The 72,089-nt window shown below is 30.0% G+C and overlaps 4 protein-coding genes across 12 annotated transcripts; all 4 read right to left on the bottom strand.

The window, feature by feature from the left end:
- Window positions 1-22,174: 22,174 nt before the first annotated feature.
- LOC129286786 (disease resistance protein RUN1-like) lies at window positions 22,175-28,027 on the bottom strand. Of its 6 annotated transcripts, none has more exons than XM_054922828.1 (6): window positions 27,812-28,027; window positions 26,808-26,985; window positions 26,212-26,721; window positions 25,038-26,129; window positions 23,678-23,980; window positions 22,175-23,306 (listed from the first exon to the last, which is right to left on the bottom strand). In XM_054922828.1, the coding sequence occupies exons 4-6, from the start codon at window positions 25,971-25,973 to the stop codon at window positions 22,245-22,247; spliced, it is 2,301 nt and encodes a 766-aa protein (XP_054778803.1). In that variant the 5' UTR covers window positions 25,974-26,129; window positions 26,212-26,721; window positions 26,808-26,985; window positions 27,812-28,027; the 3' UTR covers window positions 22,175-22,244. The 6 variants fall into 6 exon arrangements, with proteins under 6 accessions (XP_054778803.1, XP_054778807.1, XP_054778805.1 ...); XM_054922832.1 differs by having other exon boundaries at window positions 26,212-26,713; XM_054922830.1 differs by having other exon boundaries at window positions 26,808-26,927.
- On the bottom strand, window positions 26,024-26,875 carry LOC129286136 (disease resistance protein RPV1-like). The gene is made up of 3 exons (XM_054922154.1): window positions 26,808-26,875; window positions 26,212-26,721; window positions 26,024-26,129 (listed from the first exon to the last, which is right to left on the bottom strand). Exons 1-3 carry the CDS (start codon window positions 26,873-26,875, stop codon window positions 26,024-26,026), a joined length of 684 nt encoding a protein of 227 aa, XP_054778129.1.
- Window positions 28,028-39,468: 11,441 nt separating the features above from the next.
- LOC129285362 (disease resistance protein RPV1-like) lies at window positions 39,469-45,305 on the bottom strand. Of its 3 annotated transcripts, none has more exons than XM_054921011.1 (6): window positions 45,152-45,305; window positions 44,115-44,322; window positions 43,518-44,027; window positions 42,349-43,435; window positions 41,011-41,310; window positions 39,469-40,622 (listed from the first exon to the last, which is right to left on the bottom strand). In XM_054921011.1, the coding sequence occupies exons 2-6, from the start codon at window positions 44,207-44,209 to the stop codon at window positions 39,741-39,743; spliced, it is 2,874 nt and encodes a 957-aa protein (XP_054776986.1). In that variant the 5' UTR covers window positions 44,210-44,322; window positions 45,152-45,305; the 3' UTR covers window positions 39,469-39,740. The 3 variants fall into 3 exon arrangements, with proteins under 3 accessions (XP_054776986.1, XP_054776987.1, XP_054776988.1); XM_054921012.1 differs by having other exon boundaries at window positions 44,115-44,261; XM_054921013.1 differs by having other exon boundaries at window positions 44,115-44,255.
- A 13,301-nt stretch (window positions 45,306-58,606) lies between these two features.
- Window positions 58,607-64,029, bottom strand: LOC129286024 (disease resistance protein RPV1-like). Of its 2 annotated transcripts, none has more exons than XM_054922064.1 (6): window positions 63,893-64,029; window positions 63,569-63,750; window positions 62,965-63,483; window positions 61,740-62,820; window positions 60,867-61,163; window positions 58,607-59,933 (listed from the first exon to the last, which is right to left on the bottom strand). In XM_054922064.1, exons 2-6 carry the CDS (start codon window positions 63,673-63,675, stop codon window positions 58,794-58,796), a joined length of 3,144 nt encoding a protein of 1,047 aa, XP_054778039.1. In that variant the 5' UTR covers window positions 63,676-63,750; window positions 63,893-64,029; the 3' UTR covers window positions 58,607-58,793. The 2 variants fall into 2 exon arrangements, with proteins under 2 accessions (XP_054778039.1, XP_054778038.1); XM_054922063.1 differs by having other exon boundaries at window positions 63,569-63,747.
- Window positions 64,030-72,089: the final 8,060 nt, after the last annotated feature.

Below are 72,089 nucleotides of genomic sequence, written 5' to 3'. Positions count from 1 at the left end.
CTTCAACTACTCAATGACATGAACCTTGCAAGATCTCCTGCATAAGCAAGAAATTTTAGTCAAATTGCTTAAAAAACTGACATAATAAGCTACAATAATGGAAAGTCAACATATCAATGTAACGCATGTATCAATTTGGAGATTAACTTGTGCCCATTTAACATCCTTCTCAAGTTCTTCTTCATTTTATTGCACGCAACAATTGATGGAAGCAATCTCATACAAGGACAGCCATCTTTTCCTTCATTTTCATATCTTTTGATTTTTTTTCTTACTAGCAGCATGCTTATATGTAGCTTTTTAGGCAATGAACAATATGGCTCAGCTAATTCCAACTTCACTAATTTAGAAATCAAGACATTAACTTTCACTATTATTCTTAATATTTCACAAACGACTATCAAAAGTAAGACACAATTTAACTTACTTTGTTATGCTTCTACCAGTTTTTTGCAGTTACCCACAGTTCTTCTTCCATCAAATGCTCAATGGAGCCCTCTTCTACATCCAAGCTTAGAGAAGAACAACCCTAACCAAAAGAAGCTTTGAGGTTAGAGGCAGCAGCTGAACTGTTAGTGACTCCTTCAATGGAGATTCTTAGATAAGAAGTCTGGCAACGGAGGTTTCTCTGATAAACTTTGTGAACCTCACTACCTGCCTCATCTACGTGCTTGCAATGCTTCCAAGTGACATGTTTGCAAGATGTTTTTTCTTCCTTAATAGTTTCCCACAATGAGGGCAACTTTATCATTTGGCTTTTAAAATTAATTTCAAATCGCAGCCCCCCGCTATGTAGTGAGATATCAAAAAATTTAGGGTTTTCTTTTTCATTATCTTCAGTCAAGCGATCTTGAGTGAAATTTTCCCTAGATTTAGACTTCTCATCTGGCTTAACAAACAGCAACGAGCTAGGTGGTGGAGGAGAAAAGAAAGATCTTGAAGGTTTGACGGCACGTGGTTGGTGTTTGTAAGGTTTTATTAAATATTCTTTTTCAATATTACAGTTCCCTCTTATTATATTCCCTCTCATTAGTAATGGTATGATGGAGGTAGTACTTTACTACATTACTGATCTACACAGATGCAATTATTCCAAAATGCTTTGGCCATTGCTTGCTTGTGTGACCCAAATTTCTGTCTGCACTCATTTGTGAGGCCAGCTTCCACTCACTTTCGTCTTCTCTCTCTGCCTTACATGTATGCATGCACCTAATTCTAATTAATAATGAATCTGTTTTGACAGAAATCGAACCGTGTTTTCACAAAACCAGCATGATGTTTATATATATGGTTTGTTATCTTTGGTTCTGTTTCATCAAAAGAGGAAAACATTAAAGAAGATCGCATGCGGGCTGTGGTGTGGTCCATGCATTGAAAGTCGCAAGTGAGAAGCTCATATAATTTTGAAGATGGACATTTAAATCAAACGGCAAAGAACCAACATCATTTTCATAGCACAATGCTTGAATCCATTCTTGTTTAGTTCTAAAAGCTCTTTTCTGGCTTCAGAAATATTAACCGAGATATTTGGTGCTCACCTTCAAGTAATAAGATCTAAATTGTCTAGATTTAATTAGAATGACTTAAATTTAAAAATTTTAATTTTTTAATTTTATTTTATCTTATATTTATTAAAATAAAAATTTATAAAATTTTTAACAAATTAAATATGCTCCTCAACAATTTGAACTATTCAGATTTTTCAAATTTAATATTAATTTTTTATAACTTTTATAAATTAACTATCCACAGCTATTGTCCATATTTAATATTTTTTATTATATTATTAAAAAAATTTATTTTAGAAAATACAATAGTAAAAATAAAGATAATTTTCTAACTGACACTTTAATTTTTCTAAAAAGTTTACAAGTTAAAATTTTTAAATTTAAACTGTCCAAAGTAAATTTATAAAAATTATAAAAAGATAATTGTTAAATTTGTGTCTAGATTAAATGTGGATTGTCCATATAGGGGGTGAACAGAGTTATTAAAATTTTTATATATTTTTAGTTTGATAAATATAAAATAAAAATAAAAGCTTTAAATTTATTGCCTTCAAATTAAATCTTGACAGTCCAAATCTCATCATAATAGAGCATAAATTTTTAAGAAAATTTTTGCTAGTATTTGAATTTTTCTTAATTTATTTGTATATCGGAATGAATTTTTTCCTGATCAAAATTTAACTCTGTATTGAATAATTAATCTCTATCTCTCTCTATGCGTAATTAAAATAAAATAATACGACCTTAGAGAGTTTGATACATAACTTTGCAATCTAGGGTTTCCATTATGGAACAAGAATAAATTAAAATTGACTAACTAAGAACAAGAAAAATCAATTAATTAATTTCTTCTTTCAAAGTAAAACTTGTCATCCGCTAGGTACAAAAGTGGCAAGGGATTGAAAATCACGTCCTATCCTCTATCATTTCTCTTCTTTTTTATTTTTATTAAGATTAAAGTATATTTTTAGTCTTCTAACCTTATATTAGATTTTAATTTAATTTCTTAATTTTATAAAGTATCTTTTCAGTTTTTTAAGCCATAACACCATTGGTTTTAAATGATTATTTTTTATGCCAATCATTGTTATTTTAAGAAAAATTAAACTTAATACGTCAACATTGGATGTTTAGAAAAATGATAATGTTTTGCAAATATTTAAAAGTTTAATGTAAAAATATTTTGTGATAAAAATAGTGGTATTAGGGTTAAAGGATTGAAAAAATACTTTATAAAATTAAGGAACTAAAATGAAACCTAATATAAAATTAAGGAAGAATGATAGAGAGGTCCTTTTAATTCAACTTAGGTCCAAGTGCTAATTTTCAAAAATTTGCAAATTCGATTCTTAATTTTACAACTTTTTTATGATGAATTTGCAACTTATTTTTTCAAATTTTAACATGATTGAGAAATAAACTAATTTGTTTTCTCTATTAAAATTTAGAACAAAAGTTACAAATTCATTACAAAAAAATTGTGAAATTGAGAACCAAATTTGCAAATTTTTAAAAGTTAATACTTAGGATCTAAGTTGAATTAATTAGTCCTTTTGAGATCTTTTTAGTTTAAAAGATTAAATGTATAATTTAACTTTTCATTAATGTTAATAATTCTTCATCTGTTTGGAGTGATTTGAAAGTCCTTCATTTAAGGAATTTTTGTACATGATTTTTTGATCTCAAGAATTTTAGGGGTTAAGGTTCATAGTGAAGTTGAAGCTCAAAAAAAGAAAAAGGAGGAGGCAGGCCATAGGAATTTCCTAAAAAGGAATGAATTGGCTGGAAAGAGTAGGGCATTGCAGTAAAAGAATCTTTCCTTATTTCGAGTAGTGGCTCTCCAAATCAGATCCACTTTGTCAGGCATACATGAAGGGCCGTTATTGCACCTGAACAAATAAAATCTCTGTACCTGCCATGCTGTCCCAAAAAAAAAAAAAAAAGAATACCAAGATTCTTTCTAAAACTGTTAAAGAAAAAGAATTTTTTAATATTTTTATTAAATAAGTATTTTACTATATTTTTTATGAAAAAGTGAGATGTGACATTTATTGAGCATATATAAAAAAGTGGATGTTTTGAATGTATTGAGGAGAAGATGATAAAAAATAATTTAAATGAATTGAACATGTTCAGATAAGGCTGTGGAAGACATTTATAAAGAGAGTGAAATGGACATTCTTAATTCCTATAACGAGAAGTAAAAGAAGATTAAAGAGAACATTTATAAAAATTGTTGAATGAGACGTCTTGATTAATAATATTTTTTAAAAAATTGGTTGATTAAAAAAGTATAATAACTTGGTATAATCCATATAACCGGCGTCATCTATTGGGATAAAGCTTATTATTATTATATTCTTCACCAAAACTATTATAGCCAGTGATGTTGATATTAAGATAAAATATTATAAAATAATTGCATGATTTATTTTAATTTTTAAAATAATTATAGAATATTTCAAGGAAATATATAATTTAAAAACAAAATGAAATGTGTGATTCAGGCATATAGACTGAGACATTAAACTATAACGGGAATGGATATATAGTAGCAAATATAGGTTGGCGAATATGTTATTAGAGGGGTAATTTAATCTTTTTCATGTTTAAATATAATTCGTCCCAAGGACTATGATTTTCTAAAAAATGTTTTATTCACGCGCTATTCCTGTCACCCAAATATTGCTGTCATTCTTGCGAGGCACGCTGCAAGCTGGACCCCACCGGTTTCTCTCACGCAACTTATTGCAGTGCAGGTGTTTGCTGTTTCACAGTGTGAAATGTCTACAGATAATTAGGAGAAATGTAATTAAAGAAATATACTTGTCCATGTTTTGAATGCATGCAAATTAACATAACAATAATAATAATAAACTTTCACTGGGAACGGAACTGTAGTGTACGTGATTGGTATAAAAAGATTACCCCAAACATGTGACATGAAGGATTGAGGGACGATAGAGACTAAACCAGAAGTCATTTTCATGCAGGCAGGTACTGTCTCAAACCTGACATCTAGAGCTTAAAACTTTCAAACTGCATTCATAGTTCATCTCTTCCAACCCCATTCGTTTTTTACCCTTCCCAGAACATTTTTAAAAGCCCTTTTCAAGACTATCAACTACCCTCACCTATTTACATTCTCGTTTTTACTCCACACTACATTCCACTCTATATATCCTATCTCCTTCGCTGCACTCAACAATCCTATCACAACATGATACATGAAAAACGACGAGAAGGCTCGGACGGCGTAAGCTGAGCCGTGGTAGAAGGTCCCGGTGCATACGAAAACGAAAACGTGAAGGAGAAGGCTGAGCTGAAGGATATATCAAATTTTACTTCCTCGGCTAATGTTGCAGAGAAAATAGGAGACGAAGGAGGCAAGTCTCAGCGTCTGTTCATGTGAACTACTTTTCATCTTTGACAACAATTGGGCAGATTAGTGGATCTCGGAGGAGTCGACTCGGAGCATGAAATCGGGGGCCTAGCCGGACGGCATGGGGGTCGGTGTCGAGATTGGCGGGGAGAGGAGGAAGAAGAAGGAGAAATGTACATTGAGGGAGAGTGAGAAAGGGGGAGACTAGAGAGAGGAAAAATCAGAAAGGGGTTTAACAGTGAGAGTTAGAGAGACTGAGAGAGGACCCCCGGGGGGGGGGGATATGAACACGTATTTCCTGGTTGAGTCTCTGACATGTCCTTCAGGTCTTCATTTTCTGGTCCGTCTTCGTTGCAACTGGACCTTCTATCACACTTCAGCTTACTCCATCCCAGCCTTCTAGCGTTCGTGAGTTTTTTAACTTCATTACCCGCTTAGTTTGCTTGCTCAGAAAGTGAATCTGTAAGTAATAAGCACTGCTGCTCTAAGTTTTTTCCCTGCCTTATTTCCTGCTCTTGAAGGATAAGCTGTATGTATACATATATATATGTATATATAGCAGTTTGTCCACTACCGTCGACGTTATAATTCATGCTTACCAGGTTGCAATCATTGTTGATGTTGAGGAGGATGAAGCAGAACGTGAGACGAAGGATCTGCGCATGCCTCGCAAGATTCGTCGTCGTCACTTCTCCGACCATATAAAACAACGGAGCTATGCCTATTGAATTACTTGATGCTGATTGACTCAGCAACGCCGTGGAGGTCCGGTTTGGGTTGCTCATCACATGATGAGCAATCTGGAACATCCAAATATTAACAAGGTTTATTTTACTTTTATATTTTATAATTATTAAAATAAAAATTATTAAAAATAATAAATCTATTTTTTGTTAATTTAGACAGTATAGATTAATCTTATGGTCCAATTGAATATTAATAGTTTTTAAAATTTTTATAAATTAACTATCCAGAATTTTTCTGGATAGTCCAGTTTTAAAATTTTTTAACTCATAAATTTTTTCTATTTTTTTTAAAGTATCAGTTTAAATATTATCTTTATTTTTAATATTATTATTATTAAAATAAGAAATCATAAAAATTTAATATTAAATTCAAACTGTTCCGCATACATCTGGATAGTAAATTTTTAAAAACTATACAAATTTTATTATTAAATTGAATGGCCATTATATTTTGTATCAAAAATAAAAATTGAATTGTCCAAATTAAATTTATATTATTCATATGGTTGATTTATTATTTTTTGTAATTTTTATTCTAATAAATATTAAATGAAAAATAAAATAAAAATATGTAAATCTAAATGATGCAGATTGCTGATCACATGATGAGTATCCAAACCAATTTTGTACGTGCTATGTCAACTAGTTTTCTGCTAAGTTCGCTGCCTTGTAATTTTCTCATTAGGCATTGGGGAAAAAAGCATGATGTGTCACATGTCCTCAATTTACTATTGTATTCTTCTTTCAATAATATTGATATCTTCTCTTTGTTTTTTTTATAAGCACCAAAACTCAAAACTAAAAAATAAAAATGACTGTACCAACCTCATAATTTTAAATATAATTGAAATATAGTCTTTTTACACGGCTTTGCCATAGCCTTATAATAAAAAAAACTAAAAAATAAAAATGTATAATTACAATTTTTGTAAAAAAATCATAAAAAATATAAAATTTCACCATTTCTATTTACAAAGCTCTCAGAGTCGCTCCTCGGTAATCGACCTTCTAAATTTTCCAATTCTCACTATTTCTTTTGTTTGATTTGCTCATAACCCGATATTTGTTGATGATTTCTTTCTATTTAAAGTTGTAAAGATGATGTTGATTCAACTTCCACAGCTTCTTCTTCTCATGTTGACATTGCTCCTCCTACAACCAAGTATGATGTATTCCTTCGCTTTAGAGGAGAAGACGCTTGCGGCAATTTCACTAGTCATCTTTATGAAGCACCTTGCAGAGCAAACATTCGAACTTTTATGGATCACAAGCTCCACAAAGGAGATAACATCTCACCAATTCTTTTAAGAACAATTGAGGAATCAGAGATCTCTTTGATTATTTTCTCTCAAGACTATGCTTCTTTAACATGGTATGTGGAAGAACTCATTTGCATCATAGAATGCAGCCATAAATATAGAAGGACTGCCATTCCTATTTTTTGCAATGTAGATCCATCAAATGTTCATAAACAAAATGGGAGTTTTGGAGATGGATTTGCTAAGCTAAAGCAAAGGTTTAAACACAACCAAAAAAAGGTGACAAAGTGGATAAATGCTTTGATCCAATCAACAAGTCTCTCTGGATGGGATTTCAAGAGTGTTAGGTAGTTTCTGACCATTCTTTTTGTAATTTCTTTCTTCAAATTTTGAATATAATTTTTCTTTTATTTTATATTTGTGCTAGGCCCAAACCAAAACTTGTTAAAAAGATTATTGAGGATGTTTTGAGCAAACTGAATCGGAAGTCATCCTTTTATGTTGAAGGATTAGTTGGGATTGATTATCAGATAAGGAAAATTGAAGACCTACTACATAAGTTTCACATAGTGGGAACATGGGGTATGGCTGGTATTGGCAAAACCACTCTTGCCAAAGTTGTGTTTCACAATTTGAAAGCACAATTTGAAGCTTTTTGCTTTGTTGAAAATGTCAAAGAACAACTAGCAAGAATTGGATTGGACAAATTACAGGCAAAATGCCTTAAAAAATTACTAAAAGATGATGATATCAACATTTACAATATGAAATTAACTTTTGTGAAAAGTAGGATTCACCCAAAAAAAAATACTTTTGATACTTGATGTGGACAAGTTCATTGCAGTTGAAGATTTGATCAAAGTATGTGATGGGTTTGGAGAAAGAAGTAGAATTATGATCACATCAAGAGACAAGCAAGTGCTTAAGAATGCTTATGCAACAACATACCCAGTTTCAAAATTGAATTTCCAGAATGCCCTTATTCTCTTTAGTTTGAAGCTTTCAAGCAAAATGAGTCATACAAAAACCATTTGGAGTTAGCAAATTAAAGTGTGTGGTGGATCGTTGTAAGGGAAATCCTTTAGCCATAATAGTGTTAGGTTGTTTTCTTCATGGTAGAGGAAAACAAGACTAGGAAGATGCTTTGGGAAGACTAAATCAAACTCCTCACAATGACATCTTTAATGTGTTGAAATTGAGTTTTGATGGACTTGATGAGGAACAGAAAGAAGTATTTCTTAACATAGCATTTTTCTCAAATGAAGTAAAGAGGATTTCTCTATATTGGACAAGATGCTTATATGGCTCTTCTACACCGATTTTGTTGAGTGTTCTTAAAGAAAGATCCCTCATTTTAGTGGATAAAAATAATTATATTCAAATGCATGATCTTTTAATGAAAATGGGACTTGAAATTTCCAGACAACAATTGAGATCAAACCTTAAAAAACCTGCTCAACTTTGGAGGCTAAAGGATATTTGTCTTTTTTTCAACAATGACAGGGTAACAATTTATTCTTTTATCATATTTTCTTTATGCTCATAATTTTTCTAATTTCTTCGTCATATGCACGTCTTTGCCTAAAATTTATTTATTAAAATCTTTGGCAAGTCTCAATATTTTATCTTGAAATCCTTCAGTTTTGGATGTCTTAAATTTTTTTAATTAAATTGCTTGTAAAAGTAATCATTTCTTAACTTAAATAACTAAAATTGTTTGTGATAGAGTTTTTGCGTGTTAAGTGTGATTTATTCATCATCTTAGGCTTTGAAATAGATTATATAAACAAAACAATTTATACGACTGATTAAGATCATATTTGTTATACTAAAATATTTTTTTTTGTAAACGTATGATTTTCATTGAGTTATAAAATTGTCCATAAAGGTTGATTTTTCTTTTAGTGAAGAAAAAAGCCTATTAATTCACATTTTTCAAAAAGAAATACACTTAATCAATTGTCTTACTGGTTTTTCAATCACTTTTGGCATATTAACCATTTTCCCCCCACATGATTTGCTCACTAGGTTCCTGAGGCAATTCCATTCTTGTCATTGGACATGAGTGAGATAAAAATGATTACGTGTTCATGTCTTCTGCTTGACTTTGTGCTTTGACTGTTTTGTGGTGTCCTTTTTTTTCATTTTTTTTACGTAATAATAATTGTGTGGTTTTTGCTTGTCGATTTTCTCACAAGGGGGCGGAGGCAATTCGATGCTTGTAGATGGACATGAGCAAGATAAAAGAGAGGACATTGAGGTCTATTAAATTCCAAAAGATGGAAAACTTAATATACCTTAATGTTTACATGTTTGATTGGAGGAAGCCTTTAGAGATAAAAAACATTGGGGAAGAAGTGGATTATCTTCCAGAGGGACTACGGTTTCTTAGTTGGAAAAAATGTCCTCTATTATATGTGCCATTAAACTAGTGTGCACAGAACCTTGTTGCATTCCGAATGCGTGATAGTCATATTCAACAACTTTGGAATGGAAATGTGGCATGCATCATTTTTCTTATGTCTAAAGATAATTTTTCCCTTATGCATGTGGTTTTGATGAGCACCTCTTTGGGTTTTAATTTTTAGATATCGCCCAAGTAAAATGATGACTAAATAATTTCAAATTGCACATGTTTGTTTCACTATGTTTACAATTTAAGGGGCAACATTCTTGTTTGGTGCTCAGTTAGATGTGTTGTTCAAGCCAGCCTTACTTAAGTATTAGGACCGAGTTTGGCTCAACATGAAAAGAATTTTTAAAAGTATTTTTTGGAAAATATAAAAATATTTATATTTGAATAAAAAATAGATATCCCCTGTGCAACGATGGCAAAATAATCCCAAATGCACATGTTTGATTCACGATGTTTACATGACTGGTTAAATTGTAGGTGTGGCAAATCAGAGAAAGCATGAAATTTTTTATTCTCATTAACCAACCAATTCAAGCTTTACAGACTATTTTTGCCTTAAATCTAGTTCATGTTCTAAATGCATTGATCTAGTCCCTTCATAATGTTTTGTTTTTCTTGTCATGATAGGAATTCATGATGAAATTTAAACACGTTTGTATTTTGCAGCATTTTCTAAATTTAAAGGTGATTGATGTACGCTTCTCAAGATGTCTCACAGCTCTTCCAAATCTATATCAGGCCCCAAATATTAAATGGTTATATGTTGATAGCTGTGTAAGATTAGATCAAATTCATTCTTCAACTATCCTGTCCAAGCTTACTCATTTAGAACTATCTATTAGTAGGCAAAAACAAATAAGCATGGGTCATACTATTAAAGGAAGAAGTAAATGTTTGGTGAGTGTCGTCAATTATTTGGATCTTCGCAAGTTGTCATTCAAGAAAGTGAGGATGAAGGTGTTGGCATGTGAGGAAGGTAGGATTATCTGTGGTGCTGAATACAAGCATGTGGAAATGTGATTGGATTATAGAGAGAGGGCAGATCTAAAAATGGAAGCACAAAGGTTGGCGTGTTTTCTTCCATTTGTTAAGAAAGTTGAATGGTCAAAAGGTCCAATTGAGCTTGGGAATTTCAATTATCATTATGCCTCTCATTTCTATTTCAAACGTGAGTGGCCTTTGGGTTTTTCAATTGATGTAAAGGTGAGGAGACATCAAGAAGAAAGGGCAGAGATGGAGTCATTGAGAAGACAAGTGTTTAATCATAATCATAATCATGCTCTCAAAAGTTCCTCATCATTTTTAGGAACATTTTATCATATCAACTCTCCAATAAAGGCACTCCCATAAGTATTTTTTATAGTAGTGCACAAAAGAGTAAAATTGGTGTGCCACTAATGAAACTTCCCAATTACGTCACTTGCTGGTCACTATTAACATCATTAAGATTAAACAGAGTGAAGTCATTGGGAATGTAGAAAGTTGCAGCATTCCTCAAGTTTCAATTTTGAAATCACTTGCACTCTCTCAATCTTATAAAAGGACTCAGCCAGTGTGTTTGGATCTATCACTCTCTCTTGACAATTGTCCCTGTTCGTTTTACCTCCCTTATTTGATGACCTCAATTGAAGGTATGTCTTCAAAATCGTACTGCTTGTTTTTCCAATATGGGATTGATCATGTTCATTTTAATACTGTTACATTTGACTAGCTTTTTTTCGTTTCAAATGTAATTCATTCATGGAATCACATCACATTCATTATAAAAGTATGATTCCTAATGTTGCTTTATAGTAACGACTCTCTTATATGCTATTATATGAATGTGTCTATAACTTGTTTATAGAGTACTAGAGAAATAATCTCCCATTGATTGCTAGTCAATTTTCTAGTAACAGTAGCTTGAATTTTTAATATTTGCCATATTTAGACCATTCTATAACTTATCTAAAAGCAGCCGTGCCGCTTGATTTAAATAAAATTATTTTATTGATTTAAATTGCCAAAAAAATGAATAAATAAATTTTTACTTCATAAAAAACTTATTAAGAATAAACAAAATCTTTTGTATAATGTAATTAGTTTACTTCACCCACTTAAAAAAATGTTTACGGTAATACTTGATGTATTGATATTGATGATTTCTTCACCCAAACTCTATTAAAATGATATTAAAAATTTTCGAAATTAAAATTTCTCAAAATGGTAAAATTACTTTTGTTAGTTTTACATATATATTAATATTTTTTTAAACTATTGTTCACTGGATTTTTCTCCTAATCAGGTACCGTTGGAATCAGTAATGAGTTAATGATTTTTTTTAAAAAAAATCAAATTTGTTTGCAATGAAGTGGGGAATGATTAATGTGAAAAAGAGAGAGTACACACTTCTTTTAAGTAAAAATAAATTAAATTAGTTTATTTTTATAAAAGATAAATAAAAGAAATAATGAAGACTCCTATAGTCAACGAATCATGAAGTCTTAGCTCCCTCATTTCATAAAGGTATTGCCATTGTTCCACGGTTGAAGCTACAAAAGATCATGAGTTCTGGCCTCTGATTAACGCAACGAAAGGATCGAACAAAAATATTTAGAGAGTGCGATGAAGTTACCAGCTGATGGATGTTTGCACGAGGATGATGGGGTTTTTTTTTCAACAGAATTGCATATAAAACCCACCGAAAGAATATATTCACGCTGCAAGCCCAATGAATGCTAATATTTATTTGCAAGTTCTAAAGTCTCAAATGCAATTATTTTCGAAAGCCTTAATATTACAATCTATTGAGCCTGCAGCATGATGATCTCCCTTTTAACAATAAGGCCATGAATAAACCATGCAAATATATTCCTATAATCATAGCTCAAACAACCAAGGTTATTAGAATCGGACCACTCATTGAATCGGCTAAGGTATTAGTTCATGGTTTAATGGTTTGATCGAGATTGAACTGGGGTTGAATCATTTATAAATAAATTAATATAATTAATATATTTTAAATGTAATATACCAAAAATTATAATTAAATGCAAAAAAATTAATTCACTAGTAAATAGGTTTTATAATAAAAAGGGAAGAAAAAATATTAGTATTTTAAAAAATATATATTTTGTAGGGGTAGGACCGTGGGAGTGAAAAGACAAAAGGGGGAACATGTATTTATCATAGATAATTTATGTGAGAAGGAGTCAGTGACAGGACTTAAAAAACCAAAGAAAGATAGGGAGGCGATAAGGCACGCAACAGAGGATAGAGAACAGAGAGCAAATGAAAAAACTCTCGTTCCAGTTCTTCTTGCACTTTTTGCAAGCTCCTCAAGTGTCATCGCACCCCAGGTTGTATCTTCAGAGCGAAGCACTCACACAGAGCTCAGATGGGATGAATGAGCATGTGATGAGCGCTCGAACAAAGATGGTAGATGTGTGACAATGAAAGGTTGAGATGAGCACTCAAGCACAAACGACGAGCTAGGCTGGGATGACTATGAGGAAGAAGGTTGAACTTTGACGAAGAGGAAGACGGCCAAAATAGAGACTAAGAACACTGAGGGAAATTGTGAATTAAGGCATCTATGTGATTGAGTGAGTTGTCCCTCTATGTGTGAAATTTTTAAAAAAAGGGGAGAAGGAAAAAAATTAAAAGTGAACCACCAGTTCACTAGTGGTTTTGGTTTACCAATGGTTCCCCTTCCCCTCAGTTTTGCCTTGTTTCCAGACCAACCATGTAACCTCTCCCAGTACTAAACTGCAGTCTCACCACTAATTTGGTATAAGAAATGGTTAATCAAATTACCACATCATGTAATACACAACTAAAGAAATAATTAGTTTAAAATGCTTGAGAGCTCAAGACTTCTTTGTCAAAATTATTTAAAATCAATCACATATTAGAGCAATGCATAGCAAAAAACAATCTTTTGCATTCATCACTCTCAATACATGATCCAAGTCAAGAAAATAAACTTTAGAATAGGGGCGATGCGCTGCAACATGCACTATATGCGTTATAACATATGACACAAATCCACGAGCTCCCTGTCTGTGTCATGTGCCGTGGCTTGTAGCAGCATATGCCATGGCACACATGATAGAAATTTATTGTCATATGACAGTTTACTAAGGTGAACTTCTAACATGCATTGTTTGCACATACGACGTCCAAATGAAGTGATTCAAGCGTCCATATGAAGATTATTCCATAAGCTATCTAATAAGATAAGTTTAAATACAATCCAATAGTCCAATTTAAATTTGAACACTCAAGTGTAAAAAGCTATTTTTCTTTAAAAATTTAAGTACCAAAGTGTTCAAATCACACACTTTGTCTCATTAGATTGTTTTGGGCCTAGAACCAAGTCTAAAAGAATCATTTACATCTGATTGAACAATAATATTAACATTTAAACACATATATCAAGATTTGGTTGCTAAATCACTCATTTCATAGTAATAGGGCCTATTTCTCACAAATTTTCATAAAGACATTTACTTGGCCATTCAATCCACAATTTCACCACATATTCACCAATTACGCATTCACAATATATTCACAATCAAATCTTAGCCCATTATCATATATTTCATCACATGTAACACATTCACAAATATAGGGTTAAGATTCATAAAACAATCACTTTTCATAACTAATTACATGTATATGAATCCTATGGCAACTTAAATCATTTACAATGTACAACAAACATATTTATTACACAAACTCCAAAATCACACTGCCGTAACCCTACTATGCCTATCTTGAGTCTTTCCCTTTACCTAGTTCACTACTCTGACATATAAAAATGTAACCACGAGGTGAGATAATCATCTCGGTAACAGAATAACTCGCTACTACTAACTATCATAGGTAATTATAAGCAAGTATTGTATATACTTACTCAAATAAAGCATATAACATAATTTCATTTTACAAAACTCTTTACAATAAATTATCACCACTAACATGATCAATTATCATCTAATCTTTTGTATTACCTAGACTGAAATCATATGCTCTTATTAGGCCAATACACACTCATTGACTTGATCGCACCTTCAATAGTAGAATCATTTGGCTAAAGATATTCTGTCCCACATCTGGACTACAATTTCCCCTTATCACACACAATGATTGTGGTGTCATTACTCTAACACCGCATCTCACAAATGCTAAGGAGCTCTAATCTCCAACACTACATCCCACATGGGCACTAAGGAGATAATCTCCAATATTGCACCTCAATAGGTGCCAAGGAGATGAAATTCTCCAACATCACACCCAGTTGGGCACTAAGGAGAATGATGCTATATGAACTTCTCACTACTTTCCCTTATGAGTGAACTCCCACTCTCCTGTGATCATACTTATATACAAATTACTTATTTGTATACAAATCCATATATATATATATATACACATAAACATATAGTCACATGATAGTGTAATTTCATAAACCAATTCCTTTTGAAATCATTTTCATGCATCAATCATTCACTTTTCAAATATGCACATTCTAAAATAATTTTATGTAATAATATTCGTACTCATAAACAGTTAAGCCAGATAATTAAATAAAGTAAGTTATTCAGTTATTTCAGCCATTCTATCATAAGAAAGGGTTACCCATAGATTTCTTCAACAATTAATTTTCCCACATACTTCTTTTCTCAAGTTACACACAACACATAATAATCTACACACAATTAACACTATCAGTCAATTCATCAAATTGACCACAAGTACTAATTATTACTTAAAACCATATTTAGCTATCCATTTCCTTATACTTATCAACTTAGGTTCATTACACTCTAATCACGCCCATCTATCACCTTTATTGATCCCATCACATCTCTTTCACAACTTCATCCCTATTTCCCTTTTTGTTTAGAGCTAATTCAAGCTTACAGTTTCAAAGCTTTATCGTTTAACTCCAAACTAGTCACGAAATTTTAATCTGATTCCTGAGAACCTTTTCATTATCAAAGGGTAAGGAAAAGACTCCTTAAAATTCCCCGATTCAATTTCTCTATAACATATATTAAGAAAAATTAGTATAAAATTGAAGCTAAGGGTGGTATGAAACTTACCCGGTAAGCTATTGGTTGAAAATGTCTCCAGAGCTTTAGAGATTTGATGCCCTAGTAGAGATTCTCCTCATTCATCTCTCTTTCTCTCTCTCGTGTTTCTCTCCTCTTCCTCTCTGTTTTTACAAGTTAGACACGTTCCTATTAACCAACTTTCTATGATGTGTACCATGGCTCAGGTAGCACTAGCTGCGGTGCGTGATATCGTGAGGAAAATCCATACTACATGCATCTGCTTCACTTCGCAACTTAATCCTTTCACTTGCATCTGCTCATTCAAAATTCCAAAGAGACAAAATATGAAATTGTCATCCAAAATCCTAATCACTCACTAATTATTAATTTACCTTCAATTAACAATTAGTTTTTAGAATTAGAACATTAAGATGTTATAAACTACCTGGCCGGTTCCTAGTTGAATAAGCCGATTCGGTCTAATTTTGATAACCTTACAAACAACCTAAGCTACCTTAGCCAAAGGAAGGATTTAGGCAACATCAAACTAAAAATCATATCAAACTTTTCTAGTGGTAGAAACCTAAAACACTTAGATGTCACCATAGTTTCTAGACCAGTAAGCCAACCTCTTGGTGTATAACTTATCTCTTATTTCTAATAACCGTCAAACCAACCTTCCTACTAATCTTGTCGAGACTACCAATCTTGATAAAGCCCCAAGTTAAAGGACCTAAGTCCACACTTGGTATTAACTAATTCGGCCAAAGGTAAGTTAGCTTAAGTTTTGACAAGTCACTCATCGATTAAATGAGGTCATACTATGTGGCACTAAACAATTCTAAAAAAATTTCCCCAAACACCTTAACAAACCTAAACAAGTCATACTTATGATGCCAACTTTGTAATGACCTCCATTATTAACCTTCAATTTAACTAAACAACTATGGTTAAACAAAAATTCACTTAATGAAATCAAACTTTACATATGGGATTCCAAAATCAAATTAAAATCATGATTAGACATTTCTCAAAAAATTAGAGTATATTCAATGTGCGAGAACATGAAAAAAGAGAAAACCATAAAAAGGAAAGATAAAACGATAGAACTATCATTTTTGGGAAACTATATTAGTTCACCAAGGCCAAGACTCATTCGATGTTGCTAACTATATGTTGACACACTCGTCAATGAGGATGTTACCTCTACTATGGCCAACCTCAAGTTGATACATATACCATAGCTTGTGACACATAAGTCTTCCTTGCCGTGACCAACACAAATTGACAAATATACATACTCACTATGGCCAAACATGTTGTTCGCCACTATAAAATCCATAAAATCAGTATAATAATGTAACAACAGGAATATAATTCCTAATTAAATATAAGTAATTTTAATTCATATATAATCTACTCTAAAATCAATATACCAAATTGTGACAAAAATAAGGGTCACCAATCAAGTCTATACACCTACATTATGGTCTTTTCCAAGACACAAGATCAAGCAATCAAAAATGCCCAAGTTGAATGCTAGGCTAATGCAATTGAAACATGATCAAACCATGTACAAATCCCTAATGTTGGTAATATTAAATATTCAATTACACAACTAAATAGCTAAAGACTTAACTTGTAAAGTTAAGCATATCTAATCTCCGTTACTTCCCCCATTAGCCTTACTCTTAGTGTTTCTTGAAAAAAATGTTAACAATAGGAGTGAGATTATAAATTTTTAGGGTGAACTCTCACCCATCATGATTGTGCAAGTTCAGTACAAAAAAACATTAAATTAGTGACAAAATAGAAAATTTCATCGCTAATTAGTGCAAATTCCGTCACTAAACTAGTTAGTGATAGAATGATTTTATTAATAAAAACACTATTACTAATCTGTTAGTGATAAAATTTTCAATTCCATTGCTAATTTCGAGAATAGCTTATTTCAATTTAGCGACAAAAATCTAATCTCATCGCTAATTTGTCACAAAATAGCCATTGATTTGTGACAGAAATTCTATCACCAATTTCAAACGAATTAGCTGTAGAATTTTTGTCATAAATATTTGACAATTAGCGATGGAATTTCCATCACAATTTTGTTGGTAATTTTTTTTATAAAAATCATAAATATTTTTAATTTACATATAATGACAAAATATCCCTCACAAACCTCTCACTAATTTTTTTATTTTTAATTTTGTTTACATGTAACATTTTTGATATACTGATTCTATTATAATCCTTATAGAACAAGAAATTCAAATTTACTAAATAATTATAGCATAAAGCGAACATTTCAAATTAAATAAATTACCATAACTTGTAGCAAATTACTCACTAGTCTAAAAAAATACAACAAAGCGTTTAGATCCTTTGATATACATTTTAGAATAGCGTTGACGTCCACTTACAAGTTCTCTATCATGAAACTTTTGGACAAGCCTTTGGCTTATAAATATGTCTCCTATCTGCAAAGAAGAATACAAAATCTATACATTCCAATTGAAGTGCAATAATTTGCCAAGCTGGGAACGTTTTGACCATACAATATTTATTAATATCAAATAGGCAATGAAACTCAGTCTTTCAAGGAAAATCATTAAGTACGAACAGAATTTCATAGATGAACTCCATATAACTCATGTTGAAGGTTCATCTAGAACCTTCTAACTTTCAAATGCCTTCTATTATTTTCATTTGTTTCTAAATTGAAATATAATTAGAAATCTATACATTTGCAGGGGCAACATCAAGCTACCATGATACTAATCCGTTTAATTATCTATGACTAAATGTATGATGTAAGGATTGAATGAGAGGCTTGTATGTATATGTATCTTGATGCTCTTAAGAACTTCCAGTAGTTTCTTAAATATTCCTGGAAAAGAAGAAAAGTTTGCTTAGAAACACTTTATTGTATAAAAAAGAAAGAAGATTTTGAGAAACAACATGATCAAAGAAAATTGATGAACAATCTGTTCCATATGCACACCGCATTTCTTAGGAACATAAAAAATTAGTAAGCATTAAATCGTTGTAGAAAATAAGTTATTATCTAGTTAACTATATATAAACCATTTATCTAGATAATCTAAATTAACTTAAAAGAGTAATTTCAATGTGTATATCTAGTACAAAATGCCATAGCAAGATATTTGGCACTACCAAAATTTGACTTTTATGTATGAGATAATTATGCAATAAAAATTAGTCACCTCCCTACTCAAACATTAAGATTATTCAATGAAAGAGAGAGGCAGAGACATAATTTAGTGTATACATAGTTAAGGCCAACCCACGTCATTGATCTATCTCACCTTCAAATCTCTTCCATACTTTCCACAATAGAAATAAAGATGAAAATAGATTAAATTTACTGTAAAGATAGGCCAAAAAACCAGCACGTGCAGATGTGAGAACTTGACAAGTAGAAATTGGTTCCAAGCTCCAAGATGATAGAGCCTCTTGACACCCTGCTTTGAGACAATACGAATTAGTTACGGATTAGCAACGGAATTATTTTCCGTCACTAATCCACTATTTTTTTGTAGTAACATATGCAAATACATACTCATGCATATATCTCAATAACTCAACAAAACTTGCATGTTATAGCCACGAAGCATCTTTATCATTATTAGGCATGTTTACCATATAACATTAACTCAAAGTCAACATATCAACCAAGAAGTCCATATTATCCATCTCAAGTCAATGATAACTTAGTATAAATTACAATTGCAAACACTATGATATACAATAATTAAAATTTCCTATTGCCTCTACTCTTGGAGTCACTCAAAAGGGCGCCCATGGATTCAATCCAATTCCAAGTTTCCAAATACTTCGAAAGCCCAAGAGAAATCTAGTCTTCAAAAATTTTCCTCCCGTCAACACTGTGCTCGCACAACTCTAATCTCTCCTCTCCCTTCTCTTTGATTGCCAAAAATGTTTAGGGGTTTGACAAGTTATCACCTCATATAGTATTAGGTGAGAACCACATGTCACCCAATCCCCTAAAATATAAATCTGGAGGCTTAAAAAATCAATTGTTGGATGCAGCCAAGGAACCTTTGATTATAAAGATAGCTCGTTTCTTATATTCTTCCAACCCTCATTGATTATGAGTCATTTTTCAATGTAGTTAACTATCCTTAAACTCCCTTAAAATATTACTAACCTAATTGAATCCAAGGGTAAGAATTTAGGAATGTTAAATATTTTCCAACCCAAAACTAGCTTAGAATGAAGATTAAGAAGTAGAAGAGAGGTTAAGAGAGTTACCTAAGTTATTTAGGAGCCTGAAAACATGCGCAATCAATTCTTTTAATAAACGCTGATAGTGCATTCAAGTTTCACATTTACTCTCCTATTTTTTTCCTTCTTGTTTTCTGTTTTGTGCATCTATTTATGTTTAAAGTTTTGACATATGCACCGTAATAGATGCTTCATGTATCGAAATGCAGAGTACAAATGCGTTACTTAGCCTCTAACCCATGCATTTTTTGCCAAGTCTAGGCCTAATATATAACATCCTGAAATTTAACTCCCTTGCTAATTAAACTAATGAAAGGTAATTAAGTAAATTTAAGTGAAATTGGATTTGAGAATGGTGAGAGAGGGCTAATGAATCTATTGGTCTTTAGTTGCAGCCTTTAGATCAAGTTTGAAGTGATATTGGGCCAATTGGGTCCAGGTCAAGTCACTAAATCAAATTGGCCTTCTTTATATCATCCATCATGACAGATGGCTAGAATTTTGAATAAATCATATGTTCAAATGTCTGAGAAAAAGACCAAGTGCAGCCCCTCGTATACGACCTTCTTCTCTTTGCCATTGATTTGTAAAGATGGTAATAGAGGCAACGTCAAGTCAAACTCAACATAGATACACGCAAAGCATCCTTTGGTGAGGTAGAGAGTAGTCGTGCCTACCTTGAATACATGACCAATTTGATTGCTAACAACATATAGAGTACCTTTATCATAGTAGTCCAAAGGAAATTTAGGAATTTGAACAGAGACTTCCTTCTCATTAGAATCAAAGTCAGCTTTCCATGGCTAAACTCACCTAGTAGTGATCCATAATTAGCCATAGCCCACCAGTCAAGGCAAAAAAATCACAACCATCCTGATATTGGACTTCATAAAAAATAGTCCGATCTAAATTCAAGCGTCTCAATCTCTCAATGAATACCCCATATCATTTGGAGTTTTTTTCCCCAAGTAATCCTTCTTCACCATTTGCCTTAACAACCTAATGATAAGAGTTTTCATCCATTTCTTTGCCAAGTTCTTTTGAAATTTTGGTAACATAATAATGCTAGGACCCTTCTCCATATCCTCAACATGAATACGACTCTTCTTGCTGTCCCCGCTCCACCAATCTTCCTCCTCTTCTTTACCATCACTTTCAAACTCACCTTTGTTAACAAAAGCTTGCTTATACGACTTCCTTTGAGAACTAGTTTCTTCAATTGGAGACTTGTCTTTCATCCACTCCTCCTCCCCAGGTACAATGGCACAATCATTCGTTAACTAGCCATCACTTATATGCACCTTCTCTTATGACTTCTCTCCAATGCATTCACCTCTTCCGACGACGGCACCACCGCACTCTCTCCCCGCCCCCCCTCTTCCCCACAGTTTTCATATTTTGATTTATCTGAGTTTGTTGACATTAATTAATTGTTGGAACTTGGAAGAATTTATTAAAAAAAAAAAACTAGCATCTTGCAATTAACGTACAACTTTCTCAACTTGTCAACTTTTTTTAGTTCAAATGAAGATAAGTTATTATTTCAGATTCAAGCTGTTCTAACATCAATTTAATCGAAAAAACCTTTTTATCTTGTTTTGTTTTGAAAAATAACTTTTAAAAATAAAATTGGGAAGAAAATAATCAAACAAGTCCTAATTTTTTCTCAATTTTTTTTTATTAAATTCTTAATGTGCCAAATATTTTATTTTCCAACAGTCTACCCCATATTTGTCTAAATTGATTCATATCACTCCTCGCTCTCCAGGTTAAATTCTTTCTTTTTCTTTTTGTGGAAAATCGGCTTAGATGGAGTAAGCCAAACAGATGAAATTTCGTGCAAAACAAATCATTCATAAGTTGCATGACTCGCATTTTTTTTTTTTTAATTCTACGCAAAACATGAAGCTCATCTATTTGTGTTGTCTAATTATTATTATTTTTCACATAAAATAGGCATGCTACATTCAGTTATTACCATGAAAAATATGTAGTTAGCTTTCCTATAACGCTAACGGAAGCCTCCTTTGCCGGTCCACTAAGGCAAAAACACATCTAGACTGTTCAAATTTAATCTAAACAAACCAAATTTAATTTTTTAATTTTTTATTTATTTATATTTTTAAAATATAAATATAAAAATTGTAAAAAAATTTAATAAATATATTTATCAATCTAAACAGAATATATTTATTATTAATATTAAATTTAATATAAATAATTTACTGCACTGTTCAGAATATATCTGCACTGTCTATATTTTATTCAGAATATAAAAAGTCTAAATTTAATATTAAAATTTTTTAAAAAGCCAATTTAAATTTAAACTTACTGCTCTATTCAAAATATATTCAAAATGCATTTAAAAAGTCAATTTAAATGTTTAATATTAAATTTAAACCATCCATATTAAATTTGAACTATTAAATTAATAAATATATTTATTAAAATTTTTTATGATTTTTATATATTTTTATTTTAAAATAAAAATTAAAAATATTAAATTTGAACTACCCAGACTCTACTTTAGTGGAGAGGCAGAAGGAAAGCCGACTCTGAAAAATATTCAAGTGTTAATTAAAGTGATCACCACCTTGCAATAAAATTGGAGTGATGACGATACTATTTAAATTGATAGATGTGAACAAGTGAACCAACCAATCCCGTAATATAAACGATATTGGAACACACCAAAATAATCACATTCTTCCATCGAGGGCAAGGAATAAACCATACGAAAACGCTCATGAGCGAATGGCGGAATGGGAAGAGGGAGTAATAGATCCATGAGAGGCGGAGTCGTTTTGTGAGAGTGAGAGAGTGAAAGTGATCTCAAAATTGAAACTTGAGGAATGCTGCTGTCTCCTGCTTTGCCAATAACTTCACTCTCCTTCAACATCAATTCTTTCAATAGTGACCAACGAGTAATGGCATTGGGAATTTTGAATAGTGGCATATCAACATCAGTGTTATTTGTTTGTGGCATCAACACTTCCTCTTGCTCAACTCCCCCGTCATTATCATCATTACCCACTTCTCTTCTCCATGGCCCCCCCTCTCTGCTTTCTCCACCACATCTCCTTACCTCCACATTTACTAATGAGTCAGGCCACCACTCATCTTCGCTTTCTCCACCTCCACATACCTCCACATCTAGACCGAAAGTACTAGGTGACATTCTACGAAAAGAGAAGTCAGAGGTAAAATGATGGTTGAAATCCCCAAACTCCATTGGACCATTTGACCATCTAACTATCTTAACAAATGGAAGTAAACGCACCAACCTCTGTACCCTCATTTTTAGCTCTGCCATTTCCCTATTCTTCAATGGCATGTGCACGTGCTTATATTCAACACCATATATAATCCTACCCTCCTCACAAACCAACACCTTTATCCTCACTTTATTGAATGAGGGCCACCACCAATTAAGATCCAAATAATTGAAGACTAACACCATCCCCACACTTCTCCCTTTCATAGTGCCACCCATCTTTATCTGCTTTTCCCCACCCTCATCTAGGCTTAATCCATAAAGCTTGGGCAGGACAATTGAAGAATGGATTTGACCCAAACTTACACAGCCTTGAGCATATAAACTTTCAATATTTGGGGCCTGAGACAGATCTGGGAGTGCTGTGAGATACCTTGACTCCCTTACATCAATCACCTTTAAGTTTGGAAAATGCTGCAAACAAAAATGTGTGCAATAAGTTAGATAATAATTAAATAATTTCATCATGAATTCCTCCCACGGCAATTAAAAATGACACATTATTATGAAGGAATTCAATCAACGCATTTAGAACATCAATTCCGCAATGCTTGAATTAGTGGGTTATAGTTGACAAACAAAAATAATGCCTGCATCCTCCGACATGCTATGACTATAGTTTTACCATCCATGCCACAGTAAAGCAAAATAACATGCGCGTTGTGAATTATTTTGTCACTGTTTAACACTCAAGATATCTAGCTACAAATTAAAGATCAAGAGGATCTTTTGTATAACACTAAAAAAACCAGATTATCTTTAGACATCAAGAAAATGATACGTACCACATCTCCTTTCCAAAGTTGTTGGATATGACTATCATGCATTTTAAATTCAACAAGATTCTGGGCACACAAGTTTAATGGCACATATAAGAGAGGACATCTTTCCCAACTAAGAAACCTTAGTCCCTCTGGAAGATCATCCACATCTTCAAAAATAGTCATGATCTCTATAGGCTTCTCCTTGTCAGACATGTAAACATTAAGGTATATTAAGTTTTTCATCTTTTGCAATTTAATAGGCCTCAATGTCTTCAATTTTATCTTGCTCATGTCCATCGACAAGCATCGAATTGCCTCCTCCCCCTTGTAAGAAAATCCACAGAAAAACACACAATTATTATTACAACACAAAAAAGGCCAAAAATCACCACAAAACAATCAAATATACTTGCTTTTCAAAATATCTAAATCAAATAACGCTACTGTGCGATTTCCTTAAACATTCTTTCAATTCATGTTTTCTTCAGGATAAATGAATTCCTCAAAATATACAAGCACCTGCATACATGTATGCCTATATTCATTTACCCTAATGCAACATTAGTCATTTAAATCGAGAAAAGTTTTCTTAAAAGAATAATCTAATTTTTAAAACAAAAAAGTAAAAACATAAGAGACAAAATAGAAGATATGAAAACGCAATAGTTTTTATCTCGTTCACATCCAATAATAACCACTTAATTGCCTCAAGAGCCTAGTGAGAAAAAAATCGTGCAGAAAAATGATAAATATGTAAAGATTCATAAAACAACCAATAGAACAATTGATTAAATATATTCCTTTTCCAAAAATCTAAATGAATATATGCTTTTTTCTGTACTGGAAGAAAAATCAACCTTGACAATTTTGTAACTCATTCAAAATCGTACGTCCACTAAAATTATATTTTACTATTATAATCACCATACTAGTCATATAACTTTTTTTTATATATAATCTATTTCAAAGCCCAACAAGACGAATATGTCACCCTAAACACAAAATCCTTGTCCCAAATAATTTTAGCCATTTGAATCAAGAAACGGTATCTTTTACAAGCAGTCTAATTAAAAATATTTAGTGCATACAAAATTGAAGAACTTCGAGATAAAAATTTACACCCCAATGCAATATTAATCATTTAAATCGAGAACGCTTTTCTTAAAGGAGTAATCAAATTAAAAGACATTCAACACATAAAAATAAAACAGAAGAACTTTGAGATAAGTAAATATATATCCACGTCCACTTACCACCAAAGATTTCATTGAATCAAAAACATGCACCAAATAAATATCACTAGCTATGAATATAATAATTAACTTCATAAAGAAATGAGATAAAAAATAATAACAAACATTAGTTTGGATTCAATTATTACCTTGTTAATGTTATCCATGGAAAAATAATCATCAATGTCCTTGGGCCTCCATAGTCGAACAGGGCGCTTAGGATCAAATAATGGCTGTTGTCTTGCGATTTGAAGGCCCATTTCCCTCACAAGACCATGCATCTCAATATAGTGATGTTTATCATCAAATGAAATGAGGGATCTCTCTCTAAGAACAATTGTGTTAATATGTGCAGAAGGGCCATGTATTTGTTTTATTGTGTTCAAAGAAATTAAAACTTGTTCCTTCTTGAAAAAAGCTAAGTCAAGAAACACTTCTTTCTGTTCCTCATCATCAAGTCCATCAAAACTCAATTTCAGCACATTAATGATGTCATTGTGAGGAGTTTGATTTAGTTTATCCAAAGCACTTTTCCATTCTTGTTCTCCTCTACCATCAAGAAAACAACCCAGCACTATGAGGGCTAAGGGATTTCCTTCACAACGATCTACTACACACTTCACTAACTCCAAATGGCTTTTATATAGCTCATCATTTTGCTTGAAAGCTTTCGAACTAAAGAGATCAAGGGCATCATTAGAATCCAATTTGGAAACTGAGTATGTTGTTGCACAAGCATTCTTAAGCACATGCTCGTCTCTCGATGTGATCATAATTCTACTTCCTTCCCCAAACCATTCACATACTCTGATCAAATCTTCAACTGCGATGAACTTGTCCACATCATCAAGGATCAGAAGAATTTTTTTCTGCTGGAGCCTACTTTTCACAAAGTCTGATTTCATATTGTAAATGTTGATATCCTCATCTTTCAGTAATTCTTTAAGGCATTGTCCCTGCAATTCATCCAATCCTTTTCTTACTAGTTTTTCTCTAACATTTTCAACAAAACAGAAAGCTTCAAATTGTGCTTTCAAATTGTCAAACACAACTCTGGCAAGAGTGGTCTTGCCAATACCACCCATGCCCCATATTCCCACAAGGCGAAACTCACGTAGTAGCCCTACAATTTTCCTTATCTGATGATCGATCCAACTAATCCTTCAACACGCACGAATGACTTCCGATTCAATTTTCTCAAAACGTCTTCAACAATCTTTTTAACAAGTTCAGATTCAGGCCTAGCACAAATATAAAATAAAAGAAAAATCAGATTCAAAATCTAAAGAAAGAGCGCACAAAAGAAAAATGGTTAGAAGCTACCTAACACTCTTGGAATCCCATCCAGAGAGACTTGTTGATTGCAACAAAGCATTTTTCCACTGTGTCAACTTTTCTTGGTTAAACCTTCGCTTTAGCTTAGCAAATCCAACTCCAAACCTCCCATTTTGCTTACGAATATTTGATGGATCTACATTGTAGAAAATAGGAATAGCAATCCTTTTATGTTTACTTTTGCATTGCATGATGTGAATGAGTTCATTCATACACCATGTTGAAGAAGCATAATCTTCAGAGAATATAATCAAAGAGATCTCTGATTCCTCAATTGTTCTCAAAAGAATTGGTGAGATATCATCTCCTTTGTGGAGCTTGTGATCCATAAAAGTTCGAATGTTTGCCTTGCAAAGTGCATCATAAAGATGACTAGTGAAATTGTCACGAGTGTCTTCCCCCCTAAAGCTAAGAAATACATCGTGCTTGGTTGCAGGAGGAGGAGTGTCAACGTGAGAAGAAGAAGCCGTGGAAGTAGAGTCAACATCATCTTTACAACTTCAGATAGAAAGAAATCATCAACAAATATTGGGTTATCAGCAAATCAAACAAAAAATAGTGAGTAAATGTTTAGAAGACGTTACCGAGGAGATGTTCTAATAGCTTTAAAAATTGCTCCAGCCAACAGCAACGAACCAATTGCTGCAATCATTGTTAGCAATTTCTGCTTCAACCCGAACTAGACCTTGGTTTGTTGACTTTACCTTCTCAAGATGATATTGTTTTTGTTAGCTAGTTTATCCCCCCGTGAAGGGATAAATCCTAAATCCAAACAGAGTATTGTAAATTTAGATTGAAGATATATAGTTAGAATTAATTGTTTTAGATCATTAATAAACATCTCATATTTGATGGAGACATGGATTTTAGTAAGAAATAAAATCATATCCTGTTATATTTTATTTCATATTGGGAGTCCTATCAATGCTCATTTGCTACAGGGAGTCCTGTCAATACTCATTTGTTAATTAATAATTTTTCATTTCCATGACAAAGGTATACAAATATTTTTTACCAACCATATTAAATTTTATTTTACTCTGCACACTTAGGAATTTGTTCGAGAATGAAAGAATTAACCCCTCAAGCTTTTCAAAATTCAAACCAACCCCCAAAAAAAAAAAACAAAGAAAGAAAGAAACGGTGCAGAAACATAATTCGAAGTAAGGAGTGAAATGAAATAATGAAGATGCAATCACTATGTATAAACGAAATTGCATGTTTTATGTATGACAATGAAATGGGGAGTGATTACGATGAACAGATGAGAGAAAGAACAAACAGTTGGCCTTTGGAATTTAAAAAACAAAATAATTATGTCGTTTACTTCAAAAAAAAAATTGAATAAAATAAACAAAGACTTCCACAAACAGATCAAGTTTCAAGTCCAACCGCGAATAGTTAAAGGTTATGTGACCTTGTTTTTCAAAAATTAAAGTATTAAAAACCTCAAAGGTTCAAGCTTTGTCAGATCTACGATAGTAAGGTGTAGCTAAGAAAAGAAAATAGAAAATCTTGTGCAGATTTTCTTTCTGGGGAAAATAGCAGATCAGTAAAAATAAAGCAAGTGGAAGAGAAAAGATATAACCTGAATGGACGTGGATGGAAGAAGCAAAAGAAATAGCTCACAGGGTCTCCAAAATGGCAGCTTCGACAGGGAATTGCAGACTTGATTTCCGTTCTCTCTTAAAACAAGTTCTTCAGATTCAGAGATCAGAAAATTCCACACCCTTCACTTCTCTTCACTCTCCGTCCTTATATAGTTCCAGGAAGGGAGTTTAGCGTGTGGGTGGTGTTGCCGCGTTGCACGGCTGCTTCATCGTGTTGTACCTCTGGGACAGCTTTAGTAACAATGAATAAATAAATTAGTTTACTTCATAAAAAACTAATTAAAAGTAAATGAAGACATGTGATAGTATTGGGGTCATTGGAACGATGAAACGTTTTACTTTGAAATGGGTTTTTCACTCGCTCAAAAAAAAATATATTTAAACATATATTTTTAAAAAAAAGGGTAAATGACACAAATATCACTGTTAAAATAAACTATAATATAGGTCTTAAATTATAATGAGTATAGTTATTTTTTATTTTCACGTTATGGTTCTCAAAGAGAGCGATTTCTTCTTAATTATTTTGATTTAAAGCTCCTCATATTTCCCACCACGTTGGACTCCACATTGACGCGCGGTCAACTTTAATAACTATCCTTCTTGTCCAGGCATTATAAAAGGTCTCAAGGATAAGTAGATTAAGAGCTTTTTTTTTTTTTAATTTTAACCATCATTTAAGTATAACGGTTGGACTCATAAAAATTTTAAAAGATTTTAATCTTTGTTAAAATGTTAAACTCTCCAAAATTAATGTCTACTTTAATTTTATGAATGTTTTATTACTCACTGATTGCAACTACTCCAAAAATCATCCATTTTCAGTCATTATCAAAAAAAATTAGAGATCTTACTATGAAGTCATGTTTATATAAAAGCAAATAATGTGCCAAACATAACAAGTTATGAGCAATACTTATAAAATGAATCAAATATTAAATCGGAAAGGTTAGCAATTCATAATTTATATAGTTCAATTAAATTGAATTAATGATCAAACCAGCAAGTCAGTAACATAATAATTAAATTTTAATAGGTTTTAATTTTTATTAAAATATTAAACTCTTCAAAATTAATATTTATTTTAATTTTATGAATACTTTATTATTCATTAATTGCAACTATTTTAAAAGCCATCTGCTTTTTACAGTTATTAAAAAAATTAAAAATCTTATCATGAGATAATGTTTATAAAAAAGTAGGGTTATATTTATAAAAACGCAAATAGGGCACCAACATAACTAATTATGAGATAATTAATTTTCTTCACTTCAAAAACTTTTATCGATCCTACCAAATATTTGTTGTCCAGGTCAAGTCGTCTCAAAAATTATTATCTTGTCAGGGCTCTGTGCATTGTCTCGTTGCCGTGTTGAAAATTTGGGGTTGGAATGGCCCCACACGCATTGATATGATAACAATTATAGTCCCAAGAAAATAAAACAAAACGAGGATAGGATAACACTTGAGCAGTGATACTGATGATCTCTTCACCCAAACTTTATTAAAATAATAATGAAAATTTTCAGGATGGTTAAATTTCTTGAAAGAATGATGGATAGATACTCAGAAGATCAATTAAATTAATTTAAATTTTAAATATTAATTTTTATAAATTTGTAAGTTCTTAATTTTATAATTTTATCATGATAAATTTATAACTTATATTTTAAATTTAATAAAAAAATAGATTAATTTATTTTTAATCATGTTAAAATTTAAAAAATAAATTATAAATTCATTATAACGAAATTGTAAAATTAAAGTCAAACTTATAAATTTTTAGAGTTTAATATTCAGATTTAAATTAAATTATTTAATCTTTTTGCAACCTTCATGTAATTTTTTTCAAATTACTTTCGTTACTTTTAAATTGACATCAATATTTTTGAAATTATTGTTCATTAGATTGTTCTAATAAGGTACCGGTGGTAATGATTTTTTTTTTTTTGTCAGACATCATTCTATTCAAAAGACATGAAGATGATGGCATTATAAACGAAGGAAGCTGATTTAATAATAAATAAATAAATAAAGGAAACTGTTGTTGCAGTAATACTGACACACTGAGATGAAGTGGGAAATGATTATTATGAAAGAGTAAGAAATACATGCTTCTTTTAAATAAAAATAAATAAATAAAATAATGAATATTTTTATAGTCAACAAAACAATGTCACTTCATTTTCCTACAGTTGAAGCTAATTTAGGAAGACAATGAGGTCTGACCTTTGATTGACATGAACGTGATGAAAGGATCAAACAAAAGTATTTAGAAAATGCGACAAAGTCACCTACAAATCGACGATGTTTTCATGAAGGAAGCTTAGCGCGTCGGTTGTGTTGCCGCATTGCATGGTTGCTTCATCGTATACCTCTTGCTTTAGTAACAATGAATAAATAAATTAGTTTACTTCATAAAAAACTAATTTAAAGTAAATGAAGACATGTGATGATATTGATGTCACTTGGAACGATGAAATGTTTTACTGTGATGGGTTTTTCACTCGCTCACAATATATATATATATATATATAGTTAAACACATTTTTTTTAAAGAAGGGTAAGTGACACAAATATCACTGTTAAAAAAAACTATAATATAGGTCTTAAATTATAATGAGTATAGTTATTTTTTATTTTCGCGTTATGGTTCTCAAAGAGAGCGATTTCTTCTCAATCATTTTGATGTAAAGCTCCTCATATTTCCCACCACATTGGACTCCACATTGACGCCCAGTCAACTTTAATGGCTATCCTACTCGTCGAGACATTATCAAAGATCTCAAGAATAATTAGATTAAGAGCTTTTTCAAAAATTTTAGCCATCACTCAAGTTCAGTTCAAGCTGTTGAACTCATAAAAATTTTAGAAGGTTTTAATCTTTATTGAAATGTTAAACTCTTAAAAATTAATATTTATTTTAATTTTATAGATATTCTGTTATTCATTGATTGCAACTACTTCAAAAGCCATCCATTTTTTGCAGTTATTAAAAAAATTAGAGATTTTATAATGAATTTATGTTTAAAAAAAAAAAAGCAAGTAGGGCGCCAAACATAACAAGTTATGAGATAATTAATTCTCTTCACTTCAAAAACTTTTGTCCATCCTACCAAACATGCCTTTGTGGTCCTCAAGTCAAGTCGTCTCAAAAATTATTGTCTTGTCAGGGCTCTATGCATTGCCGTGTTGCCGTGTTGAAAATTCAGGATTGGAATGGCCCCTACTCATTGATACGATAACAGTTCTGGTCCAAAAATATATAGGTGGGGATAGGTAACATTTGAGCATGGTGATCTCTTCGCCCAAACTTTATTAAAATAATATTAAAAATTTTACAAAATTTCAATTTTTCAAAATGGTTAAATTAATTGGGAGCATAACATATTGGTCCAAGCCATCAATTAATTTAATTTAAATTTTAAGTACCAAACTTTAAGAATTTATAAGTTCAGTTTTTTATTTTATAATTTTATTGTAATGAATTTATAATTTGTCTTATAAAATTTAACAAAAAAATAAATTTATTTATTTTTTAACTATATTAAAATTTAAAAAAATAAGTTATAAATTTATCACAATAAAATTATAAAATTCTTGTGTGTATTCTAATCCTAATATTATTCTCTTCTTGTCTGTATTCTCCATGAAGGAAGCTTAGCGTGTCGACGGTGTTGCCGCATTGCACGGTTGCTTCATCGTATCATACCACTGGGACACCTTTAGTAACAACGAATGAATAAATTAGTTTACTTCATAAATAACTAATTTAAAGTAAATGAAGACATGTAATAATATTGATGTAATTTGGAACGATGAAATGTTTTACTGGGAAATGGGTTTTTCACTCCCTCAAAAAAAAATACATATATTTTAAAAAAAAACAAGGATAAATGACACAAATATCACTGTTAAAAAAACTATAATATGGGTCTTAAATTATAATGAGTATGGTTATTTTTTATTTTCACGTCATGGTTCTCAAAGAGAGCGATTTCTTCTCCATTATTTTGATTCAAAGCTCCTCATATTTCCCACCACATTGGACTCCACATTGACGCCCTGTCAACTTTAACAGCTATCCTACTTGTCCAGGCATTATCAAAGATCTCAAGGATAATTAGGTTAAATGCTTTTTCAAAAAATTTAGCCATTACTCAAGTTCAGCTGCTGAACTCATAAAAATTTTAGAAGATTTTAATTTTTATTAGAATGTTAAACTCTTCAAAATTAATGTTTACTTTAATTTTATAGATACTCTATTATTCATTAATTACAACTAATCCAAAAGCCACCTGCTTTTTTGCGGTTATTAAACAAATTAGAAATCTTATAATGAGGTTTTTTTTATAAAAAAGCAAATAGGGCACCGAACATAACCAGTTATGAGATAATTCTCTTCACTTCAAAAACTTTTGTCCATCTAACCAAACATGCCTTTGTCGTCCCCAGGTTCAAGTCGTCTCAGAAATTATTGTCTTGTCAGGTCTCTGTGCATTGCCGCGTTGCCGTGTTGAAACTTTAGGATTGGAATGGCCCCCACTCATTGATATGATAGCATTTATTGTCCCAAAAAAAAAAAAAAAGTGGGGATGGGATAACATTTGAGCGTAATGATCTCTCCACCCAAACTTTATTAAAATAATATTGAAAATTTACAAAATTATAATTTTTCAAAATGGTTAAATTAATTGGGAGAATGACATATTGGTCCAAGGCGTCAATTAATTCAATTTAAATTTTAAATATTAAATTTTAAAAATTTATAAATTTAATTTTTAATTTTATAATTTCGTTATAATGAATTTATAACTTGTGTTTCAAATTTTAACAGAAAAAAATTTATTTATTTTTTAATCATATTAAAATTTTAAAAATAAGTTACAAATTTATCACAATAAAATTACAAAATTGAAGGCCAAACTTGTAACTTCTTAAAGTTTGATATTTGAGACTTAAGTTAAATTAATTGATCATTTTGGGATCTCTATGTCATTTTTTCAAATTACTTTTGTTACCTTTAAATTTTCATCAATATTTTTGAAATTATTGTTCATCAGATTATTGTTCTCCTAATAAGGTGCCGATGGTAATGATTTATTTTTTTAAAAAAAATCAGATATTATTGTATTCACTAAACATGGAGTGAAAGAGATGAAGATGTGGCATTACAAACAAGGGAAACTGCTTTAATAAAAAAATAAAATAAAGGAAACTGCTATTGCAGTAATGTTGACAAATGGAGCTTCAAAGGCTTGTTTGAAATGAAGCAGGGAATGATTAATATATATGAAAGAGAAAGAAATACATGCTTCTTTTAAATAAAAATAAATTAAAGAAATAATGAGTCAACAAAACAAGTCCTTCCACATGTTATAAAGTTTATGTCACTTTGTTTTTCACTTTTTCTACAGTTGAAGCTAATTTAGAAAAACAATGAGGTCCGGCCTTCGATTGACGGGAACGTGATAAAAGGATCAAACAAAAGTAATCAGAAAATCATGAACATGACGGAGCCTTTTCTTTTCTTTTCTTTTTTCGTTATTTGTTTCTTTAATAACAAAATACCGGACAAGGCCTTATGAGATATATATACAAAAGAACCGTAACATGTTAGAAGACATAAGATTCCCACACATTGTGAGTGGATCATTATTGATCCTCATATTAAGGCATTTGTGATCCTCCAACTGGTTAGTAAGTCAATTTATACACCAGTTAGCTTTTTTAAAAAATATGATCTAACAAAATTAATGATCTATTTGTGCATAATATAATTCCTAATACTTTTTATTACATTGATGAGTGGATAGTTTTGAAAAATGCTCATTAAGAACAAGGTTTAAACTCCAATAGAGCCGCAAAATATATTAACTTAAGAATCATTTTCATTCTTGAAGAGATTAGTTCGTAGAGTTTTGCAATAGTGTTTGGTTGAAAATTCAAAAAATTTGGTAAAACTTTAAATTCATTTTTTTTGATATTATCATGAATATGACCCCCACAAATAAATGCTTTATTATGATCAACTTGATCATCTACATCGAATCTAACCCATCCCAGTTGAGATGGGAAAATTTGGAGATGGTTGCTTTGATTTTTATAAAGGTGTTGTCACTTTGTTTTCTTACCGTGCAAACTATGAAAGATATTTAGGTCTAGTCTTTGATTGATATGATAAAAGGGTCAAGTAAAAGTATTTAGAAAATGCGACGAAGTTGCCCATAAAGTGGTGATGTTTCCGTGAAGATGAAATAGCTTTTTTATTTTTTAATAACAAAGTAAGGGACAAAGCCATGTGAAATAATAATATTACAAATTACAGTAATTACAATCAGCCTGATAAGCACTATGGACATAAATATTAATATTAAATAGCATAATATTTATAATTTTAAATATTTATATGTTTGCTATTTGCTATTAGTTGATCACTATCATTGTTTTAATTTTTTGTTACTTGCAATCATAAAATTAATTTATATTATATATATATATATATATATATATATAAATAAATAAGTGCACAAGAAAATTGATGAGATCATGAAAAATTAAAGATACGTTACACTTAAGGTCAATGAAATGAAGGGATAAATAAGACTAATATAACATGAACATATCTTCTTATTCTTGATACATATGAGACCGAGCAAAAATAAGTTAAAAAAAGAATGAATATAAATGTGAAAGATACGTGATTAATCAAGGTTCAAAAACCTTCCATAAATATGTTATGATTGAAATAAAATATGAGATAATCAAGGACCTTTTATATAATAAAAGAGCCAGTAATCCATAAATCAATTCAAAAAAAAAATCAACTATTATAAAGATGAAAAAAATTAAATAAATTGATTAAAGCTTGATCCAAATTTTGACCAAACTAAAAATAAAACCAAACCAAATTAATTTTTACAAAAACTGATCAAGCTTCACTGATGAGTAAACAAATTGATTTGGTTCAGCTTAGTTTTTATGCAAAACCAAACCAAACCAAATTTAACCCTTGAACACCTTTAAATTTTTCCCATCCAATCTCTTCATTTGAATACTTTTTTCCTCTTGGCAAACATGGCCTTGTGGTCAAAAGGTCAAGTCTTCCCTAACTTCGGAGCCTGCTGTCACTTGGTCATTTTTTCGTCGAGGTTTTGTGCATTGCCGCGTCATCGTGCTGAAAAAATAGGATTAGAATGGCCCACATATTGATAAAATCACACTTCTGTTAAAGGCAAAAAAAAAAAAGATAGGATAACACTGAAGATATTAATATTGATGATTTCTTCATACAAAATTAAAATTTCTCAAAATGGTTAAATTAATTTCGTTGCTTTTAAATTTATATTACTATTTATGAAATAATTGTTCATTAATTAGATTTTTCTCCTAATCAAGTACCAGTGGTAATAATTTACTTTCTTTTTAAATAGATATTATCCTACTCCCTCCATTATCTTTATAAATCACATTTTAAAAGATTTCTTTAATCTTTTATATAAGTTACTTTTTTTATTTTTGTAACATTTGATGTCAGCTTTCAATTTTCAAAAAAATTTTTCCTAAATATCAAATCACTTTTTTTAAAATTTAGGTACAAAATTAAAAAATAATTTATTTTCAAAATAATTTTATTATTATAACTATTTCATTTTAATTTTAATGAGTAAGTTTGAAGTGAGTTTATAATAAAATAGAAACAATATTCACTAAATATGGCGTGGGAGATGGTGAAGGTAGGGTGGTGCAGGAGTCCTCTAATCCTATTCGATCCAGTTTGATTCGAGAAAGTTCGATCCTGTCCGATCCTATTAAAAGTTGATCCTTTAGGACTGAAAAGATTAAAAAAGTCAGATTATTTTTTTGGGTTTGACTGGACAGGAGACTGAGCATTTGAACTACTTGATCTAGTCTGGTCCTATTAAATTTATTTAATATGATTATAAATAATTTACTAATAATTTATAATAATAAATTAAGACTATTAATAATTTAATAAGTCTGGTTCTTCGCATGGCCGCATGCTCAGACTAGTAATTTAATAATTTGAACCACTTGAACTGTAACTGAATCTTTTTTTCTTGTTGTTGGGAATTATTATGAATTTATTATGATTATAAGTATTTTTATTATCTTAATTAAATTTATTAGGTTGAAATGAATTATTGTCTCTTATAAAAAAAGAAAAAAAAAGATAAATAAATATCGGTCTAATAGCACTAGTTCCCAGTCTTCAAGACTAAGTATGGTCTAATTAATCTTTAAATTATTAATAATCAGATTGAACTATGAATTATTTAATTTAATTTTTTTATAAAAAGATCAAATTTAAGTTAGGTAAAAATTTAATTTCATTCAATCTTTTTTCCAGTCTTGAGTGAAGATGATACTATAATAGCATTATAAATAAAGGACGCTGCTATTGCCGACATATTTCGGGAGATGGTCCCATTGTATGAAAGTGGATTAAAAAAATGAAGTAGGGAATGATTAATATAAAGAAAAAAAAAATACAATACACGCTTGTTTTGCATGAAAATAAATAAAAGAAACAATGAAGACTTAAAAACGATTTTTTTCTTTTAACATTTTCGAAACAATAAAACTTGTTTGGTTAATGAGTTTTTAATTTTTATTTTGAAAACAGTTTTTAATTTTTTTTAAATACAAGAAAACCAGAACAACTTTTAATTGTTTCTATTCCTATTTTTTGTTTTTACCGCGTAAAAGTGGGAAACAAAAAATGTTATTTCTGTTCCCATACTACTAGGAGGATGGTTTTGGTGATCACTGATTCAAACATTTTTGTCTTCCTCAACCTCATGCTGCTCTGCTATTTGATTTCTTTTGATTTGATCTCCCTATAATTAGGCTTATGTTAAGGATTTCTTCTATTTATACAAAATGATTGGTTTATAATTTTCAATTGATTCTACCCTATTCTGCTTAACTATATCTCTATCTCATTTATTATAATAATTGTAGATTCTTTTAGTATTTATTAGAATATCTCATTTTATTATAATATAAATTTCTCATTTCTCAATTTCTGAACTTGCATACATAACTTTATAGACTTAACATATTTTTATCTAATTAAATTAAATAAATAAATTTTTATGTGCTAATAATATTAAATAATTACATGTCTATCTTGGTTTAATTAGAAAATTAAACAAATAATTTTACATCTATAAGTTTTTATGTTTTTATAAATATTGCTCATTTTGTAAATTGTAAGGAAATTCTAAAAAATAAATTATACTTTATTGGCAGCAATATATAGACTAATTCTGCCAAGCAAAATAACATCCAAAACAATTTTTATCAAATGAGTTTTATTATATTTTAGTTTTTAGAACTTATTTTTAATATTAATTTTGCCAAGCAAGTTTCTTTGTTTTTTTAATTCTAACATTGTTTTTGAATTACTGTTACCAAACAAGTTCATTTTTTATTTATCCTCAAAAACAGTTTTTAAAATTGTTTTATAAAATAACTTGTGAAAATAAAACATGAAAACAATAACCAAACAAGCCCTTATATAGTCAACAAATCAAGTCCTTCCACATTTTTATTATAAGATATAATCAAGTCCTAAACTGACAATTATTTAAGGATAGGGAGTAGTTTACATAATTTCTTCATTCATTTATTATTATAAGATATAATCTCTTTGTTTCATTGTAATTTTTATTAATTACTTCTAACATATTTTACTAAAACTAAAATAAATTTTATAACTCATGAACTCTTTCTAAAACCTCAATAAGTTTTAAATTTTATCCATATTAAATAAACATATTTTAATAACATATTTTTCAGCAACATTTAATGAGAGGTGAAAATAAAAATTCGTAATAAAAAGTTAATGATATGGTGTTATAAATGGAACTGAAAAATAAAAATTTTATTTCGAACATTTCAACTTTAAATATAATTCTTTAGATTAGTTTACATTTTTAAATTATGTGAATTAGTTGAAATCTCTTATATTTATTTTGATTGGTTATAGGCATCCACCTATCAATATGATCGATCACAAAAAAGTGATAACTTTTTTCAACAAATATTTTAGAAAATTCTCCTGTATTTAAAAATGAAGGGAGGATGAATTAGTTAAAAATGAGGAGTGATAAATTTAGCCAAGCATATATTAACAAGACAAAGCAGCATGTGGTTTCCTACGCGTCAGCGATAGGAATTGGGTTTGATTCAAGAGTTGCCCAATAAATGAGAAGAAAAAAGCAATACAGACATATATTAATGGGGTCTGTTTGTCAGCCACCTGTCACCCAACTCCAATTAATTACTACTTGATGACCCAACCTTATCTATATTAATGATTTTCCTCCTTAGGTATGATAGCACGATCATCCGTTAACTAGCCATCACCTATATGCACCTTCTCTTATGTCTTCTCTCCAATGCACTCGCCTCTTCCGGCGACGGCACCACCGCATTCTCTCCCCCTTCTACTGTGTTTATTCTCCCTCTCTCCCCCTCTTCCCCACAGTTTTCATATTTTCATTGATCTGAGTTTGTTAACATTGATTAATTGTTGGAACTTGGAGGAATTTAAAAAAAAAAAAAAACTAGCATCTTGTAATTAACGTACAACTTTCTCAACCTGTCAACTTCTTTTAGTTCAAATGAAGATAAGTTATTATTTCAAATTCAAGCTCTTCTTACATCAATTTAATTGAAAAAAATTTTTATTTTGTTTTGTCTTGAAAAATAACTTTTAAAAATAAAATTGGGAAGAAAATCATCAAACAAATCCTAATTTTTTTCTCAATTATTTTTTTATTATTAAATTCTTAAGGTGCCAGATATTTCTTTTTCCTGATAAAAGTTGCCAAATATTTTATTTTCCAACAGTCTATCCCATATTTGTCCAAATTGATTCATATCACTCCTCGCTCTCCAGGTTAAATTCTTTCTTTCTTTTTTTGGAAAATTGGCTTGGATGGAGTAAGCCAAACATATGAAATTTCGTGCAAAAGAAATCATTCATAAACTGCATGACTCATATTTTTATTTTTTTAAATTCTGCACAAAACATGAAGCTCATCCATTTATGTTGCTAATTATTATTTTTTCCACATAAAATAGACATGCCACAGTTTGGTTCAGTTATTACCGTGAAAAATATAGAGTTGGCTTCTTTGCACTGAGAAAAGTCTCCTCTGCCTGCCCGCCAAAGCAAAAGCACATCTAAACCGTTTAGATTTAATATTTTTAATTTATATTTTTAAAATAAAAATATATAACAACTGTAAAAAAATTTAATAAATATATTTATCAATCTGATAGTTCAAATTTAATATAGATAGTTTAAATTTTATATTTATCAATCTAACAGTCTAGATTTAATATAGATAGTTTAAACTTAATATTAAATTTTTAATATTAAATTTGAACCATCCATATTAAATCTAAATTGTTAGATTGATAAATATATTTATTAATTTTTTTAATAATTTTTATAATTTTTATTTTAAAATATAAATTAAAATTAAAAAAATAAAAATATTAAATTTCAACCATTCAAAATAAATTTAAATGATCCAGATTTACCTCGGCCTCTTCTTCCCTCAATGGAGGGAAGCCGACTCCCAAAAATATTCAAGTGTTGATTAAAGTGAACACCACCTTGCAATAAAATTGGAGTGATGATGATACTATTTAATTTAATAGAAAAGAGTAAAAGTAAAATCCTTAGCCCAGTAATTTAAAAAACAGCTCAACTGATCACTCTCAAATTCTTCACTCTCAAATTCTTCACTCTCACATTCTTCATCCCAGGGCAAGGAATAAAAGAAGCTTAAATCACGACAACAAAGAAAATCAGCGGGTGGCGGAATGTCAAGAAGGAGTGATAGATCCATGAGAGGCGGAGTCGTTTTATGAGTGAGAGTGCGCAAGTGATCTCAAAATTGAAACTTGAGGAATGCTGCTGTCTCCTGCTTTGCCAATAACTTCACTCTCCTTTAACATCAATTGTGTCAATAGTGACCAACGAGTAATGGCATTGGGAAGTGTGAACAGTGGCATATCATCATCAGTGTCATTTGTTTGTGACATCAACACTTCCTCTTGCTCAACTCCCTTATGATTATCATCATTACCCACCTCTCTTCCCCATGGACCCCCATCTTTGCTTTCTCCACCACGTCTCCTTACCTCCACATTTACTAATGAGTCAGGCCACCGCTCGTCTTCGCTTTCTCCACTACGTCTCCTTACCGTTACTTCTAGTTTTGAATCATCATCGCGTAACCTTTTCTCAAGAGAGAAGTGAGAGGTATAATGATGGTTGAAATCCCCAAACTCTGTTGGACCCTTTGACCAACTAACTGTCCTAACAAATGGAAGTAAACACGCCAACCTCTGTGCTCCTATTTTTAGCTCTGCCATTTCCCTATTCTCCAATGGCATGTGCACGTGCTTATGTTCAAAACCCCACATAATCCTACCCTCGTCACATGCCAACACCTTCGTCCTCACTTTATTGAATGCCAACTTGTGAAGATCCAAATAATTGAAGATAAAAACCATCCCCACACTTCTCCCTTTCATAGTGCCACCCATCTTTATCTGCTTTGCCCCACTCCAAAATAGGCTTAATTCATTAAGCTTGGGCATGAAAGTTGAAGAATGGATTTGATCCAAACTTACACAACCCATAGCTTCTAACTCTTCAAGATTTGGGGCCTGAGACAGATCTGGGAGTGTTGTGAGACATCTCGAGCCAATTACATCGATCACCTTTAAATTTGGAAAATGCTGCAAACAAAAACGCGTGTAATAAATTAGATAATAACTAAATAATTTCGTCATGAATTCCTATCACCACAATTAAAAATGACACATTATTATGAAGGAACTGAATCAACGCATTTAGAACATGAACTGGATTTAAAGCAAACATAGTCCATAATGCTTGAATTAGTTGCTTATTGCTGACAAACGAAAAAAATAATCTCTGCTTCCTCAAACATGCTATGACTATAGTTTTACCATCCATGTCCCGGTGAAGCAAATTAACGTGGGCATTGTGAATTATTTGTGACATCCGCTTGAGATATCTTGCTACAAATTAAAGATCAAGAGGCTCTCCGCATAACGCTTTAAAAAAAAAACTATCTTTAGACATTGGGAAAATGATACGTACCATATCTCCTTCCCAAAGTTGTTGAATATGACTATAAGGCATTCGAAATTTAACAAGATTCTGTGAACACGGTTTTAATGGCACATATGATAGAGGACATCCTTCCCAATTAAGAAACCTTAGTTCCTCCGAAAGATAATCCACATCTTTCCCAATATTAAACTCTAAAGGCTTCCACCAATCAGACTTGTAAACATTCAGGCATATTAAATTATACATCTTTTGAAATTTAATAGACCTCCATGTCCTTTCTTTTATCTTGCTCATATCCACCGACAAGCATCGAATTGCCTCCGCCCCCTTGAAAGAAAATCAACAGGAAAACACGCACAATTATTATTTAACAAAAACAACAGCAAAAAAAAAAAAACAGCACAAACCAATCAAATATACTTGCTTTTCAAAATATCTAAATCAATAACGGTGTAGCCCGATTAATTTAAACATTATTCCAATCATGTCTTCATGACAATAAAAGAATTCCACAATATACAAGCACCAGCAAACACGCATGCCTATAGCCATTTACCCCAACGCAACATTAGTCATTAAAATTAAGAAAAGTTTTCTTAAAGGAGTAATCTAATTTAAAAAAAAAAAATCAAAACACGAAGACAAAACAGAACATAAGAAAATGTAATAGTTTTTATCTCATTCACGTCCAATGATAACAACCATTTGACTGCCTCAGGAGCCCAGTGAGAAAAAAATCATGCGGGAAAATAATAAATATGTAAAGATTGATCAAACAACCAATAGAACAATTGATTAAATATATTCCTTTCCAAAAATCTAAATAAAACTGCTTTTTCTGTACTAAAAGAAAAATCAACATTTATAAACAATTTTATAACTCATTCAAAATCGTACGTCCACTAAAATTATATTTTACTATTACAAACACCATACTAGCCATATATATATATATATATATATGTTTATATAATCTATTTCAAAGCCCAACAAGACGAATATGTCACCTTTAACGCAAAAGCTGTTCCAAATAATTTTAGTCATTTAAATCAAGAAATGATATCTTTTACGAGCAATCTAATTATAAAGATTTAGGACATACCCCAATGCAATATTAGTCATTTAAATCGAGAAAGGTTTTCTTAAAACAGTAATCAAAATAAAAAGAAATTCAACACATAAAAACAAAACGGAAGAACTTCAAGATAAGTAAATAAATATTCACATCTCCTTACTACCAAAGATTTTATTGAATAAAAAACATGCACGCAAATAAATATCAATAGCCAGGAATCTAATAATTAAGATGATAAAGAAACAAGATAAAAATAATAATAAACAATAGTTTGAATTCTCAATTATTACCTTGTTACTCATAAAAAAATAATCATCAATGTCCTTGGGCCTCCAAAGTCGAACAGGATGTTTAGGATCAGAGAATGACCGTTGCCTTGCAATTTGAAGGCCCATTTCCCTCACAAGATCATGCATCTCAATATAGTCATAATTATCATGAAATGAAATGAGGGATCTCTCTCTAAGAACAATTGTGTCAATATCTGCAGAAGAGCCATGTATTTGTCTTATTGTGTTCAAAGAACAATCATGTTGTTTCTTGATTAAAAATGCTATATCAAGAAACACTTCTTTCTGTTCCTCATCATCAAGTCCATCAAAACTCAATTTCAGCACGTTAACAATGTCATTGTGAGGAGTTTGATTTAGTTTATCCAATGCACTTTCCCATTCTTGTTTTCCTCTACCATGAAAATAACAACCCAACACTGTGAGGGCTAAGGGATTTCCTGCACAATAATCCACTGCACAATTTGCCAACCTCATATGGCATTTAGATGGCTCATCCTTTTGCTTGAAAGCTTTCAAACTAAAGAGATCAAGGGCATCCTTGGAATCCAATTTTGAAACTGAATATGTTGTTGCACAAGCATTCTTCAGCACTTGCTCATCTCTTGATGTGATCATAATTCTGCTTCCTTCCCCAAATGATTCACATACTCTGATCAAATCTTCAACTGCGATGAACTTGTCCACATCATCAAGGATCAGAAGAATTTTTTTCTGCTGGAGCCTACTTTTCACAAAATCTGATTTCATATTGTAAATGTTGATATCCTCATCTTTCAGTAATTCTTTAAGGCATTTTCCCTGCAATTCATCCAATCCAATTCTTGCTAGTTCTTCTCTAACATTTTCAACAAAACAGAAAGCTTCAAATTGTGCTTTCAAATAGGCAAACACAACTTTGGCAAGAGTGGTCTTGCCAATACCACCCATGCCCCATATTCCCACAAGGCGAAACTCACATAGTAGCCCTACAATTTTCCTCATCTGATGATCGATCCCAACTAATCCTTTAACATGCACGAATGACTTCCGATTCAATTTTCTCAAAACGTCTTCAACAATCTTTTTAACAAGTTCAGATTCAGGCCTAGCACAAATATAAAATAAAAGAAAAATCAGATTCAAAATCTAAAGAAAGAGCGCACAAAAGAAAAATGGTTAGAAGCTACCTAACACTCTTGGAATCCCATCCAGAGAGACTTGTTGATTGGACCAAAGCATTTCTCCACTTTGTCACTTTGTTGCGTTTAAAACTTCGCTCCAACTTAGCAAATCCATTTCCAAAACGCCCATTTTGTTTACGAATATCTGCTGGATCTACATTATAGAAAATAGGAATGACAATCCTTCCATATGTATGGTTGCATTCCATGATGTGAATGAGTTCATCCATACACCATGTCGAAGAAGCATAATTTTCAGAGAATATAATCAGAGAGATCTCTGATTCCTCAATTGTTCTCAAAAGAATTCGTGAGATATTATCTCCTTTGGGGAGCTTGTCATCCATAAAAGTTCGAATGTTTGCCTTGCGAAGTGCTTCACGAAGATGACCAGTGAAATTGTCACGAGCGTCTTCCCCTCTAAAGCTAAGAAATACATCGTACTTGGTTGCAGGAGGAGCAGTGTCAACATGAGAAGAAGAAGCCGTGGAAGTAGAATCAACATCATCTTTACAACTTCAGATAGAAAGAAATCATCAACAAATATTGGGTTATCAGCAAATCAAACAAATAAATAGTGAGTAGACGTTTAGAAGAAGTTACCGAGGAGATGTTCTAATAGCTCTAAAAATTGCTACAGCCAACAGCACTGAAGCAATTGCTGCAGCCAACAGCACCGAACCAATTGCTGCAATCATGGTTAGCAATTTCTGCTTCAACCTGAACTAGACCTTGGTTTGTTGACTTTACCTTCTCAAGATAATGATATTGTTTTTGTTAGCTAATTTATCCACCCGTGAAGGGATAAATCCTAAATCCAAACAGAGTATTGTAAATTTAGATTGAAGATATATAGTTAGAATTAATTATTTTAGATCATTAATAAACATCTCATATTTGATGGAGACATGGATTTTAGTAAGAAATAAAATCATATCCTGTCACATTTTATTTCATATAGGGAGTCCTATCAATGCTCATTTGTCACAGGGAGTCCTGTCAATACTCATTTGTTAATTAATAATTTTTCATTTCCATAATAAAGGTGTACAAATATTTTTTACCAACGATATTAAATTTTATTTTACTCTGCACACTTAGGAATTTGTTCGAGAATGAAAGAATTAACCCCTCAAGCTTTTCAAAATTCAAACCAACCCAAAAAAAAGAAAGAAAGAAAGAAAGAAAGAAGCGGAGCAGAAACATAATTTGAAGTAAGGAGTGAAATGAAATAATGAAGATGAAATCACTATATATAAACGAAAGTGCATGTTTTATGTATGGCAATGACATGGGGAGTGACTACGATGAACAGATGAGAGAGAGAACAAACGGTTGGCCTTTGGAATTCAAAAAACAAAATAATTATGTCGTTTACTTCATAAAAAAAAAAACTGAATAAAATAAACAAAGACTTTCACAAACGGATCAAGTTTCAAGTCCAACCGCGAATAGTTAAAGGTTTTGTGACCTTTTTTTTCAAAAATTAAAGTATTAAAAATATCAAAGGTTCAAGCTTTGTCAGATCTACGATAGTAAGGTGTAGCTAAGAAAAGAAAATAGCAAATCTTCTGCAGATTTTTTTTGGGGAAAATAGAAGATCAGTAAAAATAAAGCAAGTGGAAGAGAAAAGATATAACCTGAATGGACGTGGATGGAAGAAGCAAAAGAAAGAGCTCACAAGGTCTCGAAAATGGCAGCTTCGACAGGGAATTGCAGACTTGCTTTCCGTTCTCTATTAAAACAAGTTCTTCAGATTCAGAGATCAGAAGATTCCACACCCTTCACTTCTCTTCACTCTCCGTCTTTATATAGTTCCAGGAAGGGAGCTTAGCGTGTCGGTGGTGTTGCCGCGTTGCACGGCTGCTTCATCGTATTGCACCTCTTGGACAGCTTGAGTAACAATGAATAAGTAAATTAGTTTACTTCATAAAAAACTAATTAAAAGTAAATGAAGACATGTGATAATATTGATGTCATTTGGAACGATGAAATGTTTTACCGTGAAATGGGTTTTTCACTGGCTCAAAATATATATATATATATATATATATATTTAAACATATTTTTTTTAAGAAAAGGGTAAGTGACACAAATATCACTGTTAACAAAAACTATAATATAGGTCTTAAATTATAATGAGTATGGTTATTTTTAATTTTCACGTTATGGTTCTCAAAGAGAGCGATTTCTTCTTAAATATTTTGATTTAAAGCTCCTCATATTTCCCACCACATTGGACTCCACATTGACGCCCAGTCAACTTTAACAGCTATCCTACTTGTCCAGGCATTATCAAAGATCTCAGGGATAATTAGATTTAGAACTTTTTCAAAAATTTTAGCCATCATTCATGTACCGGTTGAACTCATGAATATTTTAAAAGGTTTTAATTTTTATTGAAATGTTAAACTCCCTTTAATTTTGTGGATGTGCTGTTGCTCACTGATTGCAATTACTCCAAATACCATTCATTTTTAGCTACTGTCAAAAAAAATTAAAAATGTTACTATGAGGTCATGTTTATATAAAAATAAATAGTGCACCAAATATAATAAGTTATGAGCAATATTTTTAGAACTAAATTAAATATTAAATTAAAAAGGTCAGTTATTTATGGTTCACATGATTCAATTAAATTATATCAATAATTAAATTAGTAATATAATAATTAAATTTTAAAAGATTTTGGTTTTTATTAGAATGTTAAACTCTTTAAAATTAATGTTTACTTTAATTTTATAGATACTTTACTACTCATTAATTGTAACTATTTCAAAAAGCCATCAGCTTTTTGCAGTTATTAAAAAAAATAAAGATCTTATCACGAGGTAATGTTTATAAAAAGGCAAATAGGGGACTAAACATAACAAGTTATGAGATAATTAATTCTCTTCACTTTAAAAACTTTTGTCCATCCTCCCAAACATGCCTTTGTGGTCCCCAGGTCAAGTCGTCTCAGAAATTATTGTCTTGTCAGGGCTCTGTGCATTGCCGCGTTGCCGTGTTGAAAATTTAAGATTGGAAGGACCCCCCACTCATTGATGCGATCACATTTCTGATTCAAAAAAAAAAAAAAGGTGGGGATGGGATTAGCATTTGAGCGTCATGATCTCTTCACCCAAACTTTATTAAAATAATATTAAAAATTTTATTTTCAAAATGGTTAAATTAATTAGGAGAATGTCATGTTGGTCCAAGGCATCAATTAATTCAATTTTAATTTTAAGTGTTAAATTTTAAAAATTTATAAATTCAGTTTTTAATTTTATAATTTTATTATAATAAATTTATAACTTATATTATAAATTTTAATAAAAAATAAATTTATTACAATAAAATTATAAAATTGAAGGCCAAACTTATAAATTCTTAAAGTTTGATATTTGATATTTAAATTAAATTAATTGATCATTTTGAAATTTCTATGTTGTTCTCTCAAATTATTTTTGTCACTTTTAAATTTTCATCAATATTTTTGAAATTATTGTTCATTAGATTATTGTTCTCCTAATAAGTTACCGGTGGTGATGATTTATTTTTTTAAAAAAATCAGATATTATTCTATCCCCAAAACATAGAGTGAAAGAGATGAAGATGTGGCATTATAAACAAAGGAAACTGCTTTAATAAAAAAGTAAATAAAGGAAACTACTATTGCAGTAATGCTGACATATCGAGGTTTAAATGCTTGAAATGAAGTAAGGAATGATTAATATATATGAAAGAGAAAGTAGTACATGCTTCTTTTAAATAAAAATAAATTAAAGAAATAATGAGTCAACAAAACAAGTCCTTCCACGTTTATAAAGGTTATGTCACTTTGTTTTTCACTTTTTCTGCAGTTGAAGCTACTTTAGAAAAATAATGAAGTCTGGCCTCTGATTGACGGGAACGTGATAAAAGGATCAAACAAAAGTAACTAGAAAATGCGACGATGCTTCCATGAACATGACAGAGCTTTTTCCTTTCTTTTTTTTTTTCATTATTTGTTTCTTTAATAACAAAATACCGGACAAAGCCTTATGAGATATATATACAACATGTTGGAAGACATAAGATCCCCGCACATTGTGAGTGGATCATTATTGATCCTCATATTAAGGCAATTGTGATCCTCCAACTGATTAGTAAATCAATTTATATAACAGTTAGCTTTTCTAAAAATATAATCTAACAAGATTAACGCTCTAATCGTGCATAATATAATTCCTAATACTTTTTATTACATTGATGAGTGGACAGTTTTGAAAATTGCTCATTAAGAACAGGGTTTAAGTTTTAATACAGTTGCAAAATACATTAAGTTAGGAATAATTTCCATTCTCAAAGAGATTAGTTCATAGAGTTTTGCAACAGTGTTTCATTGAAACTTCAGAAAAATTGGTAAGACTTTAAATTTATTTTTCTTGATATTATCATGAATAAAACCCCTACAAATAAATGCTTTGTTATGATCAACTTGATCATCTACATCGAATCTAATCCATCCCAGTTGAGATGGGAAAATTTGGAGATAGTTGCTTTGTTTTTTATAAAGGTCTTGTCACTTTGTATTTTTACCGTGCAAGCTACGAAAGATATTTAGGTCTAGTCTTTGATTGATGTGATAAAAAGGTCAAGTAAAAGTATTTAGAAAATGCGACGAAGTTGCCGATATATCGGTGATGTTTCCATGAAGATGAAATAGCTTTTTATTTTTTAATAACAAAGTGAGGGACAAAGCCATGTGAAATCATAATATTACAGTAATTGCAATCAGTCTGATAAGCACTATGGACATAAATATTAATATTAAATAACATACTATTTGAAATTTTAAATATTTATATATTTATTATTTGCTAGTTGATCACCATCATCATTTTAATTTTTAGTTACTTTGCAATCATAAAATCAATTTTCTTTATATATATATATATATATATATTGAACTATGCAAGAAAATTGATGAAATCATAAAAAATTAAAGATACATTACATTTAAGGTCAATGAAATAAAAAGATGAATGAGATTAATATAACACGAACATATCTTCTTATCCTTAATACATATGAGACCGAGCGAAAAATAAATAAAAAAAGAATGAATATATATGTAAAAGATACATGATTAATTAAGGTTCAAGAACCTTCCATAAATATATTATGATTGAAATAAAATATGAGACAAGCAAGGACCTTTTATATAATAAAAGAGCTAATGATACATAAATCAATTCAAAAAAAAATCAACTATTATAAAGATAGAAAAAAGAAAAAAATAATTAATTAATTAAAAAAGAATGAATAAATATGTATAAGATACATGATTAATCAAGGTATAAGAACCTTTCATAAATATGTTATGATTGAAATAAAGTATGAGATAAGCAATGACCCTTTATATAATAAAAGAGCCAGTGATCCATAAATCAATTCAAAAAAAAAAATCAACTGTTATAAGGATGAAAAAAAGGAAAAAAAGTTAAATAAATTGATTAAAGCTTGATTCAAATTTTAATCAAATTGAAAATAAAATAGAATTAAATTAATTTTTACGAAAACTGATCAAGTTTTACTCATCAATAAATTAATTGATTGGATTTAATTTAGTTTTTATGTAAAACCAAACCAATCCAAATCAAATTGGCCCTCGAACACCTTTAAATTTTTCCCATCCAATCTCTTAATTTGAATACTTTTTTCCTCCTGCCAAACATGACCTTGTGGTCATCAGGTCAAGTCTTCCCTAGCTTTGGAGGTTGCTGTCAGTTGGTCATTTTTGTCGAGGTATTGTGCATAGCCGCGTCGTCGTGCTGAAAAATTAGGATTAGAATGGCCCACAAATTGATAAAATCACACTTCCGTTAAAAGCAAAATAATAATAATAATAAAGATAGGATAACACTGGAGATATTAATATTGAGTACTTATTCATACAAAGTTAACATTTCTCAAAACGGTTAAATTAATTTCGGTATTTTTAAATTTATATTACTGTTTCTGAAATTATTGTTCATTAATTAGATTTTTCTCCTAATCAAGTACCAGTGGTAATAATTTACTTTCTTTTTAAATATATTTTATTCTACTCCTTCCGTGATCTTTATAAATCACATCTTAACAGATTTTTTTTAATATTCTATATAAGTTATTTTTTATTTTCATAGCATTTGATGTCAGATTTTAAATTTCCAAAAAATTCTTCTTAGATGTCAAATCACTTTTTTAAAAATTAAAAAAATTATTTTTAAAATAATTTTATTATTATAACTATTTCATTTTAATTTTAATGAGTAAGTTTGAGGTGAGTTTAAAAAAAAAATAGAAAGAATATTCACAAAATATGGAGTGTGAGATGGTGAAGGTAAGGCTGTGCGTAAATCCTCCAATTCTATGTGATCCAGTTTGATTTGAGAAAGTCCAATCTCATCTGGTCTTATTAAAAGTTGATCCTTTATGATTGAAAAGACAAAAAAGATCATACTGTTTTTTCAGGTTTGGTCCAATTGAAACTTTTTTTCTTCTTGAGAATTATTATGAATTTATTAACATTATAAGTATTTTTATTATCTTAATTGAATTTATTAGGTTGAAATAGATTATTACCTCTCATAGAGAGAAAAAAAAGATAAGTAAGTATTAGATTAATAGGATTGGTCTCTCAATTTTAAGGGCTAATTTAAGTTATCACTGAATCAGATTGAATTAAAAGTTACTTAATTTAATTTTTTTATAAAAAAAATCAGACTTTCAATGAGGTTAAAATTTAATCTCATTTAATCTTTTGTGCAATACTGAGTGAAGGTGATACTATGGTAGCATTGCAAATAAAGGAGGCTGCTATTGCCGGCATATTTCAGGAGGTGGTCCCATTGCATGAAAGTGGATTAAAAAAATGAAGTGGGGAATGATTAATATAAAATACGATACACACTTGTTTTGAATGAAAATAAATAAAAGAAACAATGAAGACTTATATAGTCAACAAATCAAGTCCTTCCACATTTGTCACTTTCTGTTTTTACCGTGCAAGCTGAGAAGGATATTCAGGTCTGGTCTTTGATTGACGTGACAAAAGGATTTAATAAAAGTATTTAGAAAATGAGATATCTTTTTTTTTTTTAATAACAAAGTCAAGGACAAAGCTACATGTTGGCCCACAATGAGCGATGGATTTGGTGGGATAGATTGACATAGCTTGTATTCCATGCAGGTTAAATTCTATCAACTAAGGTATGTAAAATTGAACCGGTTATAGTATTGAGTTACGGGTTAGTAGTTTAATCGGGATTGAACCGGAGGTTGAATTGGTGGCAAACCGGTCATGATTAAAATAATAAAATTTAAATAAAAAGACATTAATTATAAAAATATTCAACCAAATCCAACCATTCAAAAGTCTAACAATAATAAAATACTATATTTTTGGACTTAGCATGCTCTATCTCTAATTTTTTATTTTTTGACTTCAATTTTACTTTTTTTTATTATCTTTTTTCCAAACTCAGAGCTCTAAAAAATTAAAAATGAAAAAAAATAAAAAACGGCGTCATTTTGGGATAAAAGTCTGAAAAAATATTAATTTGGTTAACCCAGTCAACCCACCAGGTTATCCGGGTTATACCAGGTTGAACCCGGGTTGACCGAGTTACACCGGTTTACTCCCTCACCGGGTTAAGAGCAAACCCAGACCAGACAGGGGACCGTTTCACCAGTTTTTAGGTTGACCCAGCCAATCCGGTCCGATTTTCAATACCATGCTACCAACCCACACTAGGTCAGTGGGCTAATAGACCAACTTGCTAGTAAAAAAAATATTTTTATAATTTTTTTATATTTTAAAAATTATAAATTTATCTCTTTTTATTATTTTTTTATAGTAAAAAAATTATATATTTTCCCTAAAAATTAATTATCTAAATAACAATAAAAATCTTTCTAATTAAGATATGTTTATATCATCACTTAAATATAAATTAATTTAATTTTTTGATCCTTTCTTTCTCTAATCTTTTACATAATTAATCAGTATTATACATATATAAATTAATAAAATGCTCTATTTATCTCCCTTTGTCTTCATCATATTTTGATATTTTTGCTATAAAATTGGTGCCCAATTTAAAATACCAATTCTTTTTTAAAAAATAAAAATAATAATAATTTAAACTCTGACTATTAAATTACTATCCATAATATATTCAATTCATACCACGTAAACGTTATAATATCTCTATATTTGTTCTTTTTCTTTTATATTCAAATTAAAATGATAATAAAATATATGATTAGTACTTCATAAATATGTTTAATTTTTTAAATAAAAAGGGAAACTAAAATTTTTTATTTTCTAGCTTGAATAGCACTATTTTATAAATAAGATAGTTTAAATAAGTTATTATATAAATGAAGTGGAGTATAATAAAATATTTTATTAAATTTTATCTTGATTACATTCAAATTATATTATATCACTGCTTAAATATATGAGCATTATGTTTTTATTGTTTTCTGCCATAATTTAAACTTGAATTAAATAAATATAAAAGTATCAAGTACATGAATCACAATTCTATATATACTTGTTTTGAATGCTTTATTTTAAATGCAATCTAATGCTTTATTTTTCTTATGGTCAATTAATCAAGTCCACCCAAGCCCCAACAACTCACTTCAAAAAAAGTAAAAAAAGGAAAATCACATTCACCTTTGAAGACCCTTGATTGTAAAGGGATTAAAGAATTTTGTAATTTCTCTAAAATAAATATACTTAACATGACATTGACCAAAAAATCAAATAAAAAAAAGACAAAAATAATCTTCTTGTTATTATTTTTTTTTCTTTTTTGATAACTTCTGCTTATTATTTTTTACTATTATGCTTATTATTTCCGTCACTTGTACTTATTTAACTATTATAGTTTCTTAACATTTTTCATATTCATATTTATCAAAACAATACTCTCACTTATCACTCTCTATCACCATACTTGTTTTAACATTATACTTGTTATTTTTCACATTAATACTTGTTAAAACGTTATGGTTATTTGTCATTTTTTAATGCACATTTATAACACAGAACTCTCACTTATTATTTCTCACTATCATATTTGTTGAAACATTACACTTGTTATTTTTCATACTTGTGCTAGTTAAGGATTTATGATTACCTGTCATTTTTTACATGTATGTTTGTTAAAAAAATACACTCCCTTATTATTATTTTTTATTATCATATTTGTTAGAACATTTCGCTTGGCATTTCTCAAATTTGTGCTTGTTAAATTATTATCTTCACTTGTCATTTCTCATATACATGCCTATCAAAATGATATCTCTATCAGATAAAATTTAAAAGGGTTATTTTTGTCTCTTTTCATTTACTTTGTTTGTCAAAAGTTATGTTAGACATAAAGATATTTAAGTTGCATCCGTTTCATTGGCCTGGTTTCATCTCAGTTCAAAAACAATCAAGACAAGACATCGGATTGCCTTCAGAATGTCCCCATCCCAAATATTGTATAGATATATATTATTTTTATTTTAAAAATATACATTAAATATACTAATTGTATTGATATTATTTATACTTATATTAATTATGATAATTATAATTTCAATACGTGCTATTCTTATTAAAAAGTAAAAGTCTTTTATATTGATAATTTTAATAACACCAAGTAAGCAGTACAAGGTAATATATTTCTTTACAATATGTTAATTATATGAATATAATTTATTATTATATCTACTTATTTAATAATTTTTTTTTATATCGTATTTCTTGTTTTATTTTTGAAAGATTCACTAACTTAACATATTTCAACTAAAGAAGAAGAATAATGACTTAATGTTATGTCGACTTTATTTGTTGCTATTGCTCATATGACTTAGAAATCACTTGTAATTGATATAATGATGTGTTACGTCCTATGTATTATTGACTTTTAATTATATATTTATAGTTGTAATTGATGTAATTCAATAATTATTGTAACTTTTGTACTCGTATTGTTTTAATTTTAAATTTAATAAGTTATATGATTTAAAATTTTAATTAATGAATGTTATTATTTAAACATTTCTCTCATATTGTCTGCTTTATCAGACGATGAAACATCTTGATTTCATTGTAGTCCCATCTCGATTCCTAATAGGGCGGAACATGGGATAGAAGTTTAGTCTCGATTATTTTTTAGGACGGAACATGAGATAGAGGTATCTCGATCCTGTCCTGCCCGTAAACACCCTTAGTCAGACTGAAACACTTGAGAGCAATTTTAGAATGTTTTGCAATCAAGAGTATTTAAAGATTTATCAATACAATTTTTCTTGAAAACTAAAAGTGCCTGTCTATTGAAGGTATATCATTTAACTTCAGATGACTTCAACTTAAATTACTCAATTACTCAAAAAATTAATCATGCACAAACAAGCAAAAAAAAAAAAAATCACAGCCTAAAAAATACTACTAACGAACAAATCACATATTTTGACTTCCTACAAATTTACATATTAGCATATGGGTTTCTAACATATTGGAGTTTTTATAACTTGTATGATATTAAACAGTAAAGCAGACCATAAATCAATTTAATATGTCAATAAAAAAATCGTAAAATACAAAAGATTTTTTATTGATCTAACAACGTACTTGAACGGGGCACACTTTTTTTTTTTTTTGGTATGAGAAATAGAATCATGCACGTTTAAGACTTAAATCATAGAAGCAATATAGCAAGAAATAATATATGGAAGAAAGCTATAATTTATCCTTAAAGAAAACTAAGAGGGGGGGGGGGGGGAGGATTGCAATGCGCGCCATTTTAGATCTAAACAGAAAATTTATTTTATGGTGACTCAATTTATAATAAGACGCATGGTTTATAAATCATAAAAATGTCCATGTCAAAAAAAAATCATAAAAATGTGAAAAATGTGTTATATTCATGGTTTTAAAACAATTCGTTGTAAAATTTACATGTTATATTAAGAATGTGAGACTAAATATTTTTAGCTAAAGGAGATGAAAGGAAGAGAATGAGATCTCGGATCTGCCATAAAAATAAGTGGCGAAGATTTATGTTAGCATTATGAATTTTGCAGCAAATGTATTATAATTACAACTGTATTATCCGTCATATTAATTGTCTAAAGGAAATATTTTTTTTTTTTTTTGGCTTCGACTCTCTCAAACCCTTCATATAGTGGAAGCTTCATCCATTAGGATGTTCAAAACTTATATGAAGAAAACGGCGATTGGTGAATAGAAAATTTTTCTCTTTTCTTTTACACTGCCAGGTAAATAAAAATAAAATTCATTTAAATGAAATTACTTTTAATATCTTAGTATTTTTTTTGGATTAACAAATGCGAAAAAATAAAGTTGTTAAATCGTTTTTTAAAAAAAAAAACAATAAAGTCATTTAAATTGAGTCTATTTAAACTTGATTTGAAGAATTCAAAGCCCATTTCAAAATGAATGCATGACTCTCATACTTGAGTTGAAGGAGCAAAATCTGAATCAAGGTTGCTAGCTTTCAACGTGCAAAGAACTTATAATTTAATTCTATTAAAAAATTTGAGCGAAAAATCTACGAAATTATTATGACTAAATTTTAAAAATTGATATCAATTATACTTCAGCTATTGTAATATTTAAGAGCAAGATTGGGCTTAAATATATATTTCAATAATTTAATTAAACATAATTGGTCTTGCCAATAGGATTGGCTCGAACGAAAGAAGCTGATCTTTCATTATATGACAAACCAAGTTTCAAATATTCGTCAAGAGAGATACTCATACCAATGTCTAACAGTATCTCAAATAACATTGTCTCTCTTTATAAACAAAAATATTGCCTTTAATATGAGGTGTCACTTGTGGGCTTTTTTTTAAAAAAAATAAAAGTTTGAGCGTTGGCTGTTTGTTATGCCTTGTGCCAAAGAAAAATCATTGGGCCTTGAAAGTTTGTCTGGTCTGAGTTTAAAATATGCATCCATGTACAAAACACTATAATGCCCATTTAAATTTTGGTTACGTATAATAAATTATAAAAATAATTAATTAAGTAAGAAATTTTAATTATAATTAATTATATTCTAACGTAATCTATTTAAATATTATTTTTTTAAAATTAATTTTAACAAAATTAAATATTTTTGGATAATTCAATCAGAATCAATTTTAGCTATATAAATTACTATATAATTTAATTCTTAAATACCAAACATTAATTTTTTGAAGATATAAAACTTGAATTTTATTGAAAAAAAAAAAGAGAAGAGAAGAGAATTTAGTTTTATTTTTATTAAATTATGTCCTTTTTTCACAATTTTTTCTTAGGCCTTTCTCTATAATTTTTCCCAAGTTTGTCGGCAAACTTTTCCACAACGGCTCCGATTATCAGCTTGCAGAAAAAATTAATTTTTGAGGAAAAAATGTGGGTATTTGGATAATTTTGTGGAGAATCAAATTTTTTACCCAAAAAATGAATTCTAAACCATATCCAAACACACACATAATATACCCAAAAAAAACGCAACACAAAAAGGTAAGGCCCATTTAGTTAGTAAAGTGCATAATATATTAACATAATAAATGAAAAAATATACTCCTTTGATTAAAAAAAAATAAAAGCAATTTTTTATTAAAAAATACAATAAATGTTTAGGTATATTAATTAAAGACGCTTTTTCTATTTTATCCTTGATTTTAATGGCAAAATGGTGGAAGGAATGTGATTTTTTTTTCAACATTTTAGTAAGTTATAAAATTTTTTTACTTTCTTTTCTTGATATGTGTAAGATTTTTTGAAATATGACTCACGTTGTAACTTAAAAGAAAGACGATATATTTGATATGTCATGGAAAGCGCTGGAAAAACAGAGATGGAATGAAATAGAAAAATTAATTAAAAAGATGAAATTGCCCTCATGTCTTCTTCGAGTCCAAGTTAAGGAAGAAGAAGTTCCATAATTGCTCTATGTGCTTGGGAGCTATTTTTGACAACATGCATTTTGTTTCATGCATGCAACTAATTAAAATGTATTTTTTAAAAAAGGAAAAAACAGAAAGAAACACCCACCCAAACCTGCCAATACTAAATTTGAACCCACAATCTTTTTTAAATAAGAAATGTAGTGTTATCATTAAGACGATGAGCCATTTAATTAAACAAGTATAGAATATAATAAATGATTCCATTTATAAAATATTAATTCTTCCATAGTTTCTTAGTTACAATAATCTCCTGCCATGGCTGTAAGGAGTAATGATAACGTGGTATCATATTGTAAGTGATCATGCGGAGGCCAAAAACAAAAAAACAAAACAACAACAACAGAATTGGCTTCTTCTTAAAAAAAAAAAAATGACAAGTTCCCTTGCTTTGATTGAGTTTTACCTTTTTTTTTTAAAAACTGAGTTTTATTTTTAATCTTTATAGTTAGTTTTTATAATTTTAAAAACACATATAAAGACCATAAACAAGCACCAACAAAACTAATTTCAATATAACTATGTTAAGTACTAACCCCTTGTTAACGTGATACAAATATGCAAACGTATAGATAAATCAATTAAACGCGATTAACAATAAAAGGTAAGGACGAAAAACTTTCTGTTATATTTGACTTAAACAAAATGTGAGAGATAAATGAGAGAATAAGAATATGACAGCAACAAAATTAATAAAATTACATACACGTAAGCAAAATTAACTCTATCACTGCCAACTCATGATTTTAATGTGCCTTTTTTAAAAATTATAAAAACTAACATTGTAGATGAGTTAAACTAAAGAGACTTGAAATAATGAAATAAAATTATAAAAATTAAAATACACAACTAGATATTATATATTTTTTAATATATTAGCTTGCTTTTACGTGGTCACTAGTCAAGGAGAATCACAACATTATCATGAAGCATTTTGGTCTAAAAGTATACTTCATCCATTCAAAAAATAAAGATATTTTTAATTAAATCTCACAATTAATAAAGTAGTTACTTATTTTTAAACTAACCCTATCTTTTTATATTTATCCTTATTAAACATCTTAAAATAAATAAAATAATTTATTTAATATGAATACTTTTAGAAAAAAAAGCAATGATTACATCTCAAAAAATTAAAAATACTTTATATTTTTGAATATTCAACTCTTCAAAAAATGACTTATATTTTTAAACCGAGGGAGTTATAAATACACAAGATAGGACACGTATTCAACTAATTAAGTGTACCATGTGATCCATGCTTCGATTATAATTTTTTTTCTCTATTGTTTTCTGTAATTTTTTGATTCTTTTAGTCACTTTCTATAATTGTTTGGGTTCTTTTTATAATTTTTTAGTTAATTATATGTCAAAGTTCACAGCTAAGGAGATTGTTAAGATTTTAAATATTTAAAAGTGAAAACATACCAAAAACAAACTCAAGATCCCAAATGCTCTTGGGTCTATAATTTAAGGGCCAAATTATCATTTTACCCTTAATATTAGTGTTACTAGCATCACTTCTAAACTCATATACTTTTCAAATTATCATTCACTAGATGCATGTGAAATAATAATTGAAATATTATTGTTATAGTTATATTAATTTTAGATTAATACAAATGTTTTTATTGGTTTTGAAAAAGTTTTGGACACTAAAAAAGTTCTCCCCATTGGCGTCTAATTCGGGCCATTTGAGTAAGCTACTATGATCAATTTTGCTCCAAAGATAATTCCTAAGCCTAACATATAGTCTCTGACCTAATGGTATGAGTAGTAAAATAAACGCCCAAATGCATATGCATTACTTGCATACTCATTGAATTGATCAGATTTTTGTAACATAGATTTTAATTCATTTATGTGCATACACAAGAGCCTATTCAAATATTTTGATAGCCTAACCATATAAACATTGTTGAAAGAAAGTTTAGGCCACCAGCGTAATCACATTTGGCAAAACTGAGAGAAAATTTTGGCCGTTAAAATCTCAAAAATTGAACGTTGGCATCTTGTAAAAATTGACTCTTTCCAGTTTTTTTTTTTCCCCCAAGTTACAGCATTTCTCAAGGCATGAGTTGTGTTCTGCCAGGAACAAGGCTAACTGATCAGTGAACAAATAAACAGTCCTTAATGAAAATACACGCCATCTCAATTCTAATACTGAATTCATGATATCAACCAAGTTGTTTCCGGCTAGATAGTAGCTGCGCGCGACGGTGGTATATAAATAAGGGCCTGTAATTTTTTTTTTAAAAAAAACATAATACGATGAAATCTGTGAAATGCTACTTATAAGTGCATAGCATAATCCCAAAACACTAAAACAACACTACTCTCAAGAATACGGATTGCCACACCAGATACAAACTCATACTTGCCTCTAATCCATTCTGGGGAATGATAGACGGCAAATTTACGGGCACACCAACGGCTCTCTGGAGCATCCAAAGAGAGCGTCAGATCTATCATAGGTTCAAACATTCTGCAACAACCAGATTGTGCAAGTGCTTTCAGAATCGACAGTTCTGGGACGCTCCTCCAAGCTTCATTCCCAATAATATCCCTCTTCCTCAATGTCAATTTGGACAATAAAGACCATCGAGTAATGTTCTTAGGAACCAGTACTCTTTCTAATGTATTATTATCACTCCTGTCACCGCAAAGTTCCACTTCTCCCGTTAACTCATCCTCTTGATCTTCATAATCATGAACCACTTGATTTCTCATCAATGCTGTTAGTGTATTGCTGTTGCTACAACATCGCACCTCTCCTATTAACTCCTTCTCTTCATTACCACTAGCCACTTCTCTTCTCAAAGGCATGACCATGCCACCTTGTGCTTTCCGTCTCACAGTCACTCTCTTCACATCCATTTTACTTTTCTCAGCAGGAAAGCACGCTACATTAGCATGCACATGGTTAAAATGTTGCTTGAAATTCCCAAAATCAATCGGACCATCTGACCAATAAACTTTATTCACAAATGGAAGCAGAGAGGCCAATCTTTGTGTACAGTGCATTTGATCTATCATTATCCCAATAGAGTTGTCCCTCTTTGATTTCTTCACGAATGGCACTGCTACGTGCTTGAATCGAAGACCAGAGATGATACTGCCATCATCAGATATGAAGAGCTTCACTTTGACTGCATTGAATGAATAGTGGCGAAGATCCAAATAGTTGTAGGCAGCTACAAACCCAGAACTTGTCCCTTTGATAGTCCCACCGATGTTTACATGCGTTGGCACACCGCAAAATTGGAGAAATACATTGGCAAGCTTTCCCAAGGCAACTGAAGAATGAATTTGACCCAAATTTGAACAATCACTTGCACTTATCCTTTCAAGATTTGGGGCCTGAGAAAGATCTGGGAGTCCAGTCAGGTGTTTTGATTCTCTTAGATCAATCGACTGTAAGTTTGGAAAATGCTGAAAAAAAAAAAAAGGCAATGTTGAATAAATAAATTATATAGCTAAATAATTTAATTATGAACTTATCCAACAGCAAAGAAAAACAAGAGATTGCAAAGGAAACAAGTTAATGCATCTAAAACTACTAGTATAAAGCAGTTGTTGGTGGCAATGGTTCTTTGAAGTGTCAGGGAAAAAAAAGACAAGGAAAAAAGTTGCGCATAGTGTTAGAATCATTGTGCTTTATGCTTAATTCCTCCCACCTATTCCAAACTTCATGTGCAAATAATTAGGTTGAAGATGAATTTCTTTTAGAATACAATGAAGACCTTCAGTGTGCTTTGCATTCTCAAAACTCAAGTAAACAACAATCATTTCTACAAAATAATAATTTGTTTTTACTTTATGCACTCAAAGATATATGAATGCAATGAATTTGTGTGTAGAATGAAGTGGTGGTGAAGGCCATTTACAGACAAAAAAGTGTGTTTCCTGCAATGATACAATTCAAGGTGTTTCATGAACCAACACCACCTTTTTATAAAGTTATTAAAAATATTTTCATGAAGTATAACACCCTTCCAAACATGTAAGGTTTTCACGAACTAATTTTTCTTTCTACCAAGCACCTTTAGGTTGCATATTCTTCTACAGATGTTTTTAGGTGTTACAAGGTTCTTCTGACCTAAGTGACTTATGTTCTACTCTCTACGTTTTCATAGAAGTACCTTAATAACAAGAGTATAACCATATAAGATACACCTCTTTTCATTTTAAAAATATTTTCACAAAAAATTCCTGTCTTCGACTTGCCACAACAACTAAGCAAACTTTGGTGCAGTATGAATTATTTGTTCAATGTTCAGTGCATGAGATATCTATAAGTTTAGAAAGGTTCTTAAAATCACAAAAATAAAGTAAAAAGAAAAAAAAATAGACATAAGCACTTACTTGATCTCCATCCCAAAGTTGTCTAAGATTACTGTTAGGTAATTTAAGATGAACAAGATTCTCCGCACAGATGCTTAATGGCACAGATGGTAGAGGACATTCTTCCCAACAGAAGAATTTCAATCCTTCTGGAAGATTATCCAGATCCCCTAGAATATTCACTTTTGAAGGCTTTTCTTCAGATTTGTACAATTTAAGAAATATTAAATTATACATCTTTTGAAAATTACTAGCCTTCAATGTAATTCTCTTTATCTTACTAACATCTAAAGATATGCATTGAATTGCCTCAGTCCCCTAGCAAGCAAATCATCAAGGAAAAAACAATTAGCATTATTATGTACAAAATAACCAAAAACACCATGGAATAATTAAATATATTGCTTTAAGACAAATCTAAATGAGGAATCCTATTGCATTGTGAACTTTGTCCAAATATTCTTCCAATTTTATTTTATAACAAATAAATTGGACAAAAATGCACACATGCCACGTTCACACTGACCCACACAAACATATGTATATGTTTCAAATAATTTGTGCTTCTTTACAACACACCCAATTATACTACATCAATTATTAGTAAGATAAAAATCAACTCTGTAGATAATTTCGCTCATTGAAAATGCTCTGTTCTCAGCAATTTTACTCATGTAAATAATGGAAGGTTTTCTCCTAGGAGAAATCTAATTTAAAAAGGTCTAAAACATAAAAATAACACCAAAGAACTTTAAGATAAAAATATTGAGGCTTACCGAGGATTCCAATGGATAATAAAATATGTTTTAGGTAAATACAGATCACTAGAAAAATAAATAAAAAGTGCAATTAAAAACATAAAGAAAATAAGACAAAATAAAAATGAATCATTACCTTGTTATTGATGAAAAAATTATAAATATCCTCGTGCCTCCACAGTCGTACTGGTCTTTTAGCGTTAGTCATTAATTGTTGTGCAGAAATTTCAAGGCCCATCTCCTTCACAAGAGCATGCATCTCAATATAACCTTTATCATCAATTGAAATGAGGGATCTTTCTCTAAGAACACATATGTCAATATGTACAGAAGAACCATATAAATGTCTTGTGCAATCCTCTACAGAAATCTTGTTCCATGCTTCACTCAAGAAAAATGCTAGGTCAAGAAACACATGCCTCTGTTTGCTACCAAGTCCATCAAAACTCAATTTCAGAACATTAAAAATGTCCTCATGTAGAGCTTCTTTTAATTTTTCCAGAGTACTTTCCCACTCTTTTTTTCCTCGGCCATGAAGAAAGCAGCCCAGCACTACCAAGGCTAATGGATTTCCTTGACAATAATCCACTACTGATTTTGATAAGTTTGCATAAGTTTTGAATGGCTCATTTTGCTTGAACGCTTTCAAACTGAAGAGATGAAAGGCATCATGGAAATTCATTGGTGGAATATGATAAGCATTAGATGCAGAAGCATTTTTAAGCACTTGCATGTCTCTTGATGTGATAATAATTCTACTTCCATTCCCAAACCAATCACACACCTTTGTCAAATCTTCAGCCATTATTGAGTTGTCCACATCATCAAGTATCAAAAGAATTTTTTTGCGTTGTAGTCTACTCTTCACAAAAGACGATTTTATGTCATATGTGTCAATCTCTTTGTCCTTCAATAATTCTTTAACACATTTTCTTTGTAACTTGTCCAATCCAATCTTGGCTCGTTCTCTTACATTTTCAACAAAGGAGGAAGCTTCAAATTTTGCTCTCAACTTTTGAAAAAGAGCTTTAGCAAGTGTCGTCTTGCCTGCACCAGCCATGCCCCATATTCCCACAATGCGAGCCTTGGATAAAAGTTCTTCAATATTTTCAATATGATGATCAATCCCAACTAGTCCCTCAAAATGACCCAATGACTTATGTTTCAACTTGCCCAAGATGTCTTTGACAATCTTCTTAATAAGTTTGGGTTCAGGCCTAGGACGAATGCAAATTAAAAGAAAAGGAACGTATATTTAATAAGCATAGGAAAAATACAGCTATGACATATCGGTTGAATCATAGAAATTAAAATGAATATATCTAAAAGCAATGACTAGAAGGAAACATTTATAAAGCTACCTGATATTCTTTGAATCCCATCCAGACTGACTTGTTGATTGGATCAAAGCTTCCCTCCACTTCTGCAATCTAACTTGGTTGTCTTTAAATCTTTGCTCAAGTTTAGCAAATCCATCTCCAAAACTCCCACTTTGTTTCCGTATATTTGATGGATCTACCTTGTAGAAAATCGGCACTACAATCCTTCCATATTTATCCTTACATTCCAATATGTGAATAAGCTCATCCATACACCACGTTGAGGAAGCATAATCTTCCGAGAAAATAATCACAGATATCTTGGATTCCTTTATTGTTCTCAAGAGAATTGGTGAAATCTGATCTCCTTTGTCAAGTTTGTGATCCATAAAAGTATGAATGTTTGCATTGCAAAGTGCTCCATAGAGATAACTTGTGAAATTGTCACGAGTGTCTTCCCCTCTAAAGCTAAGGAATACATCATACTTGGTAGCAGGAGAAGCTACCCTAGTATGAGAAGGGGAAGAAACCGTTGAAATTGAAGCGGCAGCATCTTTACAACTATATATAGAAACAAACAATCCATCAATATTGGGTTGGCAGGAAATTAATTTGAAGAACGATGGGGTTATTCAGAAGAAATTACCCGCAGTCATGAACTGAGGGAGAGATGAATCTTATAGCTTTAGAAATTAATAAACCCAGTACGATCATTGAAGCTTCTATAAGCATTAAAGCAACGGTCGCATCCATGTAATAGCGATTTTTAGGGTCAACGATCAACTTTCAGCAACCTTCTACCAAGCTCCGGTCTCTCGTCTTTACCTGCTGAGGAGATTATAAGCTTTGGCTTTTGATTACCGTGAAAAGATTTCAAATTAATTCTCCTAAATACTTAAAAAATTTGGGGATTTTTTTTTTTGAAAAAAAAAAACAAGACATAGATTTTGAGAGTGCGACGGGCTGTTACCAGTCGATCGTAGCAACTGAAAGGAGTGTGAGTGTGTCGAGCTAACATGAACCGAAGACGATCGAACGAAGAAGACATCTCTATAAACAAAGCTGTTTTTCCCCCCCGGTAAAAATTATAAACAAAGCAGTAAATGATGCGCGCGTCGACGAATGAAATGGGTAGTGATTTATATATATATATATATATATTGATGGGAAAGAAATTGGATTGGGCCTTGATAATTCAATGGGTTAAGCTCTAAACATACAACCAAGTACAAAATCCACAGTCTACCAAAAAAAAGGCCTCGACACAAAAACGTGAGGCCCATTTAGCTATTAAATTGCATAATAATATATGAACATGATAGAATGAAAAAATAAATATATACATATACACACTCTCCTTCGATTTAAAATACAATTAATGTTTAGGTATATTAGTGATGCTATTTTTTTTAATGACGTTAATGACGCTCTTTCTATTTTATTCTTGATTTTGAAAAATGGTGGAAGGAATGTAAATTTACTTAACAAGTTGTTCAATTTTTTTACTTTCTTTTCTGGATACGTGTAAGATTTTTTTTAAAAATATGACTTATATTGTGAACCTTATATTTTTTATGTCATGGAAAACACGGGAAAAAAAAAACAGAGAGATGGAATGAAATAGAAAAATCAATCAAAAAGACAAAATTGCCTCAATAAAAACAAAATTGCCTATTTTAATATTAAAATCTATGGGGCCTAATAATATCTTTTTTCAAGTCCTGGTGAAAAAAGAAGGAGCTCCATATTTTCTCTATGGTTTTTAGTGCTATTTTTGACAACATGCATTTTATTTCATGCGCAGGATCATCATTCATCATTGTTTACATGTAATTGCGTGTAACTAATAAAAGTGCAATTAGATAAATATCAAATATAATAAATGATTCCATTTATACAATATTTATGCTTCATAGTTTATTAATACCAATGTGATGACACACGTGGGATCACATTGCAAGTTATCATGGCTGAGCCAAAACTCCAAAAAAAGAAAAGAAAAGAAAAGAATAGAATGGGCTTCTTCTTGAAAAAATATATTTAGATTATGTACTTTAATTGTGTTTTGTTTTTAGTCTTTATAATTTTATTTTATTGTTCTCAATTTTTTCAGTTTGATTATTTACAACGTTAATTCTTATAATTTTAAAAATACACACACAAACCATAAACTGGCACCAACAAAACTAATTTTAATATAATTATATTAAGTACTAATCTTTTTGTTGAGATGGTAAAAATATCTAACATACACATAAATTAATTATGTATGATTAAAACTAAAAGGTAAGAGGAGAAAGGCTTTTTATTACATTTGACTTCAACATGACATAAAAGATGAATAGGAAATTAAATATATATCAACAAGAAGTTAACAAAGTCAAGTACACGTTAAAGAAATTAATCTTGTGATCACTGCTGGCTTATGATTCTTATGTATATCTTTAAAACTATAGAAACTAACTTTGCATATGAATCAAATTAAAAGGATTTGAAATAACAAAATAAAATTATAGAAATTAAAAACACAACATCAATAAAATATAGGAACATGCTATTGTACTTTTTTTTGAATTTAGATTTTGATCCCTGCTTTTACGCTGTCACTGGTCAGGCAGCATCAAAAATTCGCAATTGTATCATGAAGCATTTTGATCTAAAGGACTAATAAATACACAAGACATGTCATGTATTCACCCTCCCTCCCTAAAAATAATACTCAATTATTAAGATCACGGATATTTAAGTAGGGGTGAAAATAAGATGTGTTAAATTAAGTTTTGATTAAATAGATCTGAATTTGTGTGATAAGTTAGAGATTTAAATGTACCTAAAGTTTGGTTTGACTTGAAAGCTTATTTAAAAGAAAGCTTTTAAATAAACTTGCATTTTAATTTTAAATATACTTTAGAACTATTATTATAAATATATAATTTAATTTATCAATTATAATATATAATAATTAAAAGAATTTACCAAATATAATACAATATAATGATAAAATAATAGCATTAAAATCAACTTACCAAATATAATACAATACAATGATAAAATAATAGCATTAAAATTAATATATAAATTCAATCTGATTGAAAATATAACTAAAAATTATAAAAAAAATAGATTGATTAAGAATTAAATTGTGAAACCAATGTGTGTGTAATATATTACATAATGCATATGTAAATAGGCAGGCTTGTTGAACTCGTAGGTTAGACCTGACTTATTTAACTAAATGAGCATAATTAAAAGCCTAAACTTGATCTAAGTCTATTTAATAAACAAGCTAAATTGGACCTAAAATAGTAAATAAGCCAGAGTGTAGGCCTCTGATAGGGGCCTCACTTAATTTCACCCCTAATATCAAGTTAAGAGAGTGGCTTATAGCTAAATATTTTTTTTTAATTTTATCCTTAATTAAATGTTTTTCCTTCTATTTTAATGATAAGATAATTTATTGGAGATTGGAAAAAATCACTAAATAGAGTTATGTGTATAAAGGTATTCTAAACATCTTAGAATATTAAACAAGGTATTATAAAAAGGGGATAATGACTTAAAAAAATTGGGTACCCTGGGCAATTTGTTTTCTATCTTTTAAAACTATTTTTTAAAAAATTAAAAATTTAAAAACTTATTTGAACAAACATGTTGGATTTAATTACTTCCAAATTTATTTTTATTTTTTTAAAAATAAAAAATAGAAACAACTTTAAATTATTTTCATTCTTTTAAGTTTTAAAATATATTACATTTGATCATTAGAAATTACAGTTATCGAGACAAATTTATATAATAAATCAACATCATTGCTCATCTGCAACCATCATTATTAACTTATTTTTTTAATTCTAAAACTGCTTTTAGATTAACATAATCAAAAAAGATTTTCATTTTATGTTGTTTTAAAAAACAATTCTAAAATCTGTATTACAATAATTTTTAAAAATAAAAATGAGAACAAAAACTAAACAGCCTTATGTTTGTCCATGAAGGGAACGAATACTCTTCAATAAAACATTTATTGTACATAATTAGAGATATCTATCTTATTAAATTAATCTTCTATTAATTTTTTATTTGCGAGTAAAATCAATTAATGATGACACAATAAGTGTTAATGTTATCAAATAACAATAATAATAACAACAACAACAACAACAACAATAATAATATACTTCCAATTCTATATATAAATCATTTTCTAGAAAAATTTTATGGTCACGGATAAAACTCTTTTAAAAGAGTTGCTTTAGCATCAATTGCTTAACTTTAAATATGCCGTTCTTCTCAATTTTCATTGAAAAGATAAATAATTTTTATTTTTTAAATTTATGGTATTTATTAGGGGTAAAAAAACAGAGTAATTTGCAAACAATTTCAATTATGTAACTAATTTTTCTTGACTCCTATGAATTAGTTATAAATGATTGTTAATAACAAACCAGTGAGTCCATTTGATCACTACCTATGGAATTATTATGGTTTATGGACTGCACTTACAAATATTAAATTTCATACTTAGAAAAGTATATTTTTATATAGTTAACTTATACAATATATAAAGCTATTGTTTTAAATTTAAATATTACTTGGTTTAATTGAAAATAACTCTTTCAGAAGCATTTTCTTTATTCACATGGTCTTAAATTTAAATGGTGACAGTCCTTTTTCTTAAATAATCAATATCAATATATATATATATATATATGTATGTATGTATGTATGTATGTGTGTATATATGTATGTATGTATGTCGTTAATTGATGGGTCAATATATAAAATATAGATATTCTCGAAAATTGTGGTGGAGTAAATACAGCTAACAAAATGAGTTTTCTGACTCGGAGAGAGATTCTATTAGGAATATTTCTGGATTGGATATGTTTTTGGGGAAAAAAAATCAGAAGACGTGGGGAATTATTCTTCCACTCGATCATTAAAAATTGGCGTTTTATGGGACATTAAGCATGAAAAGGCTTTATATATATACGTTTTATCGTTAATTGGCTCATCCATTTGTCAAAGAAAAAGCAAGAGAGAATTATTATGCTATTAATTAATTTTATGAGACATAAAGTGACTTTCAAGCTAGTGACTCATAACCCACTACCTGAGTTCACAAAAGCTTTGTCCCTTGCTTCTCTTAAATAGTCAGCCCTAAGCACTAACCTTAAAACTAGAATCGTGTAAAACCATGCTTATTATATTTTTTAGGGGGGAAAAGAAAGAAGAATCAATATTTATATGCAGTTGATGTACATAGATAATCATTTAATTTCTATTTCAAATTTTTGGCACACTTGAAATCTGGTTTCTCTTCATGAAATAAAAACACGTTTTATGACTAGAAGAAAAGCCTCCCATATAGTTTGGATGGAGGGAAGTGAGACGAAAATATGGAGGGAAAAAAATTAGGAAGAGAAATGTTTAAAAATAATAATTTTTAACTATTTTTTTAAGTAAAATTCCTTCCTAATTTTTTTTCTTTTCTATTTTCCCCCCTCATCCAAACAAAGGGAAAATGTTGAGAAAATTGCAGGAGAGCTCTCTATTTATGGATGGTTAAAATCTTTTCAAACTTGTCCAGATTATTATAGAGAGATCTCTTGACACATGGAAATTAGTTAAGTAATTGTTGCAATATAGAATTTGCTTGTCCTTTGAATTCATATATAGCAATTAGCTGGATTGAGTCTCTGTTAATTAGTATACCTAATCTTCTTGTACCTTTTCACAAGAGAAAGATGTTTTACAGCATTCACACTGCTCTTTTTTTTATAGATAAGGAAAAATTGATCATTTATTCTTTATAATTTTGATTTAATTGTAACTCATTTTTAAATTTAGACTTGTTATAATTCAGTATTTTAACTCGATGGTAAATGAATTCCTAAATTTTGACTGCTGTAACTTAATCTTTATATTTTTAATCATCTAAACATTTATCCATATATCTTAAAAAAGTAAAATTATAAAAATTAAAATTATGTTAAAATTTATTACTAATATTTTAAATTGATAAACCTTTTTAATCGTTATAAATGTTATAAATATTAAAAGTTTAAAATATTTTTAATGTTTATAATTTTATTGTTTAAAATTTAGGGAACAATATTTAAATAGTTCAAACAATAGAAACTAAGTTGCAAAAGACAAAGTTCAAAAATTGAATTACAACCGAGTTAAAATAATAATGAATGAATTATATATACAATGAGTTGAAGTTCAAAGATTAAATTACAACTAACACAAAATTACAGAGACTAAATAATTAATTTTTCTTGTAGACAATGTACTTTAATTTTAACATTGAATTGGGTAGAGTAAAAGGAATCTTAAAATGGAGAATTTCACTATGGGACTGCTTGAAACAAGATAATTTTACCAAAAGACCAAACGAAATTAATTATTGTTATGAAATTACCTAGTTGCCCCTAAATGTAAAATGAAAATAGCTATCCACTAAAGAATGAATCCAACATCCCAGCCATTACCTTCTCTCATGGTTAGACCCCATTTGAAAACTTGAAAGCTGTTTGATTACTCCACTTTAATTTCTGAGTAAAGTCAAATGCACCCTTCAATTGAAATCAAAGGCACCTCCTCTGCGCATTTGTTTCAATGGTTGAACATGTTTTGAGTATATCATCGAAGGTCTTAAAGTTGCTCCTCCATTACTGATTTTTGTATGAAGGTCTCAAAGGGTAATGTGCAAAGGAATTTTGTAAGCTCATTCTTTTTTTCCAGTAATCGTTTTCTCTTATTTTCCCCTTCTTTGTTGTGCTTTTTTCTTTTATGTGATTTCTCTATCTCTGCTAATAAGTTTTTTGGCCTAAAAGGTCTACCTCTCTGTTAGTAATTAAACACTCGCATTCTGTACACTATATGCTTCATTTTTAATTGATTGAAAAGAAGTCATGTGTGCCCAATGAGGTATATATGATGGTGGAATTATAAGTGAGAAATTGATAATATAAGGGATGACAAGTGTAAGAATACAAAATAGTTTAGACAACCATTACATTTTAACGGCTAACGAGTGCAAGTCATAACAGTTATTATAATTTATTTAATATTTACTCCTAATTGTAAAATTCTTGGCACAACTTGTTGAATTCTTGATATGATTTGTTAATTAGTCAATTAATATAACTTGTTGATTGTGGGATATATCAAACACTTTTGGATAAAAGCTCACTCTCTACATCATTATGGGATTTGGATATAAAAAGTTTAAATCTACCTACTTCTATTCAAAGTGAACCACCACCCTCATTTATACAGAGTTCGCCTATACCTACAGTGCAATAAAGCATAGGCGCTCTTTATCTTGTATATGAATACAACCCAATTTAAATTTCCTAGTTGATTGGGGAAACAACTCATATGTACATATACACAATTCATATATATATATATATATATATTGTGATGGGTTATAGTCTTCTAAATGTGTCAAATATATAAGTTCTTTTATACATTTAACTGAAGCGGCTTGATTTCATTATGGTGCATTTTTACGTACTATCACAAATATCAACATCAAATATTTTGTAAAGTTTGAAAGTGTTCTCGTCTTCAAGTTAATGTAAATTTTCTCACATTACTTGCTAAAATTGAAATATTACTTGTGAAATATTCATCCTGTGTAAATTTGTTCATGACTTGTGAACTTACAAATGTCACTTATAGAACATTTAATATTGTAAATTAAATTACCTTGTGTTGCCTGTCAAGTTTGCAATGTTAGTTGTCAAATATCTAGCATGTATAAATTCATACATGACTTGTTAAATTACTAACTACACAAGTAAAATGTTTTGTAAAGTTTGATGATGCACTTGTCTTCAATTTAATGTAAATTCTCTTAATTGTACTTGTAAATTGTGAAATCTCATTTATAAATATCTTTACATTATTTGTTAAGATTAGAATATTACTTGTGCAATATTCATCCTGTGTAAAATCATCTATAACTTATTAAATTACTAATATCACTTATAAAATGTCTAACATTACTTATAAATTGCCTTATGGTTGTTTGTCAATTTCATAATGTTACTTGCAAACATGGCTTCTCTCATATGCTATTTTCTTTTGTTTAAAAACTAGTGGTAATACTGTCATTTTACCTGTAAAACTTAATTTGGTGTTGGTCTTCAAAACCTGCAATGTTATTTCAAAAATATTTGAATATCATTGGAAAATATGCACTTACATTGATTCTAAAATAAAATTCTCCCAATCTTAAAATAATAGAAAATGAGATAATAATGAAATTGAATATTATATCATAAACTTATAGTATTTGATATATATCTATATATATATGAAATGAAAAATAATTTAGAAAAATATTCTTGTTGGATGTTTGGTGAAGAAGATATTTCAAAACCATAAATAAGAATAAAATAAAATAACCAAAATATCCTAGAGTTAGGAGCTCAGCAGCGTTCCATTTATTTTTAAATAAAAGCTCCTCAATCATATTAAATGAAACAAGAAGAAATTTTTTTCCGGCCAAAACAAGAACAAAGTTGAAGTTAAGATATATCATAGATGTGTTGCACACAATTTTGAAGTGCGCTATATTGCTTTTATCTCATAATTAATAATGATATATATAGTTATTTTTGTGGGTTTGAAAATAATTCTATCAATAATAGAGACCAATATTTTCAGGATATAAAATATAAAAAGTAGATCCCCTTTCCTTTTTTAAGTTAGGTTTTTGCTCCATACAAAGGAGTTATAAGATAAATCTTTTAATTACCTGTCAGAGAAATGAGAATCTCAATATCAATCTCTCATGCCAAACTGAATTTGTTACTCCCTCTATAAAAAATATATTTTTTTAATTGAATCTCACTTTTTAATAAAATAATTATTTATTTTTCAATTAATCATATCTTTTCATATTTATACCTATTAAACACCTTACAATAAATATAAAGTCATTATTAATAGGAACACTTTTATAAAAAGATAATAATTATACATCAAAAGACTAAACATATCTTATATTTTTTAATATTTAACTTCGTAAAAAATATTTTATATTTTAAAATAAAAGGAATATATGATTTGTTATTTATTAAATACTATGAAAAGTGACATCACAGTGAGGTGTATAATGATGTCATTTTGGTGTTAAAAATTTTACT

Source organism: Prosopis cineraria, unplaced genomic scaffold (genome assembly GCF_029017545.1).
Source record: "Prosopis cineraria cultivar Desert tree isolate PC_DT_omini unplaced genomic scaffold, ASM2901754v1 PC11, whole genome shotgun sequence".
Taxonomy (NCBI): Eukaryota; Viridiplantae; Streptophyta; class Magnoliopsida; order Fabales; family Fabaceae; genus Prosopis; species Prosopis cineraria.
The sequence above is the reverse complement of the archived record's forward strand: the minus strand, read 5'-3'. Positions and strand labels throughout refer to the sequence as shown.

Bases quoted from the DNA above. Each gene is read 5' to 3' on its own strand.
- LOC129286786 (XM_054922828.1), bottom strand. From the start codon at position 25,973: ATGGGTGGTATTGGCAAGACCACTCTTGCCAGAGTTGTGTTTGACAAT. The intron at 23,981-25,037 runs GTAATAATTGAA...TTTTCTTACAAG, and splicing joins CCATGGATAACATTAACAAG to GGGGAGGAGGCAATTCGATG. The intron at 23,307-23,677 runs GTACGTATCATT...TTTTGTTTGCAG, and splicing joins AACTTTGGAAAGGAGATGTG to CATTTTCCAAACTTAAAGGT.
- LOC129286136 (XM_054922154.1), bottom strand. From the start codon at position 26,875: ATGATTGCAGCAATTGGTTCGTTGCTGTTGGCTGGAGCAATTTTTAAA. The intron at 26,722-26,807 runs GTAACGTCTTCT...TTCTATCTGAAG, and splicing joins GCTATTAGAACATCTCCTCG to TTGTAAAGATGATGTTGACT. The intron at 26,130-26,211 runs GTAGCTTCTAAC...TATTTGTGCTAG, and splicing joins TGGGATTCCAAGAGTGTTAG to GCCTGAATCTGAACTTGTTA.
- LOC129285362 (XM_054921011.1), bottom strand. From the start codon at position 44,209: ATGATTGCAGCAATTGGTTCGGTGCTGTTGGCTGCAGCAATTGCTTCA. The intron at 44,028-44,114 runs GTAACTTCTTCT...TTCTATCTGAAG, and splicing joins GCTATTAGAACATCTCCTCG to TTGTAAAGATGATGTTGATT. The intron at 41,311-42,348 runs GTAATAATTGAG...TTTTCTTTCAAG, and splicing joins ATTTTTTTATGAGTAACAAG to GGGGCGGAGGCAATTCGATG.
- LOC129286024 (XM_054922064.1), bottom strand. From the start codon at position 63,675: ATGGATGCGACCGTTGCTTTAATGCTTATAGAAGCTTCAATGATCGTA. The intron at 63,484-63,568 runs GTAATTTCTTCT...TTCTATATATAG, and splicing joins CCCTCAGTTCATGACTGCGG to TTGTAAAGATGCTGCCGCTT. The intron at 61,164-61,739 runs GTAATGATTCAT...TTTGCTTGCTAG, and splicing joins ATTTTTTCATCAATAACAAG to GGGACTGAGGCAATTCAATG.